The 72089-nt window shown below is 34.3% G+C and overlaps 1 protein-coding gene and 1 long non-coding RNA gene across 6 annotated transcripts; one reads left to right on the top strand and one right to left on the bottom strand.

Moving 5' to 3' along the window:
• The first annotated feature begins 614 nt into the window (after window positions 1-614).
• LOC128548282 (uncharacterized) lies at window positions 615-1180 on the top strand. Its single transcript, XR_008366917.1, has 2 exons — window positions 615-759; window positions 1042-1180. It is a non-coding gene; the product is annotated as an uncharacterized LOC128548282 (long non-coding RNA).
• Window positions 1181-36845: 35665 nt separating this feature from the next.
• Window positions 36846-64036, bottom strand: LOC123527074 (uncharacterized). 5 transcript variants are annotated; one of them, XR_006681624.2, is made up of 15 exons: window positions 63348-64036; window positions 54156-54488; window positions 53446-53820; window positions 52516-52578; window positions 52044-52217; window positions 51323-51436; window positions 50975-51055; window positions 50478-50645; window positions 49761-49931; window positions 49017-49190; window positions 48506-48676; window positions 47208-47324; window positions 44537-44783; window positions 38329-38542; window positions 36846-37916 (listed from the first exon to the last, which is right to left on the bottom strand). XR_006681624.2 is itself a non-coding variant. In XM_053523098.1 (15 exons), exons 3-15 carry the CDS (start codon window positions 54400-54402, stop codon window positions 37904-37906), a joined length of 2115 nt encoding a protein of 704 aa, XP_053379073.1. In that variant the 5' UTR covers window positions 54403-54488; window positions 58561-58623; window positions 63348-64033; the 3' UTR covers window positions 36846-37903. The 5 variants fall into 5 exon arrangements, 4 of the variants coding, with proteins under 4 accessions (XP_053379073.1, XP_045162277.2, XP_045162276.2 ...); XM_053523098.1 differs by lacking the exon at window positions 38329-38542 and adding an exon at window positions 58561-58623 and having other exon boundaries at window positions 63348-64033; XM_045306342.2 differs by having other exon boundaries at window positions 36846-38542.
• Between the last annotated feature and the right edge of the window lie 8053 nt (window positions 64037-72089).

The following is a 72089-nucleotide window of genomic DNA, read 5'->3' as shown; positions in this document are numbered from 1 at the left end:
ATAATGCTGGACACTACTGATTCTGCCTTTGGGACCAGTGCAGTCTGATCATGATCTACACTGTTTGCCATTCAGTTGGTATCCTTTTGGTAAGCACACCTTTTAACAGTTTGTAGCAGGAATGATATTTTCAAGTACATGTACATACCTGTCAGTATATTCTCATTTCAACTGGTATAAAGCCACCTTAAATCAATTGTGCATTCTATTTTTTACTTTAACCAGTTTTCAGTACATTTTCTCCTTAAAGGTTCATGCCATATAGTGATACTGTTTTATATACATGTATAATGATGGTCACTTTTTCTAAATCTTATTTAAATGATGTTTTGTACCTATTGGGACTTCACAAGCTTAGTAATTAGTAATTAGGTGATAAATACTTATGTTTGCCTCCTATTTGAGGGTCTTTTTATTGCAGTTTTGCTTGCATATTGTACCATCTTTTAAATAATTGGTTTGCACCTTTAAACTATCCAGTATTAGACTGTAGCTTAATTCATAATTTTTTCATGATTCTTGCTTTTTCGCTGCAGTCGTCAGGGCAGGGTTGGTCAATAGTTTTAATATTTCAATTTACCATATTAATTAATGTTGCAGAATGCCAGAAGATATTACAGACAACAAGACTGCTCAGTGCAGTAACCAGACCTGGAAAAAAACACTGCTCAAGGCAAACTTTTGGGACAGAGTGCTGCATACATGGGTTTACGCACAAACTGAGATTTTGCAAGTCAACTGTCAAAGTCATAAAGGGAGGTAATAAAAGGAGTGGAATCCATAATACCTTTTAAACTGTTAAGCAGATATTTAAACCTATGACAAATATATGAGTTATTATTGAGGTAATAATTACAGAAAATAGGAAATAGCAAGAAATTGATATTTTTTATGTTCATAATAAAAAAAATGGCTGCCAAATTATAAGCAAAGTCATTATAACCCTTCAAAGGTAGTTTGTCACATTAAACCAACTCTTTCTGTTTTCATAATATTGTATTATAAATAAAATTCTAAACAGTGACATTATTTTTGTAACAGATGGTGGACAATGTTGAACATTGAGTTGAAGTCCTGGAATCTCGGTCAACTGCAGATAGCAGCATGACGTAAAGCAGACGTCTTGTTTCCCAGTCCAATTTTAGTCAGATATTCTTGGTGGTATGTGACAAAAAAACAACATTGAGTATTTTTCCGTCCTCTTGAATTTATGTATATAGAACCAGGGAAAATGTCAATTAAAGTTTATAAAATGTTCAAAAGGAAGTAATCGTAAAATTACTTCATTCTAAGGATATATGTCTTTGTCTGAATTATAGTAGCAAATATATATATTCCTTCTTATCTTAGAGTGATAGTAATAAATGTATTGCACGTTATAAATAATTTAATAATTCTTCATATTAAAGCAGATTTTATTGTTTGTTTCTGAAAAAACAGTTGACAGACCATATTACTGATATTACATTTTTAGCTCGACTATACAAAGTATAAGGAGAGCTATCCTACTCGACCCGGCGTCGGCGTCTTTCCGCGTCCCCACCTTGGTTAAAGTTTTTTTACACTTTCCCTTTTTTCAACTTGTCTCTGTAATTACTTGATGGATTTGATTCAAACTTGAAATACTTATTCCTCATTATCATCCACATCATCTGACATAAGGGCCATAACTCTGGAACCAATATTTCATGAATAATCCCCCCTTTTCACTTAGATTTTCAGGTTAAAGTTTTGATACACTTTCACTCTGTCTCTGTTATTACTGAATGGATTTGATTCAAACTTAAGATAGTTGTTCAACATCATCACCCACATCATATGACACAAGGTGCATAACTCTGGCACCATTTTTTCATGAATTCCCCCTTTTAGAATTTCAGGTTAAAGTTTTGGTGCACTTTCACTCTACCTCCGTTATTCCTGAATAGATTTGATTCAAACTTAAAATATTTGTTCAGCATCATCACCCACATCATATGACACAAGATGCCTAACTCTGGCACAATTTTTCATGAATTATTCCCCTTTTTACTTAGAATTTCAGGTTAAAGTTTTATGCACTTTCATTCTATCTCTGTTATAACTGAATGGATCTGATTCAAACTTAAACAATTGTTCAACATCATTACCCTTATCATATGACACAAAGTGCATAACTCTGGGACCAATTTTTCATGAATTATTTCCCCTTTTTACTTAGAATTTTAGGTTAAAGTTTTAATGCACTTTCACTCTGTCTCTGTTATTACTGAATGGATTTGATTCAAACTTAAAACAGTTGTCCAACATCATCACCCACACCATATGATGCAAGGTGCATAACTCTGGCACCAATTTTTCATTAATTATTCCCCCTTTTTACTTAGAATTTTAGGTTAAAGTTTTGATGCACTTTCACTCTGTCTCTGTTATTACTGAATGGATTTGATTCAAACTTAAAATAGTTGTTCAACATCATCACCCACACCATATGACACAAGGTGCATAACTCTGGCACCAATATTTAATGAATTATGCCCCTTTCTGCTTAGGATATACTTATGTAGTGTTTTGATACATCTTATCTTTACCTCTCTTATTACTTTAAGTTTATATTTTTGACATAGACTCAGGCTATTGTGCAATATCTTCATCCACAATTGGAGTCATTAAACACTCCAGTGACAGCTCTAGTTTCCTCAGATGTGTCCAGTTTCACTATCCAGCATCGAAATAGTCGAGCGTGCTGTTTCCTGTGACAGCTCTTGTGTCATAACTAGCTTTAATAAACCAGGATAAGTTTGAACATGTATTAGCTTAACTTTTTCAAGTATGAAACCTGGAGTCAACACAGGTTTTTAGAGGTCTGCAAGTACAGAGTTTTAAATTGTGAAACAAAGTAAGTTATTTTTGACTTTCCTAAGACCTTTTGGGCATGTTTAAGACTTATACATGCTATACATATTTACTTCTCAGAATTTATCAAATAATATGTCATACCAGATAGCACACAGTACTGTTTGTCCATACAGAGTACACCTTTTATTTGCTTGAATATATTTTGACATTTCGCAATTGATGCGGTATCAGTTGCCCTTTGTTGCTGTGCATTTGAAACTCACGCTAGGGGTATAGCGTTCTTTCATGCAGGAAAGTTATAATCCAGCTAGTTTACATAGTGTTGGTTGTTAAAACAAGTGCCTGCTCTTGCCTGAAACAATACCTGGGGTCTTCTGCCAACATCAAAAGCTTGAAAGTCATACTTAAAAAAATAGTTTGCTACCCTTAAGTTCCTTATGTTTTGATGTTAACAAGAAAGCAGTAACATTGAACACACCACAATGAACTGAAAATATGCTTATATAGCTTGATGAACTAAATTAGATTTTAGCTGAAATTTCTACAATTTAAAAATTAATCAATCATGTTTAATAATGTGCCACAGGAGTTTTACATGTCATCAGGTTTCTTAAGCACTACTTTATGAAATGCTTTAAAAGGTCAGTCACACATGTCTTCATCATCATTAGTTGATCTCACAGACAGGTCACATAGAGCTCTCTAGCTTTTATTTTGTCAGAATTATGCCTCTTTTTAATTTAGAGATTTTGGTAACAGTTTTGCCTGTGTCTCAAAAACTACTAGGCCTTTATAAATTACTTTGCTGTCATAAGATAACCTCACAGGGCAAGTTGTATAACTCTAGCTTCAGTCTTGTCAGAATTGTGCCCCTTTTAATTTAGAAAATTTTTATAATTATTTAAAGATTAATGCATGCAAGCTGGTTTCTCATAAACAACTTCCAATATGATGATGATATTATTTTCAGCTTTAGAATAGTTAAATACACATAAACATGGATGAATATGTGACAGCCCTGAATTTAAGGGTTTGGATAGTAATATTTTAAAATTAGAGTTATCTCCCTTTGTTAGTTTTATTGTGTTTTGTGTGCATTCATGTGTATTGACCCTAGGTCAAAATATTCCCTCTAAAATGCTTTAATTTCATTGGATTAGGCTATCATAAGATACCTGGTCATTGTCAGTATAGTCATGTAACTGAATACTAGGGATATAAACTAGCTATTTTTATGTACTTGGACCCAGACTGTCAAAAATAAATGTTTAAGATTAGGTATATGGGCATTTTCTCCAACAATTAAGGGGCCCATCCCAAAATCTACGAGCCATGGGCTACTGGGCCCATGCTAATTTATATCCCTGAATACATGTATTGATCTTTTTATTTTAAAACAGTTGAATTCATATTGGATTAAATACAGATTTTTTTATATCACTCATTACAGTTTGTAATTATCAATTCAATGGTCTCGTAAAGTGCTTAGTAATGATTTTATCTTTTATGCTATTGGCTCATTCTATTTAGACAGTTTGTTAATATTTTGTTTCATAAATGGCAAACTTTCTTATATCACGGTCTCATTCTATATTTGCGCTACAAACCATTTAATCATTTACAGACCTCTTACCAGATCACAGAGTGTGTGTGTTATGCTGTGCTGAGATATTGCTGTGACATATGTTGCATTTAGGTCCACAACCTGGTATGCATAATTTGTTTTTGTAGCCTGTAATTAATTGCATAGCAATGTACATTTTAGTTTAGACACTTCCTGAAGTATATGTATTTTAGCCATAATATGCCACTACTCACACATGTATATGTTTGAGCCTGAAATGTTATTATTTGATTAAGAGATATGTTTAATATGAACTGTATGATATTTTGTGTAACAACTTTGTGTCTTACATGATATTTATAGTAAGTATTGTTCAGATTATGTATTTTCAGGATGTGTTATACTAAATACTATGGAGATACTAATATTAAAATAGTAAAACTACAATTGGTAAATTGCTTGTTGACCTTCACAAAGGAATAGGAACCCATCCCCATAAACACTGATCCGCTCGCTAATTCTTCCGTTTTCATTGAATCGGGGATCCTCGGTAATGTACGTTATATCACGAATATTAACGAAGGTTCCCGAGGGTTATGTTTGTGTCGTCTGCTATTTTACTGAATCGGGGATCCACGGTAATGTACGTAATATCACAGATATTAACGTAGGTTCCAGAGGTAATTCATCCGTCTGTTTGTCCATGCAGTCTTTGTGCACACTTGTCATGTTTTTTTCTTTCTTTTTAATATGTCCAATCGTCGTGTCTGAATGAAAATTTGAATGAGAGAAAGAAATACATTGATCTGTTTTTGGTGTTTTTTTTTTTTGTTTTTTTTTAAATCCCTTTGCACTTTTCACCGCTGAATTCCTTCGGCCCTCAGAACAGTCTTTCTACTCCTACGATCTATTTTCCAGGGATCTTATTTCCAGATTTTATTTCTACCCCTAATTGTAAGATGGTAAATCTTACATATAGAATCTACTATTAGGTCTACTTCAAATTCAAATCATTTTGAATTATTTTATTCACTTCAGTTGTGGTAAAAAATAATAGATATATTGTTGATATTGTATTTTGTATTTCTTTACATAATGCGTGAGTTATTGTTTGTGCAATTTTGTATTAGGCCTATTTTATCTTATGTTAGGCTTTTTATATTACGGAATAAGAAAGAGAGTAACGAACCGGCGCCGGGAATTGCTGTGACAATAGTAAAATAAAGGCTATGACATTATTATATTTTGTTTAAGAAAACAATCTGGCAATAAGTCCTGTTTTTCTTTATTGAAAATGAGGTTGAAACCAAACACGAATCTTCTAATCATGATTTAATGTGTGCGTGCTGTGCCCTTACACGTGTAATTCTTCTTTAACTCGTAGCTGATAACTCAAAATGACTTCATAATGCCATAAGACACAGCCAACTTAATACAGTTCAATGGAATATCTAGAATCTCGTGCTAAAGTTAAAATACGGATTATTTTGAAAGAGGAAGATTTGCTAGCGCTTGCAGGCCTGTCATAGACATAATAAGGTTTATTATAAATATCTAAATGTGTGGACTATAATTATAAATAACATATCTGAACCTGTACCAACGACGCGATCGGTTAACCCGTACCTTGCTAAATTTCTATAATGAACTTGTCCATCCTTCAATTTGGACAGTTCCATTAACTTGTAACAGGATCCGGAGCCAAAATTATGAGCTCTGAAAGTCCCAGGTTCGATCAATTTTTAGTTTCGGAATATATTTTGAAGAAAACAAAATAATCCACAGTTCACACTTTCTTTTATTGGTTACCCTTTCTAAATTGTTCAAATTTTACAACTCATTAATAACAATTTTTCAATTACAAAACCCAGAAAATAAGCAACTAAAATTTGCAAGAGTTTATATTATAATGATATCGAACTTAAAATACGACACACGCTATATCATTGTTGGATGTCTCGATCTAGACTAAGTGTGTGTAATGCAGTATGAGTCGTTCCTGTTTATCACCCTATTAAATGTATTTTCATTTTCAAGTCCCCGAAAGTTTACTAGACAAACCGCATGTTTTTCAAAACATAATTGACATCTTAAAATTCAAATTCATGATTTATCAATTTAGGAATGACAGTCAAAATACATAAAATTATTAATATGCATTACAGATATGTTGAGAAGACAAAGATATTGTTTTTGCTACTATCATCTTGGAGTCTTTCAAAAAAAAACTAATTAAATTTTATTTATACTAGTTAATTATTATAAATTAAACTTAATGGGCCAATAAAATAGGAATTTGAGGACTCTAAGGGCTATTAAATGCAAATAAAACTGAGGAATGTAATATAAATGTCATTTTGTTTATTATGGTAACTTAGATAACATTGATAGCCTAGTTGTAGAGCTCACGCTTCGGGTTCAGGAGGTCGTGTGTTCGATCCCAGGACGCGTCATACCAAAATCTCCGGCCGCTTCATACCAAAGACGTGAACAATTGTACAAGTAGCTCCCTTGCTCAGCAGTAAAAAGGAAACTGGCTTCTCTTCTCTCATACCAACGTGGCGATTGATTCCATTAGGTATGAGGTGTCGAGAGTGATTAATATAAGTTGTATACCTTGCTTCACAATCGACCTAAAATAAATTAGTATATTTAAACTAAGCACCATTACGGCATGATTGCCTGGCAATGTAATCAGCACCGACACGGTGTGACCGTCATGTAAATAACATTTAAACAAGCACCTACATGACGTAACCGTCTAGAATTAAATCAGTAACGACACGGCATGACTGTCCGACCATTACATTGAAACTGTACCGAAACGGTGTGACCATAAAGAAATAAAAGGGAATCAGCACCGACACAACACAACGTGACCGTATAACAGTGACAGTGAACCAGCACCAACAACTGCTATTATCGATATATTTTGTTTGCTTCCAATGTGACACATTCTATGACTAAATGCTAAAGTCTAGAAAATGTATAAAACTTAATTCGAGCTTGTCCGAACTGATAAAAGTAGTTTTGTGTTTCATTGGTGCAATATAACTTTAAAAACATCCAATGCACATTTTCTCTAAAATGGTTTATTTTACAAAGTTTAACATGCTATTACCTACCTATAGCATCGAACTAGGATTATACGGCGCCATTGTCCATCACAAAATTTAAACGACGTCTACACCTATCAATTACCTCAAACTAGATTACGGCGTCATCGCCTATCAAAACTATTAAACAAGCGTTTAAACGATGTCTACACTCTTCAATAGAATTTAACTAGGATTATACGGTGTGGTCTATCAAAATATCAAATCCGTCTACACCTATCATATATCAATAACATCGAACCAGTACAGTGGAACCTGTCTAATCCGAACATGCTCGGACCAGAAAATAAGTTCGGATTAGAGGGGTTTTCGGATTAGAAAGGTTTCTATTTTAGAACGTAAAATAGGCTATTTGTTATACATGATGTGTAGATTCATCGTTTTGTGAAAAGACAAATAAAATAGTCAATTCGTAAGCATTATGTAGATTACTTTAGTGTTAGGTAAAATTAGAGCGGTTTTCGGATTAGAGGGGTTCGGATAAGGGAGGTTCCACTGTACCATCAAACTACACAGAATGTATTTAATTTAAGCCAAGAATATGCGCGTCCTCTTTCGAATTAATGTAAGTGTTCTATGGTGTCTACACGTCAACCATTTGTGAGAAAGAGTGGTTTAACTACTAGACAAAAGGATGTAAAATGATTTATTCTCAATAATATCTGTAGATGACCATCTTGTAATGATATCTTGACTTCCTTCTGTAATGTTATATATGACTGTTTCCTTGTCTGCGGGCAAAGAAGCCAAATTTTACCAATTTCTGAGATGTGTAAAGTAGAATGCAAGGTCAAGTCAGACGGCTCTTTGTGTCCCCTAGAAATGTTTGATCGAAAGTGGTAGAATCACCAGTTTCAATTCAATCGGATGAGCAGAAAGTTGAAAGATAAACCTGCCGTGATGTTATTTTCTGCCCAAAACGTGTACTTTACATTCTGTTATGTTGTAGTTGTTAGCATGATGCATGGTTGGATCCTTTCTTAGGTTATTAAAAGCATCAAAATGATATAATGAGGTTGTTTTTTTTTTTGTATTTCGATTTGAATCAAACCAAGACTGCAAAACTTTCATTTTCGTGTTGGGCGACTTGTGGTTTTCCACTTTTTCTATTGAGAAAAAAACCGAGATTGATACACTTTGTAAAGTATCAAAATTGTTAAAAATGTATAAGTCTTTGCGAGCACCTTTGGTAGTTTGTCTACAAACAAACTTTAAGAAATATAATTACTTTATAGTTTTATTATAAACTTGTGCAAATAAACTTGCTTTTGCCAAAAATCAATGTTATAAGCCGAAAGATTGTTCTCATTTGAGTTTTCTTTAGTATAATTTGTGGGAATTAGATCATAATATTAAAAGGTTGATGAAGAGCCCATTGCTAAAATAAGTTTTTTTTACAAATAATAGGCAGATTTTGTTGAAACTTTATTAGTGGAAATTTACATTCTCTTTGGCTTACCTATTTTTTTTATCTAACTCTAAAATATTTTGTATCAATATTTGTCTTTTATAAATAGAAGTGACGAATGTATTTGTTTTAAGTTTATTACAAAATTATGTGTCGAACTTTATTGATTTATAGTAATTTTGCACGTGAATAATGTAAATATTGAGCTGTTATATTACAAAGCATACAAAGTAGTGTCAATTAGAACTAAGTTATAAGAGGATAAAATATCAATGTAGATATAAGCCGAATTCGCTGAAGCATTTTAGTTGATGGTTATATTCAATTGTGATCCAAATTAATACATGCAGATTATCAACCTGCTTCATCGATCTTGCCATGAACTTCAAAATATTGTCTGCATCGTTACCTATATGCAAAAGCAGTTTTAAATAGTTTTAAAAAGGCGTTTATAAGTTTCTAGTTCATGTGAAAATAATATATTAGATAGATCAGAAAATATAACATCGGTCCTGTCTAGAAAGAAAAGCAGGAAAAGAAATAATAATGCTTTACGTATGTCATTGAGCAAGTTTTTCTTTCAAAGAGAAGCAGGACCTTTACTATGTATATAATCACTTTAGAAAAGATAACACAAAAAAAAAAAAAACAATTAAAAATTCAAAGTGTTATATTAATGAGAAATTAAACGGTCATAACATAATTTTATTCATTTCCGAGCACCCAAGAGATTTATTTTATCCCCGACATACATGATATTCTGGGACATATGTGTTACATTAGTAAGTATATGCCAACACCTTTTACCAATAATTTTAAAGGACATAAGTCTGACATTCTAATTTATCATAAAGAGGATTGGTAGAGTTGTGTTCTAGATTATAGACAAAAGTAATGTCTAAATCTTCTACAAAGGGCATGATTCGAGCCTATTTTCTGTCTTATAAAATTCCACCACAAACCCCATTTTGTTCTAGAAACTACTAGTATGTTAAACCTTTACTATCGGATATTTGAGACCACATCTGTTGGACGGAGAAATAGTAGAAGAAATGTAAGACAATTGAATGCAATTTCAATCATACCTATTGTATTTGATTTGGGGATTTCAGATATGTATGTAGTCAAACTTCAGTTTTTTCATTATGAACATTATTGTAACTTTGTAGGGAATATGCCAGTAAGTGGAAATATGAACCGGTGTATCGCTTAAAACTATTCCTGATTAAAATCAATCGCAATTATTCTTAGCACAGCGGAAATAACATCGGAAATGAAAAAGAAGAACGAATAGAAACTGGGAGACTGTCGGATATTAAACCGCAATTTAAGCACGCAGTTATGCTTATTTAATACGATGCAGGGAATGTAAATTCATTGAAATTCAATGGTAGAATGAAATCGTTATATAATTACATGAAGTAAAAGTTTCACTCCATAAATTGAAAGATATATATGTAAGAAAGAATTTATTTCCGTTTCTGTTGCAACAACACTAAAGTTCAAAATATTTTTTTTTTAATAATTATAGCCACATGACTGTCATAACATTGCCTCTGACATATGAATGAAGAAAGAAAAGTCATTTATTTTTGCTTCACTTTGCAAATGATCATTTGCAATGAAATAACTTTAACGATTCAATGTATAATACATAATGATATTCTATTGGAAATATTGGTTTAAATTTACATATATAACACAGAAATAGTATTAACATTAGCTCTAAAATCTCCGGAGCAAATAGTGTATCCAAAAGCACCAAGCGAAATAAAAGACTTACAGCAAACAACTAAGTAAAACAAAATATTGCAAACAGTCAACAGAAAAAATGTTTATCACATTTTCGACGTCATGGGAGTTAAATAAAGCAATTATATAAATTTGATAATACACTAGTGTAATAAAACTTTGACGTCGACGTTGTTTATCTATAGGAGACGTTGGTCGAATCTTTTTGGTCTATAATAGGTAAAGAAAGAAAAAAAAATGATGTTTCAACAGAAAAACGTTTACATGTCATTGAGATAAAAAAAATTTACATTAGTGTCTTTCCACATTGAGCCTCGCAGTTTATTTTTTTATTCAGCTCGTTTAATAAATTCAATATGATAAGACACTCATGTAATATCATCTATAATAACAGATACTGATCATTTAGGATAACGTATAAGTTTTATTAAATTAGCAGATTATTTGATTATTAAGACAGGTCATTGTCAAAACGGCAGCATATATTAAATAAAGTGGCGACACCTTGAATATTTTAATGTGACAATTAGGAACAGTTACATTTTGTTGATGGTTTCTGTAGGAAGGTAATGAATTGTTAAATATACTATTGTGTTGGACTGGTATTTGTTGGAAGCCTCGTACCCAACTTCCCAATCGGGAATCCTCGGCCATCTCCGTAATCCTCCGTTAGAATATTGCGTAGCATAAAGACCGAGGTATTCAGATTGACCAACTTCCAAGAACGACACTCACTCAGCTACTCTTCTAAATACATAATCCATATAAAAGTAACGCTTTAATCATTTTATTCATGTCCAAACTTTAAAAAAACAACATTAAACAGAGAGCGAATGAGAAACAAATGGAGTTATAATCAATGAAAACATAATACATAATATGTGTAGAGCATTGTGCATTAACTAACTCAACCACAGACATACTCCTGTTTAAATGAAAAACATTGCAGACGCAGCAAAAAAGTTATTTATATGTTTTAGACCTAAGAAGGCAGACTTTAGTTTATTACTATGTTTGTTCAAATGGACTTATTCGACAGCATACTGTAATGAAACCAAGTTAGTCTATCTGGACATAGATCAATTTAGAAAAGAAGACAAAGTAATTAACGATAATTTAGTAAATAAACACTTATGCTCTAACTGTTCTTCATAGAGGTTGAATCATATTTTTGTAGAATATCGACCTTGCAGAATACTTACTCTTGGGTGTTACGCAATAGTTCAAGCTTACGATGCAATGTGGTTTAAGTATTTCATTATATTTGCAAGCATATAAGGTAGATTATTGCTTGCCAATAAATTCTTTAATCTTAGGATGAGGTTTTTACAAGAATAACATTCGAAATAAACACATTTATACATAATATTTACATACTAGACACGTATGGTTTAAATAAACCGACTTTAAATTGTTATTTTGACAATCCTCAGTACTATCCTGTTACTATTAATTAATATCAATAAGCATTTCCGATAAACAAAATAGACGACCTTTAAACAGGAGTTAGCTACGTTCAATGAACGCTGCTTACTAAACAAATAAAAACATGCGGTAGAAGTAGTGTGTTGATTTCAGCTATTCAGGAAACAATATAGTTATCTCCGAGCAATTACTGATGCATTTTGTCAATTGTTCGTGCACTCTATGGTATAATTAATGCTTTCAAACACATTAAGTTGTTTATTTCTAATTCAAAAAATGTCTAAGCCCCCAAAACATAAAGTTTATCTCTACTTCATATCGCTTTATGTAATAGTCATAAATATAACTCTATAATGTCCGTAGCAAAGAAAACAAATGTCATACATTTATAATATCTTTTATTTGATTGATTTTAACATCAAACGTTTTACGTTGGGAGTGTTTCAAGCAGTTGGATCAAACAATACAATTCATCCACTGCGTTCTTTGTTGACTACGAATGTGGTTCGTCATCATAGATCATAACATTCTCAGACTTGTAGCTTCACATGGATATTGTGCTAATAGTAAATTGTTAATGTTGTTAACAATAGACTGATTTAGCGAAATAGTGAATGTTTGCACCAAATAACTTGATACCAGAAACTACATAACATAGCCCAATTTCGGCGAAAGGTTATCTTGTTATTGAAAAATACATGTATATGGTTGGCATTCATTTCATCTTTACAACCTTCCGCCACTATTGCAAGCGTTCTAATGCCATCAGATCTCAATCAAACCAAATCTGTTTATTTTTTTTTTTTATTTTTGTCGTGCCAGGCGTCCTAAAGATTTTCCACTTTTTCCACTTTATTATCACATTAGCGTTGTTTGTACCGTGTTGCAGCCGTAAAAAGTCTCCCCGTACGTTCAGACAAAGCTGTTATATTTCGATCTTTTTAGATCTTTCATCATGCCATCTATGTTGTGTTAGTGTTTTTTCAGCTTTGACACTCCTTGTTTTTCCATAAATCCTTCACAAGACATAGTACTTTGTACGAGTTATAAGTAACGGTATGACTTCTCTATTTGATCAGACGTAGGTTTGATTCAGAAAGTCGTACGTATGAATTAGTAAGTCGACCGCTTTAATACATAAAAAGTGAGATATTACCTTATGATTAATGAAAAAGCTGAAATAACTAACAACAAAATTTCTTCTGTCGTTGTATACCTATTATATATTTTAAAGCAGTGAGCTGAAATTCACCGTGACTCCGGCATTTACCTCTCATATTTTGTTTATTAAATTAGTCTCTGATTATCTTGTGACCTAGACTGAAGAATTTCTATACCAATATTTTATAAGATATTATTTTCGCCAGTAATGTTTAATGTCAAAGAGAAATTCTAAAGGTAATTCGTCATCTTACAAGCAAAGCGTAGTAACAAGCTTGCAATTGGACATATATGGGTCTTTATAAATGGACATGGTCAAAATTACTATTTCTTTACTAACGCTAACAATATTAAGATCTTTTAGACGAATAAAAAACGCAAATAAACAAACTAATAGCAGGCAAGGTTCGATTGAGTTTGTTCATGATTGGTGACAAACTTTACAAAATTCTACATTAGCAGAACTTCATTAACAGTAATATTTACTTGATACCTTGATCCTAAAGTGCAGGAAAGTTTAACAAGGCTGTGTCCAAGTATGAGGTAACTTTTTACAGCCACCACACAGCACTAACAGACTGTCGTTCTGAATGTTAATAAAATCTATAGGATTAGTTTCTCTAAAAAATCGATTTGATTGTGATGATGCACTCTAATCAATGCAAAAGAAAATCTGGGTATTTGTATGCACAATTATGCACAATTATTTTTCTCCAAAAATATGCTTTTCACAATTTAGCTATCACAACATCAGCTTTAAGCGCTGTGTGGCTCTGTAAAACGTCTCCACGTATTTGGATATGGCGTTGTTACATTTTCTGGTCGTTTGGATCCTTGAGTACGTTCAATTCTACTATGATAGAATTCCGCTGTAACCGGTGCTTTGGGGAGTGAGGAGTGTAGCATATATACCATTACCTGTCATGAAAAGACTCAATCAAATAGAGAAAAGTGGAAACTTCACAGGTCGCTCAACACAACAAAAACGAAAATGTTGCAGGCTCGGTTTGATTGAGCCTGTTCATGGACGGTAGTGGAAATGCATGCTACCGTCCACGCCCTCTAGCCCCGGGTTGAGCAGAACTCAACATTTACACAAGCTTAAAGTATCAAAAGCAATTTAGAGACATCCGCAGATGTATTCAAACGGCGGTGAACATGGAACCTTCAATGATACACGTGTTGAGGCGTGTAATTCCATGAAGAGCGGCGTTTGGTCCCCAGATAAAGTAAAGGTAACAATAAGTAGAACTAAATAAACTGGAATTTAGGAAGGGGATCTGAGGTTATGGAGCCTGCGTATCATAGGAACTGTCAAATGACAATACCCAAGGCTATGAAAGCGGGAGTATTGGAACCACCCAGGCCGAAATGGTCATGTTGAGAAACCGACTTTACTGTTATGTTGCTAGGCTGCGTTCTGGGTATAGTCTTAGATCTCTAGCTCAATATGTTGTTAACGATATCCCACAATACGGATGACTTATCAGCCGAGTTTACTTTCGCTTCATTCAGCTTTACTGAATATAATCTCTGTTGTCTCTCCAATATCCTATGTCAAGTTCTTATACTTAGAGCAAGGCTGATTGATTGCCTTTTCGCCTACTGCCATTGTTATCTGAAAATAGACATATGCGTTTGCTTTGAAATTTTACATTCTCTAAAGTATATTTAATTCAATGGTATTGAATTTCGTAACACTTTTCAATTGGCCTGTGGTCTTGTTTTTCTTGACTATATATTGAATTCAGATCGACAAAAGAGGCAACAAATAACAAAATAAAGCAAATAGATTACCACGAACGAGTTGCATTGGTTGAAAAAAAAACCGAATTAACACTTGCCATACGCATAACGTTATGCATTGCCTTTTCATAGCTTCAACTGGTACGTTCCGGCAATGTGTTTTTCTCTGTCGTGAAAAGATTAACAGTATTTTACATGTATCATGAAGTTTACGGTTTTGGTGTATTTGCATTTGTAGGAGCTTTCTTAATAAAACATTGTAACTAAAGTAACCAATTGTCTAGATGCTGACAACAAAAATGAATGTTGTTTGTCAAAAGCGGATTATTAGGCTGACATATTGCATTTCATTCACCAAGACCAGACAGAAGATGTTTTGATTGTGACATAATCATATCTATTTAAATGAAAAGTTCATTTGTCGCTCCTAATTTCATCATGCCTTTTACAAATTACATTATTCAATAAAAATATCTCAATCACCGTAGCCTCCCCTCTTTCTGGCATGTTCATTATTGCTAAATTGATTGATTGTAATGTCAGACTGTCGTCATTCGCTAAGAACACATGTTAGATTTCTTTATGATAGTGTATTCCCTCAATGTCGATTTACTTAATTTTTACATTGCTGTTTAATTTTTTGTTTATTGTATGATACACGTGTAGCACACCCAGAGGCTTTCGTCAGCTCGTCATTTCAACAGGTTTTTTTTTAATTCTATCAACGAGATTCTGCCGCATGATTGTAAATCATGCAAGTAAGAGTGACATTACCGAGTCCTCCGAAAGTAACATAGCACTCCGATACATACGTTTCTTTTCAAATGGACACGAACTGTTACAAGGTAAATATATCGTATTTTGACAGGCTGTCTTGGGTAAGAGTGCTATTTTGTCAATAAGAGAAAATGTCAACCAATTAAAACAAAGATTCGTAGAATGAAGTAGTTTGTTGGCCAAAAATTAAAGGGCATTCAGTCTTATATGAAGGATGGGCCTTAGGGTTCAGTCAATATATAATACATTCTCTTCTTTTTCTAAGACAATAAAGTTACACCTTTAAAGTATTTGAAGTGATCTAACTCCTTTTTCTAAGGAAATTGCATAACAATTGCCAGTTTGTTTCTTTGAAGGGTGTTTTATAAAAACAATTCATAGGCTTGTAATAAATCAACCAATTCTTGAATTATATCACTTTCAGGTCACTGGGGAAGGAAACGAATACCCAAAACTAGTGTTTTTAAGTGCAACTTTTATTCCTTACACTTTAGGCAAAATCTGTGATATATGGGATCCTGACACTGCACAGAAAAACTTTACTCATTTGAAGCAAAATATGTTAAATAATATCAGACTCCGTTTGACTGAAAATTGATGGAATGTGCGTGATGCATGAGAACATACAGATACATTAAGTGGACTCAGAGATACCATAGGATCAGAATGTATAACAACATTGAGTATAACAACACTTAGTCCAAAATAAGGGAGAACTTTTACGACCGCCATATGGCAAATTGTAATAGCTGATTAAACGTATAGAGCATAAGTCCTAGCAGGAAAACATCAGTAGAAATAAGTGTTCAGTTTGAATTCTATATTTACTTTTTTTTCTATATTCTTTGAACAAATCCTTGTAGATCATAATTTCCAAAACAAAACTAATATATGCCTTTTATACATTATATATTTTCTCTTTGTGTACGACTACCACATTCTGCTGAAATAAATATTAAATTAATTTGTCACTCCGGATTTTATTATTCAGTATGAAAATGTCAATGTTATTACCGTCGTCTAACCCATAGCCAGTATCATTTCATTGTTGGTACAGCAAAAGTTGTCTACTGACTGGTCATGAGGACTATCAACATTATCTGACAGTAAAAGCGTATGTTTGCTTTACAATTTTGTATTCCCTCACATCAGTTCTAACCAATCGTAGAAACTGTATAAAATTGCGTTGTGGCTTATCAAAGACTGTATGTTCACTATACATAACAAATCCATGCCAGGATGAATCAGGCAAGTGAGTCCTGTTGGTTGTTTAATAATTAGTATCTGACTCTTCCTCGACGAGTCAGACATACCACAAGTCATGAGCGTAACTCTCTAATAGCATTTCCATAGTTCTTATTTGGTACAGTACGTGCTGACATAATTACGTTATATCTTTGTAATAAACTACGTTTTGAAATATGTAATTTAAGGACCAAGCGTCTGAGAAGCTGCACATCTTTTTTAAGCAAGGTATAGGCCTACATAGTAATATTTACATTTCAACATGTCCATCCATAGATATAGCTTGCAAATTAAAGAAACTGTATGTTGCGCTTTACAAAAAGATGCACTGATATGTACTTCTAGGACAATTTATGTAGATACTACAGAACAACTCTAGATGCGTCATTATATGATATTTATCTTGTACCGGCCTTGTTGGTTCTATTTTGTCAGGATATTGGACCATAATGAGATTCATTCAGCTGTACATATATATATATATATATATATATATATATATCGAGTGGTTAAAATCGCTAACTTCACACCACTTGCCCCCCACCGAATTGGATCCGATCCTTGCATTGGGGCATTGAGTTCTTCGTGTAGGCAAACCAACCAGCTAGCTTACGGAAGGCCGGTGGTGTTACTCAAGTGTCCGCCCGTTATAGAATAATGCACGTATGGACATCTAGGTTGTTTCTCCACGATCAAAGGCATAAAAGTTTCCATAGGACCTAAAACTGTGTTGGATTGACGTTAAACACGAACCCTCTAAAACCCTATACAGCTGTTATTTAGTGTTGTTCTTTACTTTTACTTAAGCTTAAGTTTTTAACAGTTACTGTATGCTTGCCAACATATTCTTGTATATCAATGCAAGCAGCGAACAGACGAAAAACGTTTTTTTGTAGGGGATCGATTTCTGTGTCTCAAATAAGCGGTCATAAAGCAAATTGGGCATTCAATTTATGCTTGGGAATAAAATCAAATTTACATTCATGAGACTGAAATTATATTTGTATGAAGGAGAAGCAAAATTGCATGCAATAAAATTGCAAAAACAAACTAAATATTAAAGTTCTGAGGCCATAAAACACTTAGCCGTGTTTTCAATCCGACACATGTTTGAAAACATGGATGAGTCACTGCATGAAAGTTGGAATTGACTTCTAAATTAAATTTTCTAAGATTTCAAGTGTAAAATATCATTCCAATTAACTGCAAGTAAATTTGAAGTAACTTTATTTTAAGTATATTTCAAATGCAGGTAAATTTCATACAACATGACATCCAGTTAACTTTATATCTTACATTTACTTGAAATTAAATTTGTTAAAAATGATACATGTACAAAAACTCCAACTGTATATCCGACATGTCAGGCGTGATGGCTATGATTTCTTCAAATTTTGACCAAGATAAGGGAAGTAATTGAATAACAAAGTAGTTATAAAACAAATTTTATTCAACATAATCTGGATGAGATTAAGCCATCGGGTAACGTCAAACTGAGCACGGGGCCCTTGTGAGGCATTCTGAACAACCCGCTTTGGTTGGACACCTCCCCCCTTTACATTATGTACCAGTGACCCAGGTTATCCCAAACGTCTGCTACGCAGGGGTTGATGGTCCTCCTCAGAATGATTTCTTTTCAAATCATACGAATCACAGAAGTGCAAAAAGCGACTGATAAAAAGAAACACCCCTTACGCCCCCCAGCACCGGCTTAAGCGCAATTATGTTATAGAAGAGTTGAATAGACTCCATGATCCCAAAGGACCAGAAAATTTAACAACACTGAATCCGAGTATGAGGACTGTTACTGTGATAGTAAAGAAATTGTTTTTGAGATGATCCTTTGGAAGAATAAAACACAACCAAGCATAACGATAGCTGACTTGATTTGTGTCTGTTCATTAGATGTAGTGAAACTGCCCTCACACAACAGGCACTACCTTAAACAGTGTTCTTTATAGTAAAATTGAATGGATTGGTTAAATCGTAATCTAAAATCATAATGAAATGTCTGAAAAATATGAACTGCACATAATATGAGGCAGCAGTGTTACAAGAATAGCTTTCTGCACGTCTTGATATAGCTGTGACTTACGATATTTTCACTTTAATGCTACCTACTATAACATATTTGCTCTCTTGTTGGTTAGCTGTTATGAATTATGTATTGCATTATATCACATTACTTATGAAATAGAAAGCAACTGACAAAAGAAGATTATAACCTATCCACAAATTACTTTATCTTTATGAATGACATTTGATTACACTTTGATTCTGAAGCAATTTGTATCATTTCATTACAAATGCTCTCAAGTCTCTTGTACAAAAAGAGGTCCTGCCTTAAGCATAGCCTTTGATACCTAATTTTATTGATACTCAAACTTTATTTGTTACGATTATGCACAGTTTATCTTACTATTTCTCTTAATGTTCCAGTATTTTCGGAATATTCCACAACATAGTACATTTTAGTCTTTAATTGTCTGTACAATATGAAATATTAAAAAATATTTTGAACATTCTGTCATTCTTGTAAATGCTTCAAAATGCCTACAATAGTCTTCTTCATTTCATATCTACCAAGTTAAATATATTTCTTATATCTTGGTTTGCTATTAATAAAAGCTCACAGTTTTGACAATCTGGTAAAAGTTTTAAATCTGAAGTTCTTACTTTAAATACCTGTATATTTTCTACAGTTTGGTAGTTTTAGTTTAGCACCACTTTGCAACAGACATTCAGTCATGTAACGTTGAGCAGTTAACCTAACCAGTGATGGTGCAATCTGTACCAGAGCTAATCAGTTCTCTGCAAGTAAGTTTTCCGTATGGAACAGTTGGAAGTCGAATGACTTCAGAGACGAGATCTTTATCCAATCGTCATGTAGAACAAAGGTCTACATCCAGATATCTGACTCAAGACCTATATTCAAGATTTGTAGTTCTTTATTGAGCTAACTTGGTTTTTTCGCATAATTCCTTAATTATAACGCTACTATTGTCAGAAATTCAAAGATAAAACTTTAATAAACCTGATTTTTACTCACAGGAATGACTGCACATGTATGCTAATGATCATATGAATGCACAGATTGATAGTTTATGTGTTTTATTGATATTCAATCTAAAGTAATAGTTACATGAATGGTGTAACGTATATATTAGGTAATTTCTGAGTTAACAGAAGAAAGATATCTTCAAATTTACCCCTAACAGTTTAAATAAATCAGTATGTGATAAGTATGGCTTCAATTTCTTCTTAAATATCTTTTTTTACAAAATGATAGTGGTAACGTATTTTAAAGTGTGTAACAGAAAAAAGTCTGTCTCACTGCCTGACAAGTAAACAAACATACTCTGTTCTTATAGTTCAAAATAACTAATATTTATTATGTTTCTAGAATATTTTCTTTTCTAAATAATTGATGCAATAAAACAGGTTGTTGAAACGGTAACGTAACATGTGTAATGTATGTTACATTATGATTCCTCCTTCAATCAAGTATTTGCTCTATGTCTGCGAACAATATAGATCACATGAAATTGTTACCTCATTAATAACAGCTAGTTATATCATTTTATTCAGTTTTAGTTGTCTCAGTTTTTTATTCGTTGTTTGTGGCATTTTATGCAAATTAGCTCAGCATACTTAGTTAGGAGTAAAAAAAATACCGTAACAGCACCAAAATATTATTTTAGAAAACACTGAGAGACTTTAAGACCAGATCAAAACTGTTTGGTACATTTAAATGATAATGTTATTTTTTTTTAATTTTGTCATTTTGTTATATTCTCTTTAATATTCATTGATATGAAAATTAGTGAATTACCATAAAAGTACTGCTACGAAAAGTCCAATGTCTCAGCTCCATTTTGATACCATTTTTATTGTTTTATCACCAAAACTGACCAAGATATGACTGATATGATTGTCTTTTCCAAAAATGAATGATTGCCATGGAAACAGTGAAATCAAATATAGTTCAAAATAGTTTTTTTGTGGGATTTTGTTTTTGAAAGAGTTAATCCTGCCGAACAATTTGGTACCTATGAAAAAAAAGTCTAGGAGAGATGATTGGAAGACGTTTCTGGCCCCCGTACTATTTATGTGTATCAATAAAACTATCTAATAATTTAATAAAAAAAATGCAATCTACTAAACTTAAACATATATCTATATGAACAACCCTTGTTATAGTTCATTGAAATGTAAACAAACACTGTTAAATTTACTGGTCGGCAAGAAGGTGATAACTTTGTTGCTTCATTAAAAATAGTCTGATAATTGTTTGAGCGTTAATACATATGACTGGGGATCGTCTTAACTGACATCTGTATTAAATAAAATAAGTACCTGATGTTCTTACATTTACCTTTACACACTTCCATTGTGACTTAAAGTATTAGGTTTCATTATAGTTCAAGGTGTGTAGCTGAATTATTAAGTGTACTTGCCTCGTAATTGTCTTTATGATATAGTGACTATACAAGAAAAAAAAATCATTACAGCTCATTAACAAAAGATCTTTCCATTGACATAATGAAAGCCAATCGACATATTTCTTCCCATCAACGTTACAGACAGAATACGTTTAATCATCACATCATAAAATTCAGATAAATCCTATCTTAATTACAATTTTCAACATAAAGGTAATCTCAATTTACGCAGTGGCTGCCTGTTGTGACTTGGTTACTGATTGCTAGTCTAAGAGCTAATTAAAAAAAAATAGTTATGGTATAACTCTAATGTTGCTATTCTCGAAAAAGAAATACGCACAACCAGTAGGGGACTCATAAAACGCATAGTACACTTTAAATTTTGATGACATTTTCTACTCATTCTATGTACAAATCTAATAGACAAGTAATTAATTTTAAACAGAATGGTGGCAAAACAACTTCAAAAATAATTCTAGTTATAGTGTTGTTCAATTCGTTTTGAAATGTTAAATCAATTCAGAAAATGAACTACTGGTTTCTATGGGCACATTCTACATATATAAATAGAAAATGTTTTGCAAATGAGAACGTAAACAATTACTACTAGAACAATAATCAGCATTTGCAAATGTGCTGTTATATGAACAATTATTTTCCAGGCTGTGTGTGTGTTGGGGGTCGGGGATATATTACTTGATATCGTTTGTATACCACATGAAGAACAAAATGAATTGCTGATTTAGCGGAAACATAGGCTAGTATTCTTGTTCAAATATATCTCACCTGTTTCGCATTTCAGAGAGCATAAAACCAGGGACATCAAGTTGACATATCAGTTCGGTGTAGTTACCTATAAGCTTCATGTTACTATTAGGTTTTCGATTTTTGTACGATCAGCCCTTTTTTGCAACACATAAGGCAACATTTACTTCCAAGTGTGAATCAACTTCTTACCAACTGTGCAAGCCATATTCCTCATTTGAAAGCCTCTCAGAGCATAAATTGGTTAATCAATAAAGGAACGTTTGAGTTTTGCCTCTATATATATAAACTTATTGATAATTACTGAAAGTAACAAAGGAACATCTGTACAAATATTGTTTATATGAATGATTTATAATACAAGTGTTTCGGTATACAATAACTCTCTTCAGTTAATTAAAAAAAATGATTCCACTATCTACTCCAGACACATAAAATATTTTGGTTTGGAGCGTAACGGTTAGGTTTACTTGTTTCAGCTGAATATATATTCAAGTAAATAGTTCCCGTAGGTCATAAATAATGTGACTTGAAAAATTTAGTTTGACTACATATCCTCATGTGATGTCTTATATTAGAGAACACCATTTGCAAAATGGATATTTACTTTTATATAGTTTTCAAAGGAAACATTTAGAGATTAAGGGATGTTATACGTCGGTGCGGGTCCATCAGGTACCACTTCAATTAACTTTTACTCTTTTGTCCCTTACTGTTACAGCAGATTGAACAGTCTTCTTGATGATACAAATACTCACACCATTTTTCAGAGCTTTCTATAAGAATGTTAGGTGAATGGATAATAAACCAAGACACTCCAACTACATTGAGTCGAAGTACATTGAGACATTAAGCAGTGATCATAAGGCACTTTAAAATTGATGTTTTCATAATAAACAGATCATTTAGAAGCATAGAACACAGTTAAGGTGGAATGCGCCCCAAATTTTTTTTGCCGAATTTCGTCCTGAAATTTATCCTGTATAAAATTCAAGATATATGCGATTGAGCTCCGGTTTTACTTGGTCGCCATATTGTTCGTGTTTTTTGCTATTGTGTCACAAACATGGCCCCTGACGTCACTTTTCGTGTAACGCTCAGTTCCGGGTGCTTTCGGCATTTTTCCTTTCCTGCGCTCTGAATGTCATATCAATGAAAAATACAAAATAATTGTCACTTTGCATTCAGGAAATGCTACTTAATGGTATGAAATTCAGCGAATTAAGATTTACGCCTAGGACGTCAAAGACGATATTGTGACGTCAGAACGGAAAAACTCACATCAAGTTTTGTTACAAATTTTGCCTTAAAATCCAGTTCATAAAAAATCGACTTGATAAAAAAACGTAAAATTTGTGTATGTTGCTTCGCAGTGTGTGTACGTCTAGTAGACACATAAATACTTAGGGGTCACCGACTTTAATTTTTCAATATTTGACAATATTTTACCCCTACCCCATTAAGAAATGACACGTTTAATCGTCATAACAAAATAATCTAAAGAATATGCGAAGCTGCATGCAAATTCGGAATGAATTGATGAAATGAATCGACATGAAAGTATTGAGAGACATATGGTGAGATTTGCTAAGAAAGCGTTAAAGAAAAAGTCGATTTTTTTTTAAACATGTAAGAACATTCAGGTGATTACGGACATATTCCGAAAAGAAGAGTTGTAGATATGAAATATCTTAATGAGATATTCGATAAAGGGTGTAAATTATGTAAACGACATTTCGCATCTTAGGATATTATCGAAAAAAACACTTTTGATCATTGGTTAATCAACATTGAACATGTATTATGTGTGTTGATTCCTTGATATAACTTAAAATTATTTAAATTAAAGTGTTCAGCTTGTGAACTCGAAACTACAGTTTCTACATTTATACCCAGATCATCCGGAGGAACAGATATGGCTTTTACTTTTTCCGTACTTCTTAAATCTGAAAGCTGCAACTAGTGAGTGTTTTATGAAATATTTTCTAGTATTCATTATTAAGAGCTTGTAACTGCACTTGATCTGAAGGTTCCTGCCAAGAAATAGATTATTTGCATCGGAGCAGCAGTTGTGCGTGACTGTAATAAAAAGACACTGTCTCAAGAGTAAATTCTCTGTGTCTGACCAGCTGCAATACGTTATAATCATCGAAGATCTTTTCTTTTAAGAATAAAGTCTGTTCGCTGGACTAGTTACTCTGTCTTACTATGACCTCACTGTCTTTGTCTCTTTGTCTCTCTCGTGCGGAAGGTCGGGACTTTGATCGCTAGTCGTTTACCAAGGATACAAAAAAATGATACCAGTTGCTCAGCATTATGCGTATAGAACAGACTCTTCTCTCAACTCGAAATCTCGCACGAATGAGATGTGGAGATTGATGTCTAAATTGGTAGTAAATTAACCCGTGTAAAAATATAAATTTCATATCAGATAGAGGATCTGATATACTATTTTCGTGCTGATTATACATGTGAAATGGAGCAACAGTCCGACATGCGTCGATATATATTTCTGGTAAAATCAGGCAATCCTTCATATCATAAAAGTACATATGAACGAAATTTCTAAATGTTTAAAACATGTTTAAGTGCCTATTTTCACGAAAATAAATCATCAACTGACCGCATACTAGCTTTATTTACAAAGCTAAGTTAGCATTTTGCATATGACTGAGGAGATTAGTCACAGAAAAGACATCTATTCTTCAAACTTTGAATCTGCATTTTGAAACCATCAATAGGAATAACAAATGGAGAGTGAAAAGTGGATAAATTGTCCATAAGTATTGACCTGACCCTCAATAGAGAAATAACTACTGCGTAAGTATTCTTTATAGCGAGCTCGAAGAGCAGGCCGAAAGGGCCTGCTCGAGAATCGAGCTTTACGGTAACGCAAGTATACTTGCACACTTGGTGATGGATTTGAAAAGTTTCGTCGGAAGTTTTTAAAAAGCAAACCCTAGCGGATAGGTGCTCACAGGAAGTACTTCTTTCCGGAGTGAATACAGAACTTCATTCAATTGCTAAAAAATATTCATCACTCAACAATAATGAAAGAATGATTTCCAGTTGTTTGAAAAAAAAATATTGTTTTCATTTAAAAGATCAAGCATCGGCCAGAAAATGGAAAAAATGTCATTAATAAGCAGAAAGAAACGGGAACGCTGTAATGACGTCAACGTGACAACGGCTTCCCATAAATTTTGCAACGTATGATATTCACTGTTACAGGTATGGTGACACTAAATGTAGACTTTTTCAAGTGAATAGGTTCTCTCTTGTGACTAGTAAATAGTTTCTTTGTGACAAATAAATTATGCATAATATTTTTAGCTAAATCCGATTTCTTTGAGCTCGCTTTGAGGCTTTGTCTTATTTCATATTAATTTTAAAAAATATATCGCATGTGCAAGTAGCTGCGGGGACAAAACGATTAGCCATCAAACTCGGAGTTGTGGGTTGTAGTTCTCAGTCTAACATCTTTTTTTTATTTATTTTTTTTTTCAAATTTCACTCCAAATTTTACAAGACGGAAAATTAATACAATTATCTATTTATTTTTTATGGTTAATTTATTGAAAGAAATATACTTGTATTCAAGATATTTTTAAGTAAGTGTCGAATAAAATCTTGAAAGGTAACTTAGATAAAAAGATATATTACTCCCGAAAATAGATACTACAACACAAAACAATTAGAATTCGTGAAAATCGTTGCAAAAGACATTGTAAGAATAAAAGCAAGTACGGTAACACTTCATTATATTGAATTTAAAAAATGGTCTGCGGTAATTTCGTACCCGTGGTAACGTGCATGGAAGTCAGACGGTTAACTATAAAGGTTATTTGTGTAATTATAGATCTTTTCAGGATACAATATTGCGTAAAGTAACGAAGACGTCCGAAAATATTAGCGAAGATCGATGAGTGTCATGTCAAATACTTGCGGACAATTGTATAATATATACATTTTGTCAAAGGTGTTTCCTTTCACTAGTACATGGCATCTGAAGTTGAGATCGAATATATTGTGAAAATGTCTTTAAATAAATACATCTCGTTTTTTAACACGAACGTGAGTTGTGTAAGTTGAAACATATTCTTTTTTACTCTAACGTCATTTAGCCACAAACCATGTGGGGGTAATGGTAAGGTTATGTTATACTGCGAAAAATTAAAGTCGGTGACCCCCAAGTATTTATGTGTCTACTAGACGTACACACATTGCGAAACAACATACCAAAATTATACGTTTTTTTCATCGAGCCAATTTTTAATAAACTGAATTTTAAGGCAAAACTTTTAGCAAAACTTGATGTGATATTTTCCGTTCTGACGTCACAAAATCGTCACTGACGTCCTAAATGTCAATTTTATTTCACTGAATTTTATACCATTGAGTAGTATTTTCTGTTTGCAAAATGAACATTATTTTGTATTTTTCATTTATATGACATTCAGAGCGCAGGAAAGGAAAAATGCCGAAAACACGGAACTCGGCATTGCACGAAAAGTGACGTCAGGGGCCATGTTTGTGACACAACAGCAAAAAACACGAATAATCTGGCGAAAAAGTAAAACCGGAACTCAATCGCATATATCCTGAATTTTGTACAGTGTAAATTTCAGGACAATATTCGGCAAAAAAAATTTGGGGCGCATTCCACCTTAAGCAAGATAATACCAGGTTCGGTTTGATCTAGTCTCTTCAATTTTACATGCACACTGCTTGATTATGCATCGATTAGTCGAAGTATATTTAGGTATTCATGTCATTTTTATCCAATTACTAAAATTGTATTAAAAGTAGTTTCTTTGATAAGTTTTAGCACTGGTTTACATTCCTATTACTTGGTAATGTGTATGACATCGTTCAGATAGGGAGTGTGTATAACATAAGCCTACATTGGTTGAGTATATCAAACACAGTTCGTGCAGTCGACTCTGCTTTTTTTTTCTTAAAATGTGGTTTGTTACACAAATAAGATATAATTTAATAATAGTGGAAATAAGAGTTTATTTTCAGTGGCATAAATAAGGGTCAGTGTTTGTAGCACCTTATGCAAATCGACAGGGAAAGCATTGGTGAATCTATACAAGGATAACACTCACATGTTATCTCATATAAATATTGGATGGCATTAGACCCTGAGGTTAACAATCTGAACATATGTAAATTCTAAATGTTATTTGTCTGAAATCGGTAAATGTTTTTGGAGAAATTATATTGTCGATAGAACATTGAATTCTTGTGAAAGGCGAAAGTTCACTTCCCAATCTCAACGATATATATTTAAGGTCGTTTTTGTCGAGCCCGCTTGCGGAAGCGAAGACATAGTTGTCCAAATGACTGTGCATGCGTGCGTCCGTCCGGATTTGTTTGTCCGGACCATAACTTTGACATGCCTGAAGCAATCTCGTTTATATTTGTCGTGAATGTTAACCTCACTGAGATGGAGTGTCATGCGCAAACCGCATGTTCCTATCTCAAAGGTCAAGGTCACACTTGGAGGTCAAAGGTTAAATTCAATAATGACTTTGTCCGGAGAATTTCTTCTTCATGCATGGAGGGATTTTGATGTCACTTGGCACAAATGTTCACAACCATGTAACGGAGTGTCATGCGCAAGCAACAAGACCCATAGGTCTGAGGTCAAGGTCACACTTAGAGGTCAAAGGTCAGATACAAGAATGACGTTGTCCGGAGCATTTCTGTTTCATGCATGGAGGGATTGTGATGTAACCTGGCACAATTGTTCGCCATCATGAGACGGAGTGTCATGTGCAAGAACCTAGAATTACTTTCCTTTGTTGTTACTATAAATAGCTTGTAATGTAACCGTCTTTTTATTACTGGTCGTCGGGAAAAATCAAGGCCACTTTTCTGTAGTACAATATGCATGTTTCATCCTATTTTGAGGTGTATTTTGACCTATCTCTACTGGTAAGGATTTTTGTGTGGACATTTATTTTTTCAAAGATTTACTTCCCTTTGTTGTTACTCTAATTAACTTATATTGTAACTTTTTGCAATCATTTTTTATTTAGCATAAATGTTTGCCTCAATAAGACAGGATGTCATGTGCAACTCATAGTCCTTTTGACAGCTGGCGGGCTCGACATGTTGCCCATGGGCATCTAGTTGTTGTTTTTGTTTGGCAGTATCATTAGGATAACATGTAAAAAACAAAAGGTAAGGATAGATTTCCAGAGGGCACAGAACACTCTTTAAACACAACGAGAGAGCCATGCTTCGAAAAATAGGCCCGCAACGAGAAAAACAGAATCTCTTCTGGAACGATAGAGTGAATGGGTTGTTTCAAAAATCCAACGAAAAGTATATTGTAATTATACGCAAAATACAAAAATTGATTTAGGGATAAAGAAAGGGATGGGAATGTCGTGGACATTAGAAAAAAAAATGACGAATATTCAACAGGGATGTCATGATCTGAAGTCGATCTCTAAAGTTCGCTCTGATAGTACACTTTTTACCAGACAATACGTCGAAGTGCAGCAACACGTCAGGGCGACATGCTTCGACAGTATGGCGTCATTTGGACGTGGGAAACGGAAGTTAACAAGGTTTTAACTATGTGAGTATTATAATAACTGGTAATGATGCATGTAATGTGAACAGTTGTCATTGACATCGCATGAACTGCGGTTCATTAAACCAACGCCTATTTTGTTGGAAAACAGTCTTGATCAATCCAATATGTGAATGTTGAGTCATTGAAATAACTTATCACTATTTTTGTCTTCGTCACACACTTTGCAAACACTTTACTAAACAAGACTTCTATTATATTGCAATACTTCATTTACTGCTGTTTGGTGATTCGTACCTCTTTTACAACATCAATGTTAACATTTTTCTTGCTGTTTATATATCTATCAACGATATTATTAAGTGATTTACATAATTTTATCTTCATACTATATTTTGCTGCTAATAGTATTACATGTAATCATTCTATGTTCATCCATTCTTTCTCTCTTTATTATTATCTTTTTTCATGTAGCATGACGTATTTTTGCTAGAGACTAATGTTAAGATTTCAACATCGTTTTTCGCAGTCTTCCTAAAACACTTCTTTGTAAAATAAACATAAACAATTCAATCTACTATCAGACTTTTGTACAACTTATACTCTGCTATTAAATCATTTTGTGATTATAATCAATCTTATGTTTTTGCCCCCTGCTAAGTTTCTAAAATGGACTGGTCTATCATTCAGTTCGGGCAGAACCATTTATTATTCGAAGGTGTGTTCACTGAAAATTTACTGACTGAATAGCGAACATCTGTGCAGGCTGATCTTGGTCTGCACTGGTCGCAAAGGCAAAATCACTTGCCGCCAACAGGCTAAATGTTAAATTCCAGGTTAATAAGCTTATGCCTCCAGATCTAATCCATTTTAACACAATTGATTACTTACTGTAAAATAGATTGTTGTACATACCTAAAATGTTTAAATGTGTCGGTGCGACCCTAAACCCAACAAAACAAATGTGTTTAAAACCTATTCTTTTTCATTTAAACCAATATAATTTTGCTGCAGTATCGCTTAAAGCATTTTGATGACTGTCTTTGTATTTCACTATACTAAATACAATAAACGCCTGCAGACACAAAACATACAATAAATATTAATGGTTTGTCATTAGAGCTGTGAGGCAATGTGATTACATTGTAACAAACGTGTAATTACTGCCACTCTCTCCCTTCTCTAAAACACTAGAGGGAATTACTGCGGAATCGTAATTAATAGACTTTAAGCTGCTCGATATATGTTTAGTATTATGGTTCTATAAATAAATCTTATTGTATATTTTGCCTTTGCTCAAAATCTGTTTCTTGTAATTGTTATTCTGACAAATATATAAAATTCCCATTACATTGTAATACACTATTAATGTATGGATTTATTCATTTCGCGGAGTGGTTACTCGTAGAATGTGCAGCTTGATTCGAACTATTTTAAATTTATCACAAAAAAAATAATTAAATTTTTTTTTTCGTTACGTAGCATATCTGCGAGATATTATATCAGTATATATGTAACACGATTTTAGACGTATGATAAAGTGGCAACACACGTTCTTAATGCGTATATACCACTTATGGTTGTAAAATAAGCGGAACAGTGTCAAGTTATTTTGTTCGATACGCAATGCTTTGCCTCGGATATTACGATACAATGAATTAACACTGTGACGGAAACCTTTGTGTAATGTTCCGCAAAATAAATCTAAAATACGTAATTATAACGTGTGTGTGTGCGCGCGTGTGTGCGCGTGTGCGTGCGTGCCAACGTACGTGTGTTTGTGTGATAAACGTGATTTAAATAACAGCATTATGGCTTACTATAACAGTAAACATTAAAGAATATTCATATCCAAGAAAATGTTACATAATGAGATAAAGCTTTTCAATGCACAGAATGATTTCCTGAACAAAGTAAATAGAATTTCTACTATCATTTTCTGTTTATCAAGCAAACTCTAAAATGTTGATTGAAAATGTTTACCAGGTATTTCCCATGGGATTATGATAATAAATGAGGAAACAGAGGTATTTACTGTAAATGTAGAATACATCATTAATGTGTAACAGTTAAATCGACAAACTTTTTAATTGTTGTACATGTTTCTTCTTCTTCGTACGCAACTACACTGTCAGACCAGTAGCCCCGATGAAACTTGTGGTTTGCCGCAGATTCTCAATGCCTCCATACAGTTTCTGGTAGATTGAGGTATCTATCGGCCCAGTCGCAGCTCGCTCCTGGTCATGCCTTTTACATCTCTGGAGTATATGCTCCGTAGTCTGATCTTCCTCACCAATGGACAGGTTGGTGATGGTGCCTGTCTGTATTTCTTGAACATGTGAATATTGAGCTTGTTGTGCCCTGAGCGAAGCCTGACCAGCATCACTTGTTCAGACCGATCAAAGAGATGAAAAGCATCTTCCTCTATCGTTGGTCTCGTTAGTGCCTTGATGATGGCGACTTTCTTCTTGTAACTCACAGGTGTTGTTGGTTGTTCTGACTGAGCTTCTTGCTACTACTTTGCAGGTTATACCCAGGCTCTGCATTCTCCTGGTTAGCTGCGGAGCTTTATGGTTGATCAGAGCTTCCATGACAGACAGTGTAAATGTATTTGTGAGAAAGACGACCTAGGAGCTTTCTTCTGCCGAATCTTCAATCATTGAGACGGCCTTCATGAGTGTTACAGTCTCCGCCTTATAATTGCTGCAGTCATTTCCTGTGGCTGCATGTAGTGTTTCTCTCTTGCCAGATTGGTATTGAATGAAAACTCCTGCTCCACCATCTTTGATGGCGCATGTGGCTGATCCATCTGTATAGACATGAGTTCTGTATAGACATGAGTCCATGTTTCCGGAGGATAGTCTTCATTGATCATAGCCAGTGTGAGGCTCTTCTGAATACCTTCATCCTCTTGCTTCCCGCGGTCAAGATGAGGAACAGCAAGACTCACAGTCACCGAGGACAGATCATTCGCTAGAGGGTTTATATTGTATTCTCTACCTTGGGGAGTCGTTGGTATGTTCAGGTCAGTTTTGAACTCTCGATTATGTTTCTTTGCCTCATGATCGTAGCTGCTACGTTTGAGCCGATTTTTGGTGTAGCCATCCAACTTGGCTTTCATGGGATGGTCTTGAAAAGACCTGAACTTCTCTGCTTGAAGCAGGAGCCTAGCATGTCTGCTGTCTTATAACGGCTGTGTACCTGTTAGCTTCTCCATGAAGGAGATTGGTGTAGACTTTGTAGCACCTGTCATGATCCGCAATGCTTGGTTTTGAACCTTGTGAACCAGGAAGTTGAGCTATACTCTAAATGGGGTCTCACTGTGCCCTGATATATTGTCTTGAGTATGTGCTCGTTTGCTCCCCACGTTGTTCCAGCACGTATACGCATCATGGCAAGCTTCCTACAGGCCTTCCCTGTTGCACATGTTTTATGTCTACAATCTTTAATTTACCGTCACCCACTAAAATCAATTTTTATTCTATTTTCAGTAGGTCCTTGCGTTCCTTTATATTGTGTCTTCATATCCAGTCTACTTGCCCCATTCCAACCATATTCCCCATTCTACCCCACGTCCAATGTTGCTTCCTCGTATGACACTTTCCTGTCACAACTCACCGACCACATCACTCTCATCCCACCCCTGCAACAACACACATATACACACACACACAAAAAACAACATTTGTTTCTACTTTTAGTGTATTGTGCTCTTGTCATTGTCTTTTAGTATTCCTTCCCCCAACCCCAACCCCACCCACACCCACACACACAACTTTGAAGGATTCTTCTTTACTTTTAGTTTCTTGTGTTTCTTGATATTGTCTCTTAGTCTCCTATTCCGCCACCTCACCCCGGCCCACATTACCCACCTCAATCCCCATCCTCCATCCGTCCATATATTTTTATTTCTACTTTATTGTGTTTCTTTTATATCTGCTGACAACCATTGTAAATAATTTCTTTCATATAAATAGATGCTCGAAATGTTTACACACCCTTTTACTTACTAACAAGCAAACAAGCAGCAAGGAACATTCCTTTGGCTTAATAATTAACTTATGACAACGTGTTGTTTGGTGTGTCGCTATCTGAATCGACGCTGTTACAATGACTTTGAAATACAGCTTACAAAAAAGAGAAAGTAATTCGTATATAAAGGCATGAAATCTGCCACAGGTCATAAATGTGTTTTAGAATTTTGTAAAAGCCTATGTCAAGCTGATTGGACAGTAAATATTCATTGCTGGAAACAAGTAACGTGACTTTGACACCGAGAACTAATTGCAAAATCATATTTCAAGTAAATAGCTACAATATCACTTATTGTTTTTGATTTTAATATATTTGATTTCCAGGCAGTCCTATACACTCTTCATACGGTCTGTCGATAAATATAAGTATAACAAACATAATTGTAATTGATGGTTTAACAATTAAGCAAACGAGTATGCTTGTTTACCATAAACGGAAGTACCTAAAACATGAAGGTGTTGTGTCATCATTGCCTGATATCTGGATAGGTGGGTCACGTATAAAGCCTGTCCTAGTTTTGAGACTGTATGTCAATAAGTTATTATTATTCTATGGTTTTCCAGAAGGTCCCATAACAAATACTGATAAACGTGAATAAATAATATTTTTTAAAAAAATGGACGTCAATAAGCATATTTGAAGGTTTCATATAAAAGTTCTTGCCATGACAAAAGACCGATTTTGCAAAAAAAATACCGGTATTACTGGTATGAAATAGAATCATACTAACTTTGAAGTAGGTTAGTAGCAACAATTTAAAACAGTTTGCTATTCATTTATGTGAAGCGTGTATAAATATAGGCTGAGTTTGCCAAATACCGTCGTGACAAAAAGAAACCATTAGCTATTTATTACAATCTACTTGAAATATAATTTTGCAATTAGTTCTCGGTGTCAAAGTCACGTTACTTGTTTCCAGCAATGAATATTTACCGTCCAAGCACGTTGCATTGACAAAACTATAAATATTTGTGTTATGCTTTTCGATTTGATACTGGAATATGTGAAAAAAGAATATGAATTATAAATACTCGCATTTCTCCAAAAATATATTTCAATAAAGATATAGATGTAAAAATATCTATACTTACATACAAATATACACCCGACGTATTCTAATGAAAAAGACAAGAAGTCTCATAGAACTATTCATCTTATTTTCAACATAGATAATGACACTTCATAAATTGGGACGTCATGATGCTACAAACAGGACATATCGCGGGTAAAATGGGTATGGTTTGATTAAGTTAAAATCACTCTTGAACATCCGATTTTATATTATCATTCGTAGATACGCAACTCTTGAAAATATGGCGACTGATGTTCACTCGATGAAAGATACGTGTATTTCCATTTTGCACTGTATCCTTTATTTGAGGCATACCACATTCCAACAAATCTAATGATTCCCAAAGTGGATCGGTTAAGACGCCACTTCGCTCGTCTTGCTATGACTGTCCATAAGTCAAGCCATCAAGTGAAAAAAGGTACATTTTCCCCTGGAGTTGCTCATGCAATGCTAGGTTAAAACGTCTGCAATTCCAACAGGAGCTGTTAGTTACTTTGTCGTTTCTATTAAACTCTTCAACATTGAATTCTTTTAAATCAATGTGAAATGAATATAAAACACTGTAATATATGAAATAAATGGTAGTTAAGTAGTTATTGCATTTAAAAATTCCAAAATGTGTTGTTTGAAATCGATTTTTCTAGAAGTAAATGCGAAGCGGTGAGCAGGTTGCACTAAAACGCTAGCGATCCAGATTCGATTCAAAGTCGCGGCTAATATCCTGACCAGTGTTCGGTGCTAGGTGATTTACCCAAACAGGCTTACTTTCCAGCAGCATCAGCTCAGGCTCGTTGCTGAAGATGTTAATATGACACTTTTCGTGGGTTTGACTGGAAATGAACTTACCTGCTTAAAGTTACAAAATCAACTTTACTGAACATAGACTATTCATTTATTATTATGTTTTAATGAACTAGTAAATTATAACCAAAAGATATATAATAACTTCAAAGCGAAAATATCAGATATATTTGTCACTGGTTACGAAGATCAAACGGATGAAACTGGCTACAAACCATTGGTCATTGAAAATGCATGAAATAAAAAGAAAATGACTCTTTGTTTAACATTAATATCAAACTATATTTCACTTGCTCGTGAATAATCTGCATTCGATGTTCACTCGGCTACTTTTACTGAAACAAACAAAATTCTTCTATATGATTCTAATGTTTTTTCACCCTTGTTCCATTCGCTACTACTGGTGAGCTACTAGGCAAACACATATTTAAGCAAGTAAAACCGAAGGATGACAACAGTTTCGATACACCGTCCGATATAAATAAGCGATCACTTTGAAGCGAGCCCTCATTTGCGACGAAACATATTTTACGAGTAGAGATATGGAACTGACATTTACCTTTAGCGTTCTACTGGTACTTACTGGTATAGCGTATACACATGGACACTGTAAAGTGAACGGTATATCATACGCAGTGGGTGGTAAGACATTTTTACTGTTGCTAGTTTGATCCATTAAATCCGTAACAGGGTTTTACTAAAATTTCGGCTTTAGTCTACAAGATCCAGACATAATCTTGATAAACTGTAAGGCATTCTAGAGACATTCAAGACTTAGTGTGGTTGTAGGATATTTTTGGATGTTCAAGATATTTTCAAAATGTTAACTTTATTGCCAAAGATGCATTTGCACAAAGTATAATTTTGGCAGATCAAACATTTTGAATAAATACCTTCACTGAAATTTCATTATTTTTTTTTATATGAAATATTGGTTTGATGCCTACTAAGATAACCCATGATTCTGAAAAAAGCCCTCAATAAATTTAGTTTAGCCTAAGATTCAAAACATATTGTGTCCAAAATGGCCTGAAACAAGTGAAAATAATCTTACCGTGTCAAATGTTTCTAAACTTATTAAGAAATCTAAAATTTGAAGCGTTCGGGGTTCTTTAGAATGATGTATAATATAAATAGTACGTTGTCTCATATTATTTTCGAGAGAAGTGAAGAATAAAACTTGTTAAAAGCTTGACCATACGGTTTTATTAGAATCAAATTCAAAATATAAATGAAAAGTATTCAATCTGCAAAAGAGATTAAAGAATTTAAAATTAAGTGGTAGTATTCTGTGAGAGTAAACAACTTGAAGTAACCGTTTGTGAGAATAGAAAACTTTGTATTTCATTCAAAACAGATTTTGTTTGTGGTGTTAAATATTTGGGTTATACCTTGAATCGGATCGATAATTATAAATAATTATGTATGTAATACAAATAATGTATTGATGTAGACAATACATTATGAAATTTTAGCTCATGGCAAATTATAATAAAAATATTCCGATTTCACGGCCAGTAACTTTTCTTTACAAGTTTTGCAGAGAATTTTTGAAAGTTTATATATATATATATATAGAGAGAGAGAGAGAGAGAAAGAGAGAGAAAGAGTAAAACAACCAAGTTATGGGTTAAAAGGCTTGAATGTTATTAAGTTCAGGAATATGGAACAACAGTTTCACTATCTATTTACTGTACAGGAAATGACATGGAAAACTCTAGGTGCAGTGATATAGTAATGTCATGGAGAGCATTCAATTTGATGATATAATGGAAATCAAACAACTCACCAGTTAATACTTCAACAATTTAGCATCTTACAGCTCGGCCCTGACTTACAAGATGCATTTTAGCCATGATATTTAACACATTTGGTTTTAACCTTTACCCTGCTAAATTTCTTAAATGGACTGGTCTTTCATTCGATTTGGGCAGAACCACTTATGATTCAAAGGAGGTCCAAAAAATATACTAACTGAATAGTGAACAGTGCATACCATGACCAGCTTGCACGGATGTACACACTGATTTTGGTCTGCACTGGCCGCAAAGGCAAAATCAGTTGCTGGCAGCAGGCTAAAGGTTACTACCACTCAAATACCAGTGAATTATCCCTCGTTAAGAATTTAATAATAAAAATCTCTTTACACTAGTTTAGAAAAGTTTTAATACGATTTGTCATTAAAAATATATAAACATAAACTTGTGTTGAACAAATTAATCAAAAATATATAAATATTATGTTATGTTGTAACTTGTAGCCATTTTTGTTCAGGACATTTACAAAAATACAATTTTGAATCCAGAACGCTGCCAGGTTTCTATAGCCCGTAAGATCACAGTTGTATTAAATGGTACATAATGATCAAAGAGTAAATTAAAAATAAACAGAAAAAAAGTGACAGCAAAAGAAAATCTCAGATGTCTTTAATTATATTCTTCCTGACAAGACTTTGTGTTGGTTGTGCGCTTACAGGCCCGAATCACGAAAAGAATTGTATATGCAAATTTGCACTGAGGCAAATAATACATTTACAAATATATGCTTTCCTTGATAAGATGTTAAGACTAAAAAACAAAATATCTTTGAAACAGGCGTTTATTCAAGTAACAAATATATTTCAGAAAACAGGTTAATTGCTTAGTTTACATTGCATGATAAATGTACAGTAATCAGTACATATCTTACTCAAGGTAATATTAAGGTAATCCAGGCATAGAAGAAATGACCACTACGATATAACAGTAAGTACGGTATAACATTTTGCATAAAAGTGAAGAGATCTCCCGCCAGGCAGGTCGCAGGTTCGAATTGAGGCGAGCGAGTACTGGTCAGATGTTCAGGAAGCAGTTATCGAACGTAGTAAGCATAACTTATAACAACTTTATCAAGTGAAATATAAATAATTACTGAAACATGCATCTATCAAACATTCAAAGACATAAATATAGCAAAGTAAGCAACTTCATATGTAAAAGGCACAATAATATTGTTCACATATAGGCAGAAATATATTTTATGCCTACATAGTTGTCTTCACAATATATAGTAAGACTCCATGCAATGATAATCCGCGATGCAATAAATTCTCGTTTATTTACACTGACAGTTACTACAATTTAATTCCTTTCCGCTAATTCCCCTTGCTCAATACTGTTAATTTCCTATATATCTGACACGTCCGAGCATTTGAATTTTGTTTCCTTTTAGTCGTCTTTTCTAAAACAAGATATATATCAATAAACAATACTTACAAAACACACAGGAAGAAAAATGAAAACTAGTTAACATGGAAATTACGGGAACTTCCCATTCGTTCGGGATAGGACAATATATACAATATCAAATTCATACAAGCATACAAAGCTGTACTTTTGACGGCGAGCATACTAATTATATAAATATATTGAATACAGTCTAGAAATTGATTTCTAAGTCCTTGAATTAACCAAAAATGATTTTACAAATGGAAAATTTATGATAGTTTAATTTAATTTAAGGCCGAGATCCACAAAGAATAAAAACTCTTGCCTTAGGCCAGTACTTATAAGCCGGCATATCTACTAGTTTACTTCCCTTGCAATTACACAATTGAGTGAAAATGAAAACAGTTTCAGACACAATATCATACCTTTTGCACAACTAAAACATTTAGGATTTATTCGTATGTGTTTGATTAACCCTTTAAAGCCTGCCTCATATGATTTTATCAGTAACTTTTAACAAGCCGATAATAAAATGACCTATGACAGTAATCAAAAACATGCACGGTATCCAAATATTGGCCAGCCATGCATCTATGACGTCAAATATGTATCGTCGCATTATAGTCTGTGTCCAATTATCTGAAAATAAGAGTTTGTGATTTTTTTTGCTATATTTTACGAAGTTGTGTTTTTTTGAAAGTTTAAACACCCAACCTCTCAAAATCCATTGGTAACATTTTTTATCATCATTATTTTGGCGGCCATCTTGATTTCAAAATGGCCGCCTCAAATTATGCTATTTTCCATTTTCTTACCAATTAAATTTCTCTAAAATGTACTGTATGCACTTTGTATGTTACATAAATGCTAGGGTGTAATATGAACTTAGGTGCTACCTAGAAGGCAGAGCTCCCTTGAAAAATCACCAGTGCCCCTTGAAATTAAAGGAGTGCTGCTGGAATTATCTGGATCCGTTTTAGGAAGTTTATGTTCATTAAGATCTATTAAAATTTTAAGAATTGATGATAATTCATGATTTCTGAATGAATGTCTTAGAATGCATTAAGATTAAATCTTGACATGCGAAAACTCAACAAATATGCTATATACGAACTAAAGAAAGTTACGGTTCTTTTTAGGAGGAAGAATGTGTCTAACTTTTAGGCAAATATACTGCTATGATAGACGTCAAGTATGGGAAAATGAAAATCATCTACATGTAAAAAGCTTGTTTAAAATCCAAAAGACTAGCCATCTTTAAAAGTTAGTGATGAGAATTTTACCCAGAGAAAATCACTGTTTGCCGAATTTCTCGAAAACTCCTGTTTTATTTACTGAACTGCTAAGTTAACAGTCTATGACATTTTATGGTTAATCTTTTAGCAGTACTGGTATAGAATATGAATGGTAGTAGGAGCCTTTTTGATGTTTATTGATAATTCATAGGCAATAGTTTTTTTTTCCTAGTAATAAACTCTGGTCAGTGATTTTTAAGCTTGTGGATGAAATATATGTGAACGGGGAGAAGAGCATTATGTGCTTTTCACAGTTCAATGCCTGTATATTTTGATCCAAAAACCTTTTTTAAAAATAAGTTTTATCTACAGATAGTACATTGGAACCTGACACCACTAACAAAACACTTGTTAAATTTCACATGAATGACTTTATTTTTTACAATGCTTTCAAAACTCATAATAAATGAATAAATACAACAGAAAACTGAAATAATAAAAATGCATTTGGTGAGAATCGATCTCCCGATCTCTGGTTTTCAACGCGAACTCGCTAACCACTGCACCAATGTGGAAGTATAACGTCATCAACTCAAATATAAGTATATATAATAAATTTCAGTTATGGAAGCGTGACGAAAATCGTTTCGCATTGAAAATATTGTATTTTATCTTTTTTTTCTTCGTAGAAAATGTATTTAGCATTAAATTCTTATTATCAGACGCTCATTTTCATTTTTATTCAACGTTCAAAGCAGTAAGCGAAACGCTTTTGTCAACCGTAAACAGCAAGCGTCTACTGACGTCTTACTGATTAATTACTATGAGCATTGTGTGCTGGAAGAAACCCGAACAACACCGATTCCAAAAAAGTACCACGAATTTTCAACTCGATAGTAATTCTTTACACAGTTTTATTCATTTTGTTTTTCACACGTTTAACCGTAATGCGACGCTATCGGCGCCGCTTCGCCGCGCCGGTATCTCTGCTATTAAACAAGTTTAAATTGAACATTTAATTCTATCTTGTGTTTTAAAGTGGAGTAATTGTTGCTTAAAGGGAGATAATTCGCTTGTAATGTTACGAATTTAGTATAATTTGCAATATCTTCAAAATACAATTATGACATGAACAAAATACATTTCTTTATAAAAAATATGTCTAAATCAGCCATACTGCATGCCTTTTAGGTTAATCTTTACAATTTAAAGCATAGCGATAACATGATAAAGACAAAGTAAAGGGAGGTAAAAAGCAAAAATGTGTATTTGCTTCTTGGCATCCTATATCATTGAAATTATTCAATTATCAGCAAAGCAACTGCATTTATTACATTAAATAAGTCAAGGTAAACCTTGTGTGTTATTATCAGTATTTATCATTTTGGTTTAATTAAAAGGGAGATAATGATAAAATGTGAGTAATATATCCAGATATTTTAGAATGAACATTCACACTGTACCAATTTTTCTCCATTTTGGAACTTCAGTTATCATATACAATGCTTTATTATAAAAGTTTTAACTTAAATAAATAGGAAATACCGGGAAGTAACTTTAAGGTAAATTGTTGTGATTATAATCAAATGTTCATTTTGTGGTGTTATACTTTTATTAAATGGCGGCTGTCTCAGAGCAATGTATGACTGAGTGCTTAAAAGATCTTTCTTTACCATTCAAAGCTGGACATTGACTTTCAAATCACTTTGCCACCACTTATGTAGGGTTTAAATCCTTCAAGTGACGTAAAATTATTTCAGTTAGGTTAGCAATGGAGCTATTTACCGAAGAATATTGGTTCTACCCGGGCATCTGCTCATGCCTATAACGGCGGGCACCTGGGCCTTCCTTTACCATTCAGAGCTGAAAAATTGCCATATTCCTAAATTGTTTTGGTGGGACATGAACCCTAAAATTAAACAAAACTTCTTGGCCCACTTCTTCAAGACACTCTTATGTTGTACATAATTACATATGTTTAAAGTTTTACGTCACACTGACATAGTGCAGGATAAATGGCAACTTTCTATATGTAATTGTTGAGGAAGACTCATGTGCCCTTCTTGACATTATTTCGGGCATACGTGGGCTCCTAGTTGAACCGCTTACTTTCCGCAAGCAGGCTGGATGACTCACATGATGACCAAAGCAGGGCTCGAACCCTCAGAAACTATGGTCTAGTGATTTGATACCGACATCCTTCACCACTGGGCTACACAGGTACCTTGCTAACTGTACGAAATGACCAGTTAGATTGTCAAAAATAAAATATTATTTACATTTCTGTAAAATGTAATGTGTTGTTCAATGAGTTAATTATGATTTTTTTAAAGAGATAAGGTTCTACACAAGTAGAAAGATATTTCCCTTGCTTTTCTTGCATCAATGGTTTCCAGTTTTTAATACATGTAGTAAATTATTTACATATAACTGAGTATTCAATTTGTATGTCAATAATATCCTTTTAAAATGTAGAAAAAGTTCAACATTAACTGGACCAAGATGAATGAAATGAAGATTACAAAAGAGGACCAAAGGCGTTAAATTTAGAAGAATAAAGTGAAGTGCCAATGTAAAACTCGGTGATGCTCAGCCAGAGTAAATTTTAACTAGAAATGACAATATTTATACATATCAGCATGTGTAGTAAAACTTTTCCTCATCTCAGGAATTTCATACAATACTAAAAAAACCTTTTAGATGTGGTTGCTTACCATTTCTAAATACCACAAGAGGTCAATGAAGTAAAGGCACTTCAGTTTTCTGCGGCATTTTCAGTCTAGTCTCAATAGATAGTCGACATTTCAAGTAATCGTTAAACCAAACTGGTAAATACAATATAAAAAGGTTGTAGATTTGAAGATTAATTCCCCTACAAGCAAGGTCTAACAATGTTATTGCAATATCTATGGTTGGCAAGCCATTAAGCTTGCTTTGTGAACAAATGTTAACAGGTATTTAATTAAGTGGTAGCGCTCAAAAATGCATTTTTTCTTCAAAAATTGTTTCAATAAGGCCTTGTTAAGGACTCATTCATTGGGTGCTTGTAATACTTATGGTCCCTTTTTTGCAACTGTTAATACTCAGTTGTCTAAAGATATTGGATTAAATAAGACTGAATTCATCAGATCCCGAAAGAACACATATCAAATATTTCTGTGTGTGAAAAATATATCATTTTGTAGTTAAACTGCAAGTATTTATTCACAGTTTGACGTATACCTTCCGTAGCACAGCAATGGATTTCTAATTCATATAGATGTCTGGGACTATAATAGTTACAGTTAAAATGAAAGAGTTATCAAATACAGCGACTGTGTGAGGGAAAGGGGTGGGATGGAATTCGTCATATTTCATACAGATATGCTTATCTATGTCCAAATTTATATGCACACATGTTACACCAACAAGTTCATATGCTGAAATTGGCTATTAACAGTCACTGTGCTTGCTTTAGTAAAGCTGCAGAAAGTTTATTAGTCATATCTTACTATTATACTTAAAGTAATTCAAAACTGCTAATGCTAATTTTTGTTGCCTTCTACAACAGTATCCACTATCATATTTTATTTGTAGCAGGCTTCCTGTATTAGATTTTGGAAAAGCTGTACTCTTACATGTAAAGAGAGTTCAAGTTACAATGATGTTTAAATGAAAAGAAAATCAGATAACAACTCTTATTTCATCACCATTATCCATATTTGTGTTTTCTTACACTATAATAGGTATTCATTGCAGCAGGGACTTTTTTCTACATCCTGTCAATTAAGATTTATAAATACAATGTCTTTAAATAATTGATACTATGTTTAATGTGAATGTCTTAAGCATGTATTTAGATAAATATACTATTTCTTTTAAAGAATGACCACATTTTACCATTTAAAAAATAGATGTATAAAAAAGACGATTTTCTACCTATAATTTCATTTGAAAATTATGTTTTTCATGTATATAAAATCAATATTTGATTAAAACTTTAAAGAAACCTTATAAATACAATCCTTTACTATTTAGAAATATCAATTTCCATTTCTTAATTAGAAAAACAGGTTTATTTGAAGGCTAGATTGAATATATATGGGCATACTAACTGAAATATAGCAGCCATTTTGAAATTCAAGATGGCTGCCACATGATGGCTGAAAAAATGTTACCAATGGAATTCTTAAAATGTATCACATAAGCTTTCATAAAAACATAACTTTTCAAAATATAGGAAAAAAATTCACAGGATTACAATTTGCCACAGACTATTAAAGGTAGTTCTTCACGTTTGGTACAAATTTAATATGGTTCTACAAATTGAAAGAAGATTGTTTTAAACCCTACTTTTCCAAGTGTACCAAGTTTTTTATTAATTACTTCTCAGATTGCATATAACATCAACATGAGATCACAATCCAATGATTACAAAGTCAAAATCCAAAAATAAAGTCTCGTGATCTTTAGAGGACAACTCTTATTCAGGAACGTAAAAGAAGGAATCGACGTTTAAATTTAAACTTAGAACTTTATATTCGTATATATTGTGCAATGAATTATTGCTTTTACTCAGAACTCATTAATACAAATAAATACATTATCATATCAAATTCAAAGCATCTTTGTATCCGAAGGAAATTCTGCCGGTAAAAAATTAGGGCCGTGTGCTTGATTTTACGTCACTCTAATTTGAACATTTCTTATCAGGCGGTCCATTCCCACACTGAGCTTCTAATGGGAAGTCACAATTTGATGAAATTTTGGTGCAAACAAAAAGTTTGACAATGCAGGATTTAATAAAATATTCGTGTTTTTAGTTGTAGGTTTACATATTGTCAATTGTCCATATTTCAACGTATTGGTCCGTTTGCTTTTCTCACAAATCGCCAAATATCAGTTGCAGTTCTCGCATTGCTAACATTTCAAGTCATTGTTTGAATTGTTTTACGTCGAAACCTATCGATTGTCAAAATTAAATTTAAGGACGAGAGCAGCGCTGAATGTTTAACACTTAATACAGGGGATCTAATAGGGCACGGCAGTATTATAGCTACCTATGTAACGGCTACCATGCATTACTTTAAGTTTTCGGGATAAGTGACGTTATGTTGTCACTTACGGTTAATCTGCATTAAGATAACGGTGAACAGATATGACATACTTACTTGCTTTCAAGTACTCGTAAGCCTGTATTAGCACTGAGTGAGGCTGACCCTTGATAATACTGGAATAAATGTTAGTCCAACTAGTTTCTATGTTTTTGTTTCGAAGTCTGTATAAATGTGACATGTAAAAATGACTAAACCTAACTACTGACACTCGAGTTTTGCCCATGTGCAAATATTAGTTTACTCGTACTTACTAACACTATTGTCACGACATTGCCGTTTATTTATAAAGTCATAAGTATTACCCGTCATGCTCGATGGATGGGGCAGCTTTCATTGTGGAACTTTGATTCTGTACGCCTGCATTATCCTCTGTATGGCTGCTGTTTGCCTTTTCGTTTGTTTCTGTCTTTTGGTGCTCCAACCTTATTTCGTTTTCATTGACTTCATCTGATCTCATCCTATTTTTACTCCAACTTACATCACTGTACGAGTTATTAGAATAGGCTGTCTTGGAACCCTTATCTTTCTTATCTTGCTTTCTATGATTAACTGTAATATGCAAAAAATACACTCTAAAGTTTTGCTTCTTTGTAAATTGTATTTATTTATTTATTTTTATCAAAAACCAAAGAGGCAACTTTCAGCGCAGAAGTACTAAATTTAGCTCTCTATATCCCAAGAACTTACATTGGCGCAAGTAACATTTGAGCACGAACTGGTAAGTATATTTTTAAAAAAATAGTAGAAAAGAAATTTGCAACATTCCTCATGTCTGCTAGCACAAGCTTAGATTTGCTGACTATTTTATGTGCAAAAAGTGGACAAATAACCATTGTCATACACTTTACATGACTTAAGTTTGTAAACAAAGTTCGTAAACAAAGGTTCGATGATTAAAACCTTATATATCTTACTTGTCTCGAAAAAATAATGTAACTCATTACTATGGTGGCTGCCATTTCGCATTTTCGCCCCGCGACCCCGCCGAGCGAAAACATGAGAATTAACAAGTTGAAATGACGAAAGTGCAGGGCAAACACTCGCTATTAAGCGGGGGCGCGGAGTAAAAACAGGACACTTAGCGGGGTCGCGGGGCGAAAAATCGACATTTAGTAACTCTAAATGCGGGACACGATGCGAACCCTCGACTTTTGAAGAGCGCTAATTATCGTGTTTTCATCTCGCGCCTTCACCATTTTAGTCACTTAATCTCGAGTTTTCGCCCTGCGACTCCGACAATTAGCGAGTTTTCTCCACGCGCCCCTGCAACAGTAATTCTTAAATATCGCCTTTTCGCCCCACGACTCGCCAATTAGCGGGTTGTCCACCCGCAACCCCGCCATTTTAATTCTCTAATTTCGACATTTTGCATTTTCGTTTTGTAAGTGTTACATGTTGCAATTATCTATGTGACTGATTGTGCACTATCGATTTTTCGTCCCGTGACCTCGTCGAGCGAAAACACGAGGATAAAGAGGGATAAAATGGCGGTGGCCCGGGGTGAAAAGACGATAAATAGCGGGCTCTGGGGCGAAAAGTCGAGATTTAGTAATTGGAATGTCGGAGGCGCGGTGCGAAAACTCGACGTTTAAGCAGCGCTAATTATCGTGTTTTCGCCCCGCGCCCCCGACATACCAGTTACAAAATCATGCAAAAACAGCGGGTTTTCGCACCGCGCCTCCGCTAAAAAACGAACTTTCGCCCCGCACTCCCGCCATTTTAACTTGTTAATTCTTGTTTTCGCTCGGCAAGAGTCGCGGGGCGAAAACGCGAAATGGCAGAAATTAGCCACCATACATTACACTAAACTTAGAATGCTCATTGGAAATACAAGTTTACGCCTATAACGCAATTTGGATGTTTTGGAAAGAATATTTATTTCAGAACTTATATACATATCGGCATTGTAAAATTAACAAAGCAATATATTTTACAATAATAATAAAGTGCAAATGATATTTCTCTAAAATGTTATTTTCATTTGTTTCAGCACACGATATAGTATAGGTACTGAACTCGAAAAACATTAAATTTTGTTATCATATCCTTACTTCAAATCTCCTTACTACAACCTATGACAGTAATCAGGAACCTGCACGGTATCCAATTATTGGCCAGCTATGCATATATGACGTCATATATGTATCGTCGCGTTAAGGTAACTCTGCACATTTAATACAAAATTAATATGGCTCTACAAATCTAGATTTTTAAACCCTACTTTTCCAAGGTTTCCAAATCTTTATTATTAACATTTCGGTATGCATATTACATCAGCATAAGATCACATTCGAATAATAACAAAGTCACATTCCAATACAACTCTTATTCAAGAACGTAAAATAATGAATCGGCGTTTAATTTCAAATTTACGACTTTATATTCATATATATTGTGCAACAATTATTACTTTTACCCAACATTTATTAATACATATCATCACATTATCATATCAAATTACGAAGCGTCTTTGTATCCGAAGGAAATTCAGCAGACAAAAAAGTAGGGTCGTGTACTTGATTCTACGTCACTGTAATCTGAACATTATTTATCAATCGGTCTATTGTCACATTGAGCTTCTAATGAGAAATCACAATTTTGATGAAATTTTTGTGCAAACAAAAAGTTTGACAATGCAAAATATAATGAAACGTCTATATGTGACCATAACCTTTGACCCACAAACTTATTTCATGCGCCATCTATCCATGTGCCAAATTAAAGAATTGCTATAAAATTATGTTCACATTGTTTTACCGCCAGCTACCTACATGCCAGATTTAAATAGTTATTGAGTTATGCTTCGGACACGAATTATTACGGGCAGATAGACGCACGCGCCATCACATAATACGTCCGTTTTTCAAAACTTGGCATATAATAATGAAAAGCATAAAGATAAACTGATAATATAAGAAACTAAAACCATAACATTTGGACATAATATTAAATCTAAAAGTCAAGAGGGTTCACCTTGATACACGTCTCTGTAAAACACCTTCCAGGTAATGTATATAGGTATCCATCCTAAAACTGGAACACTCCCCAAAACAGTCATACATATCCTTTTAGAAATTTCAGAATCTTCTCCTGCAATTACAGGTGAATGTTTCGATAAATAGTATATCAAAGCAAGTTCTGCAAATGTATGGCGCCATTATGAATATATGCATAAACGGCTTTGGCTTCCAACATACTTTTGGATAAAGTTGCATAGAAAACATAGTGCCGGTACATGATTGTATCTGCAACAAATGAACTTGAGATTTTAAACCAATTTCAACAAAGATGCAATATTTTCGATCACGTTAGATTTGTTTCCAGATTGAGATAGATAGCGCCCAAGATACCGCGGGATAATAGTGTTTACTGTACGAACACCCAAGATATTATTGTGTTATTTCCCCAGTTGACATAAAAATGCTCAATAAATTAGATTAAAATTGTTTGATATATATTGCTTACATTTAAAGTGCCTCGAAGCGCTGAACATAAGCGAATGCGGTCGATAAAATGCTTGATCAGAGGCAAAAATGTACACATTCATTCGATATAAAAATTTCCCACTTTTCCACCGCCACGTTTTCATCCTATTTGTGATCTGGAAAAGGCTTAATTATGGTTTCATTCTGACGGATTGATGAACATTTTTCATTATGCAGGACAGATAAAGGTTAGATGTTGTAATTGAAACGCGGCTTTGGACTGAATGAAAAAAAGTGTAGAGTAACCCGTAAGAGTCAATGAGACATAAGCTGATTGGATAAAACGGTTATGTTTACGTTCATACAATTTGTGTCAAAATGAAGCAATACAAAGTATTTTTTTGTGAAATTTGAAGTATTTTACAAGTATCTGGCTGAATGCTCGACTTTCCAATTCTTTCTTTAGTATAGCAGGTGTCAGTGGGCAGTTTGCCTCTAAATGCCACGATTTATCTGAAGAAATATTGTAATAAAAATTGGTTGGATAAGCCTATATAAAATTTGTATTTTTGTGTGTTTGAAATGCTGTCTTACTGAAAGAATCACATTTTAATGGTCATTTCTCAATTTTGGGGTATGTTACATGGTCATTTTTTTTATAATGAACGTCTATTGAATAAAAACAATTATAGCAGTGTCTGATCTAAAGATAACTGAAACATAAAGAAATGACGAATGCATATAGCGCATTCACAGTAAACGGAGTAATCGTTTCTTTCGTTTCAATGACCAACAACAGACTTTGGGTTTGGTTCATGTAACTTACAGTAAAACAATGTAATATACCTGCTGCTGTTTTGCGTATGTTATGTATCTGGCACTGAAGAAAACACATAACTACGAATTGTACAAGGGATACAAGAAATAGCACGCACAGAATTACAATAACGATGATAAGCACAAGGCTTAATGTAGGTTTGTCATCCTTAGACCCACCGTTTGAAGGTGTGCTGTTATCTGTAAATATATATAAAATGTGTCAGTGTGATAAGATAAGCCAATATAAGTATGGTAACACCAGCTGTTAACTATTCATTGTACATATTTAACAAGTAACTAGCACTACCTGAGAACCAAACTAAAATGTATTTTTACGCTAATAACTGTAATTCTAGCGAAAAACTTAAGCATTAAATATTTAAAAGTACAGACGTAACGTATAGTCAGTTTCGTGACGAAATGATACCGTAAAATCAGTTTTGTAGCAGTGTAATAATAATAATAATGTGTCCGTAATTACGTGTAGTAGCTAAGTACTAGTGTATAGTCAATTTTGAACTATCTACTGTCCGCTTACCGGTAGTTTCACACAACGGCGTTTCCCACATTCCTGAAGCCTGGCAAGTAATTGAGACTTTAGCTGGTTGATATCCCTTTTCACATACTACAGAAGCAGTAGCTGCAAACGTCGTATTGTTGTCATTGTTAAGAGTTACAATACCATGGACTACGTCCGGCACTGTTCCACAATCTTTAAGCATAGAAAAGAAACTCAGGCAAGACAGAACAAATATAAACCGACAACAAATAAAACTGCACAGCTTGGTTTCCAGTGTTAGGCTTACTGTTCATACAGAGTTCCGGCAGAAGTGAAAATACGTGGTATATTAGTGATTAATTGAAAAGGTTTGTTTTTTACAAACATAACTGTTCTTTTTTGTTTGTATTCGGAACCTTGTAAACTGAAAATAATGACAATGGTAGATAAATAACATAGCGGTTATCCTAGGAATCCAGTTTGACAATTTCTAACTTGTTTTCTACCTGCAAGTTACAGAAACTCGATAAATGCCAATTAACACTTATTAGCGCAAATTAAGTGGAATCTTTAATGCATAGATATTAGGATTTCTTCTAACAAAGCACGAATATTATCAACGGCTTCCCAGGCTATATAGCGATAATAACGAAGTTAAGATGCATGGGATAATTACTCCAAGAGGCGAGAATGGCCGTACTAAATAATTTCAATCCTCTATTTCAGAAGATAAGTTTGCATACAGAAAACAGAAATAGGGGCAGGAGTAACTAAAGTCTGTACCTGCCAACGTGCAGACAGCGGATTCCCATATCCCTGTGGACTGACAAATTACACTTTGTTTATCAGCTGTGTACCCTGTGCTACAAATGACTCTTGCCGAAGCTCCAAATGTTGTACCGGAACCGACTAGTTCGTATCTTCCTGAAGAAATTGCTGGCAGTGTCCCACAGGCTGTAAAATTTAACCAAATTGTATTAGATTAAGACATAAAACTGAAAACTACTGTCTATAGATATAAGTACACAATAACCTCTAGTGTTACAGCTCTTAGGATATATCATGTAATGCAATAGGTAAATCCTCGTCTTGTTATCATCAATGTTATATGATTTATTTGTACGTTTCCATCCGCCATCAAAAACACTGTTTGTCTTTGAACGTTTGTACTACACGTATATAAAATATATCATCGTAGTTAATGGAATATTACATTGTCTTCTTTCTAAATCAGATTTATGCTACACGGCTGTTATTTCTTGAAACATTTTGGCTTTGTACACAGTCATTCCTGAAAGGCGTAAATATTAAAGATATGTTATATATTTTGCTATGCTCTTGCTTAAATTAAAGTATGTCTTTCCTGGTTTAGTTTAAAACTATATGATAAAATTATGCTGTGTACAGAAGGAAAATGCGTAACAGCAACACGACTATTTAAGTAACATTAAATAAAACAACACTTCAAAAGTCAAAAGTATTTATTTGGATTGCAATTACCTTTAGCAGTGCAAGACACAGTCTCCCACGAACCGGTAGTCAGACATGTAACAGTTTGTTTACTCGGAATGTAACCTTCATTACATGTAACGTTAGCCACGGACCCAATTGTTGAATTGTCTTCAATTATTATTACTCCATTTGGTATCGACGGAACTGTGCCACAGTCTGAATATCAGAAAAATAAAATATAGTATAACATATTAAATACATTAATGAACGTAAATTCGAAGAAGATTTGTATATTTACTGCCTCAAACTATGCAATTACAAGAAGCTAAATAGTTACAGCATTACATAATGGTCGTATACACATTTACAGTGAAGCAATAAACAGAAAATGGTTGTGATATATGTTCTAACATCATTACTGGTTGATTATGCTCTGAGATTAAACTAGTCAATGACTGGTGTCTAAAACATTGCATACTGTAAGCTAATTGCTATTTGTTCAAACTAAAATTCAAAATAATTGTTAAATCAATCGTGAGTCTTACTACATCCAACTGCTTTGTCGACACAAACGTCGGTTCCGTTATCATGGGGGCAAAACTCTAGACCTTCTGGACAGACTGGAGCTAAAACAAATAAACCGTTAGCAAAGTGAATGACCTGGAGATGTGATTTGTAGTTGATTTGAATATTCAAATGTTTCTTTCGTAAATAAAGATCCATGCTTTACTCAATATATAGTAAGTAAATGTCCATTTTACCACATTCATTCTCAGCACCCGTCAAGTAAGATTACTTTATCTAGGCACTTTTCACATCAGCTTTGTAATTTACCTCGTTTTTTACTACTACATTTAACTGATTGTGATTTATGTACTCGTTACTGGACTTACCATCACAGTTGACTTCATCAGACAGGTCCGTGCAGCCGGGAATATTATCACATCTCTGACTGGCTAATACACAGTCTCCATTAGTACATCTCCATTGACTTTCTGTACAGGCGGCTGTTTAACAATATAATAACATATACCTACATGCATAATGTTCAATCATTAATTATACATTTCTATACTGTTTTAGTTTGTTGTATAATAATTTACCTTGACAGAAAAAACTTGTATCATACAGTCACATTAATGTGTAGATATTACCGTACACCTAATTAAAATGACTATGCTTATTTGTTGTATTACTTTAGTCATCAATGCTAACAATCTAAGCAAACAAACGCACTTTAATTTTAAAATTCGAAGGAAGTCTTATTACATTTAGAAGATAAAACAAAAGTGCGGTTCAGGCAAATGAACCAGCACTGTGCTCGAATATCTTTAGGAATATCATTCATATATCTGTGGCAATGGTACTGCTGGTATCATTGACATGATATCTGTTTATATGTACTTATATAAACCATTAATATATGATATTTTTAGTTTATTATTACTTTAGCTATTTCATTAAGTCTATCTTTTCATTGTACAATAAACGCGAGCACAAGAAGACTATATACAAGAACCAGCTATTTGTTTTTCATGTTCTTGTCATGTAGTGTCTTACAGAAAATGACGTTTACAAATACATTCTACAATCAGTCCTCAGAAACAGTCCTACCTTTCTCTGTACAAACAGGATCAGGCCATGTACCATTAGCAAGACAATTTATAGTAGACGTATTTGTTTCATAACCTGAATCACAGATAACATTTGCTGCTGCTTCGTAGGAGGAATCGTTCACATTGCTGAGTTCTATATTTCCATTCGCGATCACTGGTACATCACCACATCCTTTACACACAAATAGTTTTCATGTTTACAAATCTTAACAAACTAAAAGTCTCTGGGCCTGACGCAATTAATATTTCTAAAATGCTACAATAAATAAATCTTATATCAAAGTTATTTTTATAATCTCTTCTAAGTCGATGGTTAACACATTGTTATGATATCATATCGTCATCATCATGAACACAGAAATTATTAGATTTTTAAATTATGAATGTTATTTTTATGCAAAATGACAATAACCATGTATTTCGGCGACAAATAATATGTTCACCACGTGGAAGTAAAATGTTATATTTACCGACACACCATGTTTCTTCTTCATAGCTGCAGCTGAGGCGGAAAGATGCTCCAGACTCAGAAGCTAAAACAAAATGAATACCTTTAGATAGAGCTAAAGTTTGTTTAAAGAAAAAGCAAATAAACGTTGTTTGATGATACTGTATGTTTACACGGAATATGGGTAATAATAATAATAATGAGAGTTGAACGAGATTGAAAAAATTGCATGTTATAGTAACTATGCATTTAATACATAGATATCAATACGTAATTAGCCTCTCAAATAATTGGAAATGGTATCAAACTCTTAGCCAATAAATACATTTGTAATAGCAACCACTTTTCATTAGCTGTATATACGGATAGTGAGGAAATTTAATTTATCCTCTGAAAGGTCAAACTATCGTTCATATACTGCATGTTCTCGAGTGGCGTAGCCGAGAAATAAAATGCGCTTTTCTTTTTTATTGTATGTATTTACTAAAATTTACCCATTTACCCGGCCAGTCACGTGCCAATTTTTATGTTGGTTGAAAAAAGTTAAATGTTTCTACGGAACATAAATTCTATTGCATTTTAATTAGAGGATGCATATATTGTTGTGTTCTTGTAAGAAATTATGTACATGTACATGTTGCCTGTATTTTGAGTTCATTACAGACTGTTTATTACTATAATAGAAACACATCGCTAAAATTTCATGTCAGATTTTAAACATATCAAAAGAACACATGTGTTTCATGATTTAAATTTAATCCATTATTGATAATGGATGTTTTTTTTTATGTAGAAAATATATACATGTATTTGACATAATATGAGCTATGCTGTGCAAATATTTTATTTATTGCAAATATTTGATATTTTTGAAAACTATCTCACAATAACAAAACTGTATTTCTAATTATAAAGTCCATGAACTACTTGTTTAGAATGAGTTTCAACTAACCTTCGAGGCCAATGAAAAAATATCCTTCTTGGTTTGACGTACTGTTATTGATGAAATCTATTTTTAGATAATGATTATTCGCTGTGCTGCTTTCTATTTGATTTGAGTCGTGACTTTCACAACCAATGGTATACAGTGTTTTATTAGATCCATCTAGAAATTCTAAGGTCTGATAGCAAGCACTTGTATCTAAGTACAGATCTGCGTCCATTATGTACATGTTAATGCTGGAAGAGCAGGAGTATACTTCAAGGGAACAGGAACATGATGCACTTCCGGTCGTTACACTTGGATAATTCTCATTTGTCAGATAGAGTGGAGCATCGTCTGACGTAAGCGTTTGTCCGTTTGAACAAATGGAAGATATCCTTTCCTCTGTAGGTACACAATATATCATTTTGGGAATAGAAAACCAAAACAAAACAACAAAAAAGTTAAGCATGAGAACCTAAAATTATAATGAATTAATCTTACATAAGGTTTATTCAAGAAAACGTGACTGTATATTCACTGACGTGATATCGAATGGTATGTTATAATACTGTCTGACTGATAGAAAACATGACAGCAAGGTTTATATTATTACATAATTTGGCAATATCTTGCCTTATGAACAGAGAAAACATTCATGTGATACAATATAAAATCGACATGATGATAAGCATTACAAATCGTAAATAGTACAAACAACACGTATGTTTTATACTTACTTGGAATGCAAAAGTATTGTAGAAATATATACGAAATGTCATTTACACCTAATGAGCAGGTAGTGAAGGCTATTTTGTCTGGAGGGGTTGGTGCGTTGCAGGACGACCTGCCTGAGCAGGCACGACGGATGTCTTGAATGTCTGTATCACCAGCATTAACAAAGCAGTCATTACTTGCATAGGTGTGACAACATATTCCTTCACAACTAACATTGTAGGCATATTGTAGGGTATGTATTGCAATCATCTCGTCCCTTGCACAGGTTAATCTAATACCGGCATTGAGATCGCATTCTGTTATATTCTTCAACGTTTCCTTTTGAGATAACTGGGCTGTTATAGAAAACAAACATTTCAATGTTTAGACCGGAAACTTCACTGAATCACCAGGCATTCTTAATTGCATATATTATTATTAAACTTATATTAAATACTTTTAGTACTGTGAGTATGCATCATTCCTATATAAGTAGACATATATCTTGTCTTATTCTTGGAACGAAAGATTTTATTTATTTGAATAAAATTTGTTTTATGATACCCTAATCGTAAATCTATATTATGTATGGCTTCACCTACGCTGAAATTAAAGGAAAATAAATTTAGACCAAAAGGCAAGAAAGAATAAACCCGGGATAAATACATAATAAATGATTAACTTTCAATTTTAATTTTTATGTAGAAGCAACATTTATACGCTATAGGCGCAATAACAGTTCTATGTTCCTTCCAAAAATGACAAATACGATATGAAAAATCCTTCGTGAATGTACATATATCCATGGGCCATTTGTATATGAACACATTGTCATTTTGTTTACAAAATTGCGAATTCAATATGACGTTTTGGTCATGTATATTAAAAGTTGAATATATGAAAAATAGGTTGATCAGAGATTGCAGACCGTATATGTTTAAAGAATCTAAACGCGTTTCTCTGCATACCAAATATGTTTATACGAAACATAGCGTTCCGATGTATATGTTTATTTGAAACTAGAATGTGTCAGTAGGACACAGGGTGTGTCCCCCCACTGGTACATTTGTCACAAATGAGGAGCATTAACTCAAATGTTTGCAGTCGTAAGGGAGTATCGCTTCAACAAACATTTTAGGAAAGGATTCATTATTCTAGGCCAAATACTTTTTTAGCTATGAGCATCACAATCAAAAATCCATTATTTGGCTATTTCAAGGGCCACAACTCTGTAATAAGCACTAACATTCTCAAGAAGAATACCAAGAGTGCAAGGTCACATCATGATAAAGACTCAAGCAAGATTTCATGAATTTTCATCAAATATTTTTGAGCTAGTATAATTAGGTGAAAATGTGCTCTTTTTACTATTTTAGTCGCCATAATATTTAAAATAGGGGGTGGAGCCAGCCAAAAAAATAAAAGGTGTGTAAGTTTACATCATGATAAAGACTTATGATAGTTTTCATCCATTTATATCATATACTTTTTGAGTTAGGTGCGTCACAAGGTGAAAATGTTCATTTTTGACTATTTCAGGGGCCATAACTCTAAAGATTGGGAGGGGGGGGGGGGGGAGCGTAAGCAGATAAAAATATGAGGTGCACAAGTTCATATCATGATAAAGACTCATGCAAGGTTCAATCAATTCATATGGAATACTGTTTGAGTTAGGCGTGTCAAAAGGTGAAAATTTGCATTTTTGACTATTTCAGGGGCCATAACTCTGAAAATAGGGAGCAGATCCAGATGAAAAATAGAAGGTGCGCAAGTTCATGTTATGATAAAGACTTATGCATGGTTTAATAAATCTACATTAAGTAATTTATGAGCTAGGCACGTCACAAGGTGAAAATGTGCAATTTTGACTATTACAGGGGCCATAACTCTGAAAATAGGGGGTGAAGCCAGGAGAAAAATAGGTGGTGCGCAAGTTCATTTTTTGTTGGATTTATCGTCAAACCGACACAGTAATGATAGGTCATATGGCGACTTTCCAGCTTTAATGGTAGAAGAAGACTCCAGGTGCCCCTCCGTGCATATCATAATTAAGACTCATGCAAGGTTTCATGAATCTGTATCAAATACGTTTTAAGCTAGGCATGCCACGAGGTGAAAATGTGCATATTTGACTATTTCAGGGACCATAACTCTTGAAATAGGGTGCGCAAGTTCATATCATGATAAAGATTCATGCAAGGTTTCATGAATTTATATCAAATACTTTTTGAGCTAGGCGCGTCAAGAACTTCGGACGGACGGGCGGACGGACAAAACCAAATCTATATGCCCCCACCACTCATACGGTGTATGTGTGGGGGGGAGGGGGAGGGGGAGCACAACAAAGTGTTTCACTACAGACCTATGTGTTCATATGGAACATAGCGTGTTTCACTGCAGAGCGTATATTATTGTTATTATGTTGATAAAAGAAATATATATCACTACGCATCGTATATGCTTATATGAAAGAATTGGTTAGACTTTATAAATCTTAGCGTGTTACACTTTAGGCCGTATATGTTTATATGAAGCATAGCGTGTTTCACTGCAGACCATATATATTTATATGAAACACAGATTATCTCATTGCAGACCGTTCATATTTATATGAAACATAGCGTGATTCACTGTTAGCCATATATGTTTTTGTTTTACCTCCCACCAGATTCTAGCCATTTCATTGGTTGAGTAGTGTCACGTGGTTGCCCTCTATATTTCTATAGAGGGTCAGTGGGTGGCCCTACATGAGAATTGCCATTCAAAATGGTGGAAATTTGCATTTTGTCGTTGAATTAAAGCAAAATATTTCTTCTTTTATATGATTTAACGTTTCATTTTTTAGGTTGTCTTTTCAATAAATGAGGGAGCTATACTACTTGTCCAGGAGAAGTAATTAAGTGGTCGATAAAACAAATCAATTATTGGATTTGTTACTGACCCTCTACGGAAATATGTAGGGTATGTATGCTTTAGAGAGAGCTCGGCTTCGCCTCGCCCTCTATAAAGCATACTGACCCTACATATTTCCGTAGAGGGTCAGTAACAAACCCAGTAATTAATAAATAAGAAACATAGCGTGCTTCACTGCCAACCGTATATTTTAAAATGAAACATAGCGTGCTTCACTGCCAACCGTGTATATTAAAATGAAACATAGCGTGCTTTACTGGCAAACGTATATATATTAAAATGAAACATAGCGCGCTTCACTGCCAACCGTATGTATTAAAATGAAACATAGCGTGCTTTACTGGCAACCGTATGTATTAAAACGAAACATAGCGTACTTCACTGCCAACCGTATATATTAAAACAAAACATAGCGTGTTTCACTGCCAACCGTATATATATTAAAACGAAACATAGCGTGCTTCACTGCCAACCGTATATATTAAAATGAAACATAGCGTGCTTCACTGGCAACCGTATCTATTAAAACGAAACATAGCGTACTTCACTGCCAACCGTATATATTAAAACAAAACATAGCGTGCTTCACTGCCAACCGTATGTATATTAAAACTAAACATAGCGTGCTTCACAGACCGTATATTTTATATGAAACATAGCGTGTTTTACTGCAGGCCGTTTAGGTTTATATGAATCCTAGCGTTTCCCTACAGAAAATATATGTTAATACGAAACATAGCGTGCTTCATTGCAGACAGTTCACGCTTATTTCTAACATAGCGTGTTTCACTGCAGACCATATATGTTTCTATGAAACATACCGTGTTTCACTGCAGACCGTATACATAGCGTGTTTCACTGCATACCGTATATGTATTTATGATACACAGTGTTTTACTGCAGACCGTACACATTGATATGAATCATAGCGTGTGAGCGTGTATACAGACGGTTTATGTTATTTGAGTCACAGCGTGTTTCACTGCAGAGCGTATAATTACACTCTTTTGCTTACCTGCTTGTTATTATTTATTATTGTATGGCGTCCTTACAAAAGTATATGCGTTTTTAGCAAACGAATAGCTTCCTGTTTGCAAATTATTTATTCAACATTTTATACAATTGTGGGTAGTTCACTCGTAAAGAAATTTACCCGTGTTTTATTACCAGCTACAAGTATTTCATAACACAAATTGAATTTAGATTTGTCAGTTTTGAAACAAGTCTGATATTGATATGACCTCCCCCATATTAGTAGACATAAAAAGGAAATATCTTGTTGTTACGTTGTTCTGTATACAATTCATTTATCTGTTCCGATTTAACCGCCTCAAATGCGTTTTACAATTGCCCGTTAATTTCAATGACTATTATAAGGCTATGCATGTAAACAGATATGCGTAATAACAATGCACGATTGGCTACATAAAGAAAGATAGTTGTCTGACTAAGAAACTAGGGGTCGAGGGGTCGTGAGTTTCTCTCTAGGGCAGGGTTAACTGTTACTTTTCATACCTTCATCGCTTAAGAGTCCAAGTTTGTTTGTGATGGTCCTGCAGGATGAATAACATCACTGTTCTACCAATTATGCAAAACGAGTAAAAATAAAGTGAAATCGGGTGCACATAAGTGCAATTTATCTACATTTAAAACAACAAATTGTCGTTCCTTTTCATCTCTTTTCAATTATAGTTTAAACAACATTGTTTTTATACATAGTTTATAGCGTATTGAAACTCCTTTCGTTGAGAATGTCTTAGGTATTATTAATAAGTTATACTTAAGAGTATACGGCAACGTTAACCCTTAGCATGCTAGATAAATTGTCGTCTGCTGGAAATTGTAAAGTTCATTTAATTTGCTCCAAAATTGGAAGAAATATTGTCAGAGTAGCAAACAGCTTGGAACCTGATCAGACGCCGATTTAATCGGCGTCTGATCTGGTTCCAAGCTGTTTGCAAAGGCTGTTAAATTCGCCTGCAGCAGGCTAAGGGTTAATAGGATAATCGCACAATATCCCATGATTATTACAAAGATGCTAAAACAATATCAATCCAGTACATAACAAACTTGCTTAGTGATATCTGAAAAAGGATGTTCAACCGATTTATTGACTAAGTAGTTTTTCTTATGACCATTTTAAATAAAAAAGTGATACGTGTGACAGGTCTAAATATAGGCAAAAGAATGAAATCCAAAATGAAACAAAAATGGTTACAGGTTAAATATTTCAATTTTCGACCCCTCCAGCAAAGTATATCTTTTCAAGAAACATATCTTTTTATTATAAATCTTTAATATACGAAATCGTTTTAAATGCTTCTTTTTATATACTTTCTAATGAAATATCGAGAAATATTGAGGACAAAGTTTCATTTGTTTTCCATAACAGTGAGGCATATTTCCTTTACTTTCACTGCAGTAAAACATATATTTTGTACTTGCTCTGTTCTTGCGGAACTATTTAGTAGCATCAGGGAATGACCTAGGTGTCATGAAGAGTACACGTGCGTATGGTTAATAAAAATCCTGTAACAGTAAAAAAAAAATATCGGTGCGCAGCGCATACAGCCAAACACTCACTATGTCACTTTTTGGGAAAGAAAAAAGGCGTTCATTTTCATATAAACAACATTGGTCTAATGTTATCAAGGATGGATATTTTCGCGAGACCGCATGCACATTCTGAAGTCATTTACAAAAATATCCACAGATGGTGATTTTCGAAACAAAAATCTTTCAAAATTCGATGCCAAAATTTCAAGAAGAACATTAAATTTTAGCTTAATTGTATTTTTTAACATGTTACACTATTATGTACGGAAACATGGAGGGGAACATCGGATTGTTTTTCATTTTAATTTATGTCGTGGCCACGAGTTATAACTAAAAAAAAAACGAAAAACAAAAAAAAATGTTATCTCGTGGCCACGAGATATAATTAAGAAAAAAAAGAAACAAAAAACATTTTCTTAATTCGTGGCCACGAAATAAAACTAAGAAAAAAAACTATTAATTTGCCAATTCGTGGCCACAAAATATAACTAAAAAAATATAATATTTTGCTAACACGTGGCCACGAAATATAAGTAAGAAAGAAACGAAAAACGATTTTTGCTAAATCGTGGCCACGAAATATATATTACTGAGAAAAAAGCAAAAACGATTTTTGCTAATTTGTGGCCACGAAATATAACAAAAAAAGACAAACAAACAAAATACGATTTTTTTTGCTAATTCGTGGCCACAAAATATAACTAAGAAAAAAAAACAAAAAACGATATTTGGCTAATTCGTGGCCAAGAAATATAAGTAAGAAAAAAAAACAAAAAACGATTTTTGCTAATCATTCATGGCCACGAAATATAACTAAGAAAAAAAAACAAAAACGACTTTTGCTAAGTCGTGGCCACGAACACTTTAACTAAGAAAAAAAGAACAACGAAAAACAAAATTGTTTAATTCGTGGCCATGAATTAGCAATAATCGTTTTTCGTTTTTTTTCTTAGTTATATTTCGTGGCCACGAATTAGCAAAAAAAAACAACAGTATTTTTGTTTTTTCTTAGTTATATTTCGTGGCCACGTGTTAGCAAAAATCGTTTTTTGCTTTTTCTTAATTATATTTCGTGGCCACGAATTAAGAAATTGTTTTTTGTTTTTTTCTTAGTTTATATCTCGTGGCCACGAGATAACATTTTTTGTTTTTCGTTTTTTTATTAGTTATATCTCGTGGCCACGACATAAATTAAAATAAAAAATCCGATGTTCCCTCTATGCTTTCGTTATTATGTGCGTTTATGGATATTTACTACATTGGGACTTTCTATGAATCACCCAAGAATCGCTTGCGCGATCCATAGATTTTCACTTAGTCCCAGTATGGTATATACCTGTATAAAAGCATGAAAGTAGCATTTTCTTCTAAAACATCAGCTTATCGGAAATGTAAAATGAAGTTGTTCTTACTAGTTCGAACTAGAAATATTTACTAATACCCCATTCGCATCTACAATTTTTCTTACGATTCCTTACGATTTGCCAACTCGTAGGCAGTCGAACGCAATCGTAAATAGCTCGTCGGTAGTCTTAAATAGCTCGGCACTACTCGAAGACGATCGCAAGCAATCGTGAACGTTGAGGTAATATTTCCGACATGTCAAAAATTTCTTACGATCGTCCGCGATTTGAATAATCGGTGAGTAGCTCGTAAAGAGCTCGTAACAAGCCGTAAGTTTCGTAAACAACACGTAAACCACTCGTAAGCGCTCATACATGTATCGTAAAGACTTCGTTTTACGATTAAATACGATATGTTTACGATATGTTTACGAGTTCTTACGATTTCTTTCACGATGCGGTACGAGGGGTTTACGATTTGTTACGGGAACTTTACGAGTACTTTACGCGTACGTACGTATGCTTTACGATTTATGATTATAAAAGCTGCCAAATCGAACAGTTCCTTTCATTTGCTGTCAATACGTCAAAGGAGTGAGACCTCAATCATATCTGCAACAATGCTACCTAAAAAGAAGGTAGTCAACAAGAAGAGGAGAGCACGCTCGCCTTCGTGCAAATTTAAATTGCAAAAACATGATATTCGTAAATACTCGTATCTAACACGCAACTACTCGTAACAACTCGTAAACAAATCGTAATGTACTCGTAAAGCCTTTGGTGAATCATGATATTCCGTAATTCACTCGCAACAGCTCGTAAACTACACGTAAATAGCTCGTAAAACGATCGTATTGGTCCGTAATTACTCGGAACAAATCGGTAATTTTAGTCGTAAATGCATCGTAATACATGTAACTCGAAATAAATCGAAATTTGATCGTAAACAGCTCTTAAGTAGCTCGTAAATGTGGGGAATCGGTGAACTTTTACGATTTTGTGCAATCCGTCATATATCGTAAGAAAAATCTTAGATGTGAATGGGGTACAATACATCTATTAAGCATTTATTTGACTGGACAAAAAGCTGTGTTTTCAAAATGCAGAATCATGTCCCTGGTTGTAAGACCAAAGATGCTGTTTTGGAGGTGAAGATCATATGAAGGTCAATGTCATAGGTCAGTTAGTATGTCTTGTGCGTATAAGTATGATCTTGATTGATTGATTCATGTGGGCTGTAGGGCCAAAATTCTATCTATTAAGGTTTTGAAGTAGGAAGGTGCAAGTCATATCAGTGTCAATGTCATCTATATAGGTTATTATGTCAGTTGTAGGTCTTGACACAAGGATTTTTGAGTATGTGTATGAAGTAAATAAGCACACTATTTTGTTTTGTAATAGGAAAGCAATCGGGTCGTTTTAGAATACGTGTTATTGTCCTTAAAATGTTATTAACATTTAGATAAATAAAATATTCAAAACGTTTTTACGCTTAACTGACCTATTCATGGTAGCTTATATATCTAAAATCTACTTCCGATGACAGAGTTTGTCATGATTATCTTTATAAAGGACCTACTGTTTAGAATTACATGGGAACTGGCATCCTGATAACCTGTAAAGACCAAACTTGGAGAATTGAAAAAAGTTCCTTTGAGGACAGGTGATGTCTCTACAGAGGTAAATTGATACTATTTATGGTAAAATGTGAAAAGAAAATTGTGACCTGTATAAACAGGTGTTATATTAGAAGGGGCAATTACTTGTACGTCGTATCTTGCATAGGCCTGACAATAATTGCATAAACAATTCAAATAATATAGGAAGTATCTAAATTGTTTGAAATAATAAACTTCATACAAAATGTTCACTTACTTATTCACTGAAAAAATTAATACTCTCTGCTTTCAATGCAGATTTAAGCATGGCATGTCGGCTCTCACACTGAAAATATCTATTGATATAAATACGAAACAAAAGGTTTACGGCGTAAACAAAGTAATCATAGCTTGACAACAACTACACGATATTTAGATCATTCAAATTTATTTACCTGTGTTAAATAATCGTTGTAATGGTATGATATAAGATTAAAACTGTATTAAAGTTAGAAAATGATCACCATACTCATGATACTGAACTAATAACGTAATGATCAAAATCATACTGCCAGTTTCAACAATAAAACCAATAAAACTGATGCTGGCCGGTGATTTTTCATCTCTTACTTGTATGTTGACAATGATGTATGGGTACAGTACTGAGCTTGGGTACCATATACAGGAAGTCATAAAACATACTATGCGTAGTAATAACCCTTTCCCACGGTCACTACTTTTAAACAACAATGTTAAAGTGTTTAATAATCAATTACAAAAACAAACAATATATTGATTAGCTTACCTGTTGTTGAGTGGAAATATATAATCATACAGTTGAAACAAAGAAACGTCCTAATCATTTTGATCATTATTATTGTATGCCTCATGTCCTAATATCAATAGCTCCCCATCTGCACATTACTAATTTAACGTTCTATTCATATTTGGAAATCCCACATAATATCACGTAACGCTTCATAACACAAACAAATGAATTTACTGGGTGACCTTATACAAGGCATTGTCTTATTTTAACGTTAATTTACATACTTAGTGGCTTCTTACCATTTTGAACCAAATTAAATGGATTTTAAAGACGCTGTGCTAGTCTGGAAAATGCCGATTTAGCTTTAAGACAATACTATTTGGTACGGCCCTGGGCGGGACATATTCTATTTAATATGACTCCGGTTAGGAATTTGCTTTAAGCTATTCCATATTTCGTTCGACACAGGATCAGACATATTCTATTATCACGTTGCAACTCTATTTGACATTCCTTACTTATTTAGCGTCCTTCTATATTCTGATATGTTACGTAGTCTACCACTAAGTATTTTTTAAACCTTCCGGTATACGAATTTCCAAATTGATCAGTTTCATATTCTATTCGTAATTCCCCTGATTTCGCCGTTTTGGTTGTGTGACACTGATTTAGTAGTAAGGTTATCAGATAACCCTTTATACCGTTAGATAAAAGGTATAGTCTCACAACCCTTGCATAAGCTATTTGAATTATTTATTTACGTGTTTACATCTTCTATATTTTTCTTCCAAAACAGGAAGAGAAAATACACCGAAACGTGAAATGACTGTAATGATATATTAGCGTTAGTAATGCGAGTAAGGCAATTATAATAAATATAATGCAAATCATTTGTTTAAAAATCACGTAAGTTTGAGGTTCAAGGCTGACATATTTTATCTTGTGAAGATTCTGATATTGCTCAATGATGTGAAGATTTTACCACTCCTCACTAATGTGAAGATTCTGACATTCTTCTGTCTTCACTGTTGTAAAGATTCCGCCTGTACTCACTACTGTGAAGATTCGGCTACTTCACACCGATGTGAAGATTCTGACACTCCTCACTAATGTGAAGATTCAACCACTACTTACTGACTGGAATTTATATAACTCTTCACTAATGTAAAGATTCTTCTACTCCTCACCGATGTGAAGAACCTGCCACCACTAACTGATAAGAAGATTCCGCTTCTCCGCACTGATGTGAAAACTCCTGCACAGCTCACTGATGTGAAGATTCCGCTACTCCTCACTGATATGAAGATTCCGGAACTATTTACTGATAATTCTGCTTCTCCTCACTGACTTCTCCTCACTGATTTAAAGATTCCACCACCGCTCACTAATATTGATATCCTGCTATTCCTCACTGATGTGAAAATTCTGCAACTTCATACTGAAGATTCCACTACTCCAAACTGGTGTGAAATTCTGCCACTCCTCATTGACGTTAAGATTCCGCCACTCCTCACTATTACGAAACTGCTGCTACTCCTCACGGATATGAAGATTTTGTCACTATTCATTGATATGACGATTTCACCAAAGTACTCACTAATATTAAGATTCAGCCATTCCTCACTGATGTGATGATTCCGCCACTAAGGTAAAGATTAATTTTCTTCTACTCCCCACCAATGTGAGGATTATGCCACCACTAACTGATGTGAAAACTCCACCACTACCCCCTGATGTGAAGATTACGCTACTCCTCACTGATATGAAGATTCCACCACTTCTCACACATGTGAAGATTCCGCAATTACTCACTGATATGAAGTTTCTGCCACTTATGAATGATGTTAAGATCCTGTTACTACTCACTTATATGAAATGCTTGCCACTCCTTTCTGATGTGAAGGATCTGCCATTCCTCACTGATGCAAAAATTCCGCAGCTTCTCGCTGAAATGAAGATTCCGCCACTCCTCACTAATATGAAACTCTTGTCACTTCTCACGGATGCGAAGACTCTGTCACTATTTATGATATGAAGATTCCACCACTCCCTACTAATATTTAAAGCCCGCCCGCTTAGCTCAGTAGGTAGAGCGTTGGTCTACGGATCGCGGGGTCGTGAGTTCGATCCTCGGGCGGGGCGTATGTTCTCCGTGACTATTTGATAAACGACATTGTGTCTGAAATCATTAGTCCTCAACCTCTGATGATTCACGTGGGGAAGTTGGCAGTTACTTGCGGAGAACAGGTTTGTACTGGTACAGAATCCAGGAACACTGGTTAGGTTAACTGCCCGCCGTTACATGACTGAAATACTGTTGAAAAACGGCGTTAAACCCAAAACAAACAAACAAACAAACTAATATTAAAGATACCGCAATTCCTCACTGATGTGATGATTCCGTCACTACTCACTAATGTAAAGATTCCGTTATTCTTCAGTAATGGAAAGATTCCGCCACTACTCGCTGATGAAAAGATTCCACAACTTCTCACTAAATGAATGAATGAATCAATCAATCAATCAATCAATCAATATACTATCACTCCTCATTTATGTGAACATTCCGCTAAAACTAATTGATATGAACATTCCATTACTCCTCACTGATGTTAAGAAATCACCTTTAAAATCAATTATTCATAGCTTATGTAAAGATGCCTCTATTCATCACTGATGTGAAGATTCCAGCAGTTCTCACCGATGTATGAATTCGAGCATTCTTTTCCATGTCAAGATTCCATCATACCTCACTGATATGAAACTTCAAGCTTTCATTCCTGACTTGAAGATTCAAGCATTCTTTTCCAGCATTTCTCACTTATGGCAGAATTTCGCTATTCCTCACTGATGTGAATATTCCAGAACTCTCACTGGTATGAATCTTTCAGCAGTCCTCGCCGATAAGGAGAGTTCGTTCCAGCTACTTGTTAGCCCGAAACGAGGGACTTGAGTTATATCGTCGGGGTTCCACGCCTTGGTACCGTCACGGACGTCATGTCCTGATGGTAATAAAAGTAGCTGGGTAACACTTTTACACTGTTCCTTCCTTAGCAACTGTCCATACACATTGGATAGTTCCACTTCTTAATTTATCTGTTTCTTTTTGTACATTTATTATCCTTGCGCGTCGTCATAGCATTTTCAAGTCCGAAAGTATGATCTACAAATGTAGATAAACATAGATGAGAATGCGAACAATCCAGCATTCCTCACTGACGTTAACAATTTGCTTCTCACCGATATAAAGATTCCAGCACTCCTCATTGATATTAAACTTCCATCACTCATTTGCGATAATAGGTTTCAAGCACTCCATACTGATGTAAAGATTGCAACACTCATCACTGATGTTTAGGATCTAGCCCTCCTCTGTAGTGTGAAGTACTGATGTGAAGATTCTGCATTTTTTCACTGAGGTGCGGATTTCACCACTCCTCACTGATTTATATACGGACTATACTAAGTATTTGGAAAAATATACAAGTCATATTATGAAGTATGTATAGTTACAATTTTTTATAAAGGCAATCCAAAATACTGGGTTTGTGCCTAATTATGATATTTACGTACTACATGCATGGAAATATTAGATATATTTTCATAATGTATAATTTCATTACGATGTATTGGTTGCCGTGGATAATGAACATTGTCATGTGTTGTTATATGTTACAAAGCTTGATGAAGGATTTACAATATAAAATCATTTATTTTTAAAGCATACCTGGTATAATAAGGTGTTAACAGGTATTATCGAAAAAGCCGACGGCCATTGTACGTCGAATACAAGTAACGTCTGAATCAGCACCATATGTATTGAGGCTAGTATCTGTAAGAATTACCGTAGTAGTTCAATGTGCAGTGCCGCTGGTATCTGTCGTAGTTACTGCTGTAGCTTCATGTGCAGTGCCACTGGTACCTGTCATAGTTACTGCAGTAGCTCCACGTGCAGTGCCGTTGGTATCTGTCAAAGCTACTGTTGAAGCTATATGTACAATCTCGCTGGGATCTGTCATATTTACTGTGGTAGTTCCATGTGCAGTACTAGTGGCGTTGGTATCTGTCAAAGTTGCTGCTGAAGCTATATGTGCAATGCCGCTTGTGTCTGTCATAGTTACTGCAGTAGCTTCTCGTTCAGTGCTGGTATCTATCTAAGTTACTGCTGAAGCTACATGTACAGTGCCGCTGGTATCTGTCATACTTACTGCAGTGGTTCCATGTGAAATTACGCTGATATCTGTCAAAGATACTGTAGTAGCTCCAAATGCAGTACGAGCCGTGCTGGTATCTTTCGTAGTGACTGCATGTTCAGTGCCGCTTGTATCTGTCAGAATTAGTGCAGTAGCTACACTGCAGTACTAGCGGCGCTGGCATCTGTCGTAGTTACTACAGTACCTTCATGTGCAGTGTCGCTGGTATCTGTCATAGTTACTGCTGTAGCTAAATGTACAGTGCCGCTGGTATCTGACATAGTTACTGCAGCAGCACCACGTGCAGTACTGACACTGGCATCTGTCATAGTTACTGCAGTAACTCAATGTACAGTGCAGCTGGTATCTTTCATAGTTATTGCAGTAGCTCCATGTTCATGTGCTGGTATCTGTCATAGTTAGTATACTAGGTCCATGTGCAGTGTGCCTGGTATCTGTAATAGTTACTGCAGTAGCTCCATGTGCAGTGTCGCTGGTATCTGTCATAGGTACTGCAGTAGCTCCATGTGCATAGTCGCTGGTATCTGTCATAGTTACTGCAGTAGCTCCATGTGCTGTGCCGCTGGTATCTGTCATAGCTACTACAGTAGCTCCATGTGCAGTGCCGCTGGTATCTGTCATAGTTACTGCAGTAGCTCCATGTGCAGTGTCGCCAGTATTTTGTCATAGTTACTGCAGTAACCCCATGTGCAGTGCCGCTGGTATCTGTCATAGTTACTGCAGTAGCTCCACGTGCAGAGCCGCCCGTATCTGTCATAGTTACTGCAGTAACTCCATGTGCAGAGTCGCTGGTATCTGTCATAGCTACTGCAGTAGCTAAATGTGCAGTATCGCCAGTATTCTGTCATAGTTACTGCAGTAGCTACATGTGCAGTGCCGCTGGTATCTGTCATAGTTTCTGCAGTAGCTCCATGTGCAGAGTCGCTGGTATCTGTCATAGTTACCGCAGTAGCTCCATGTGCAGTGCCGCTGGTATCTGTGATAGCTACTACAGTAGCTCCATGTGCAGTGCCGCTGGTATCTGTCATAGTTATTGCAGAAGCTCCATGTGCAGTGTCGCCAGTATTCTGTCATAGTTACTGCAGTAGCCCAATGTGCAGTGCCGCTGGTATCTGTCATAGTTACTGCAGTAGCTCCATGTGCAGTGCCGCTGGTATCTGTCATAGTTACTGCAGTAGCCCCACGTGCAGAGCCGCTCGTATCTGTCTTAGTTACTGCAGTAACTCCATGTGTAGAGTCGCTGGTATCTGTCATAGCTACTGCAGTAGGACCATGTGCAGTGTCGCCAGTATTCTGTCATAGTTACTGCAGTAGCTTCATGTGCAGTGCCGCTGGTATCTGTCATAGTTACTGCAGTAGCTCCACGTGCAGAGCCGCTCGTATCTGTCATAATTACTGCAGTAGCTCCATGTGCAGTGCCGCTGGTATCTTTCATAGGTACTGCAGTAGCTCCATGTGCAGTGACGCTGGTATCTGTCATAGCTACTACAGTAGCTCCATGTGCAGTGTCGCCAGTATTCTGTCATAGTTACTGCATAGTTACTGCAGTAGCTCCACGTGCAGAGCCGCTCGTATCTGTCATAGTTACTGCAGTCGCTCCATGTGCAGTGTTGCTGGTATCTTTCATAGGTACTGCAGTAGCTCCATGTGCAGTGCCGCTCGTATCTGTCATAGTTAGTACACTAGCTCCAGGTGCAGTGTCGCTTGTATCTGTCATAATTAGTACAGTAGCTCAATGTGCAGTGCCGCTGGTATCTGTCATAGTTACTGCAGTCACTGTAGCTCCATGTGCAGTTTCGCTGGTATCTGTCATAGTTACAGCAGTAGCTCCATGTGCAGTGTCGCTGGTATCTGTCATAGTTACTGCAGTAGCTCCATGTGCAGTGTCGCTGGTATCTGTCATAGTTAGTACACTAGCTTATATCTTGCTTTTTGTCGTAATGTTATTTTCTGCCCAAAACGTGTACTTTACATTCTGTTATGTTGTAGTTGTTAGCATGATGCATGGTTGGATCCTTTCTTAGGTTAAAAGCATCAAAATGATATAATGAGGTTGATTTTTCTTATATTTCGATTAGAATCATACCGAGACTGCAAAGCTTTCATTTGTCGTGTTGGGCGACTTGTGGCTTTCCACTTTTTCTATTGAGAAAAAAAGCCGAGATTGATACACTTTGTAAAGTATCAAAATTGTTAAAAAATGTTCAGATCTTTGCAAGCACCTTTGGTAGTTTGTCTACAAACAAAGAAATATAATTACTTTATAGTTTTATTTATAAACTTGTGCAAATAAACTTGCTTTTGCCAAAGCCGAAAGATTGTTCTGATTGGAGTTTCCTTTAGTATGATTTGTGGGAATTATATCATAATATTAAAAGGTAGATGTAGAGCCCATTGCTGAAAGCCGAGATTGACAGACTTTGTAAAGTATCAAAATTGTTAAAAAATATTTAAATCTTTGCGACCACCTTTGGTAGTTTGTCTACAAACAAAGAAATATAATTACTTTATAGTTTTATTTATAAACTTGTGCAAGTAAACTTGCTTTTGCCAAAGCCGAAATATTGTTCTGATTGGAGTTTCTTTTAGTATGATTTGTGGGAATTATATCATAATATTAAAAGGTAGATGTAGAGCCCATTGCTGAAGAAGTTGTTTTACAAATAATAGGCAGATTTTATTGAAACTGTATCAATATTTGTCTTTTATAAATAGAAGTGACGAATGTATTTGTTTTATGTTTATTACAAAATTATGTGTCGAACTTTATTGATTTATAGCAATTTTGCACGTGAATAATGTAAATATTGAGCTGTTTTATTACAAAGCATAGAAAGTAGTGCCAATTAGAACTAAGTAATAAGAGGATAAAATATCAATGTAGACATAAGCCGAATTCGCTGAAACATTTTAGTTGATTGTTATATGTTATTGTAATTCTCAGTAATAAATGCAGATTATCAACCTGCTTCATTGGTCTTGCCATGAATTTCAAACTATGTCTATGTCGTTACTTATTTGCAAAAGTAGTTTTTCAAAAAAGCGTTTAATAGTTTCCGATTCATTTGAAAATAATATATTAGATAGATCAGAAAACACAACATCGGTCCTGTCTGGAAAGAAAAGCAGGGGAAAAAAATAATGCAATCTGGTTTTTACTTCTATAACGTATGTCACTGAGCAAGTTTTTTTAAAGAGAAGCAGGACCTTTACTATGTACAACATCATTTTGGAAAAGATAACACAACAAAACAATTAAAAATACAATGTAAAGTTTATTCTCGAAGCTATTATATTTATAATTTAATAAGAAATTAAAAGGCCTTAACTCTCACATTTACACTTTATTCATCTTCGAGCATCCAACTGATTAATTATATTCCCGACATATATGATATTTTCGGACATATGTATTACATTAGTAATTATATATGGTAGCGTTTGTATACCAACACCTTGTACCTTGGACATAACTCTGACATTCTAATTCATCATAATAGTGTAGGCTATAAGGCTGAAAATATTGCCGAATTGTGCACTTTTTAGAAGAGTTTTGATCTTTATCTAATACAATACTAATATCTATAACGGAACACTTAAGATGTAGAACCCACCTCTACCAAGCCTTTTATGGTAAATAATAAGGGTCAGAGTTATGCCCGTTGAAATCATTTATAAAAGGTATTAGTATACAACACTCACCATATACTTTTTTATGAATTACAAATTCCCGACATTTTATGTAGAGGAAATTATTTATCAGTCTGGGGGCTAGAAATTGAAATAGATATGCATATATTAGAGTTACGGCCCTTGAATTTGTAAAATTATAGAAAAAATGGACAACACTTATAATGGTACATTTAAAGTTTGATTTTTGAATAGTTTTGTTTAGCTATTTTCAGAAAACGATGTTGTAAGTAGTAAATGACATGTTAATTAGTTGTGAAGCCCTATTTTTATGCCCCCGTCCTAAGAAGGAGGAGTATATTGTTTTTCAGAAGTCGGTCGGTCTGTCTGTAGGTCTTTTAATATGTTGAACAATCGGTTTCCGGATAATAACTCAAGAATGCTTAAACCTAGGATCATAAAATTTGATATGGAAGTTGATCATAACCAGCAAATTTATTTTTATTGATTTTGAGGTCAGTAGGTCAAAAGTCAAGGTCACAGTGACCTGGAATAATTAAACAGTTTCTTGACGATAACTTGGAAACGTTTGGTCCTAGAATCACGAAAATTAAAAGAAAGGTCGATCATGACTAGCAGATGACTTTTATTGATTTTGAGGTCAGTAGGTCAAAGGGTAAGGTCACATTAACGAAGAACAGGTCTACAGTTTCCAGGTGATAACTCAAGAATGCTTGTGCATAGGATTGTGAAAGTCGATAAGGAAGTTGGTCATGACCAGCAAATGATCTCTATCGATTTTCATGTCACTTTGTCAATGGTTAAAGTCACAGTGACCCGGAACATTTAAACAGTTTCTGGACAATAACTTGGACACGCTTGGACCTAGAATCACGAAACTTAATAGAAAGGTTGATCATGACCAGCAGGTGAC

The sequence above is a fragment of the Mercenaria mercenaria genome, chromosome 14, assembly GCF_021730395.1.
Source record: "Mercenaria mercenaria strain notata chromosome 14, MADL_Memer_1, whole genome shotgun sequence".
Taxonomy (NCBI): domain Eukaryota; kingdom Metazoa; phylum Mollusca; class Bivalvia; order Venerida; family Veneridae; genus Mercenaria; species Mercenaria mercenaria.
Note: the sequence above shows the minus strand (reverse complement) of the source record. Positions and strands in the feature narration are given on the sequence as shown.

Excerpts from the sequence above, each read along its gene's own strand:
- LOC123527074 (XM_045306341.2), bottom strand. The coding sequence starts at position 63,432 with ATGAGGCATACAATAATAATGATCAAAATGATTAGGACGTTTCTTTGT. Across the intron at positions 50,646-50,974 it reads CGACAAAGCAGTTGGATGTA|ACTGTGGCACAGTTCCGTCG; the intron begins GTAAGACTCACG and ends TCTGATATTCAG. Across the intron at positions 47,325-48,505 it reads CATACGCAAAACAGCAGCAG|GAGAAGATTCTGAAATTTCT; the intron begins GTATATTACATT and ends CTGTAATTGCAG.